The sequence below is a fragment of the Salvia hispanica genome, chromosome 2 (assembly GCF_029641045.1).
Source record: "Salvia hispanica isolate PSC_SH4W2 chromosome 2, Shi_PSC_v1, whole genome shotgun sequence".
Taxonomy (NCBI): Eukaryota; Viridiplantae; Streptophyta; class Magnoliopsida; order Lamiales; family Lamiaceae; genus Salvia; species Salvia hispanica.
The window spans coordinates 51,826,344-51,887,291 of record NC_142693.1 but is presented as its reverse complement, the minus strand read 5'-3'; the positions used below and the strand labels follow the sequence as shown (position 1 = coordinate 51,887,291).

The window sequence follows — 60,948 nt, the reverse complement described above, 5'->3', positions numbered from 1 at the left end:
TATTTTCCATAGGTAAGGATCGTCCCAAAAGTAATATTTAGCTTCACTTCTCATCTCCATCCTCTGGGCCCGGGAAATCTCGTCTAAACTTGGCATCTCTCCCGTGACCAAGTAGTTAGCTAAATCAGCAAACCATGGTTCTGCATTCAGTGTGCGCTTCCCCTTATCCGATTCCCCTAGACCGGTCAAGGCCAAAACTGCTTCCCAGTTAGGTGGTCTAGGCAATTTCTCCAGAAGATATAAGTGCTCCTCGGGGAAGGTATCAGGTATGGCCTCTTCTGTTTCCCCTTGATGTATTCTGCTCAAGTGATCAGCCACTCTATTTTCTGTTCCCTTCTTGTCTCTCACTTCCCAATCAAACTCCTGCAAGAGTAACACCCAACGGATTAATCGCGGCTTAGACTCTTTCTTAGCCAGCAAGTACTTAATCGCCGCGTGATCCGTGAAGACGATAACCCTAGACCCAAGGAGATAGGGTCGGAATTTTTCAAACGCGTATACGACAGCCAACATTTCCTTCTCCGTAGTGTCATAATTTTTCTGAGCCTGATTCAACGTCTTGGAAGCATAGAAGATCACATAACTCTTTCCATCAATTTTTTTCCCTAGGACAGCTCCCACAGCGAAATCGCTCGCATCACACATTATCTCGAAAGGATGGCTCCAGTCTGGTGCCCTGATAATTGGTGCTGATATTAACCTATCCTTATGCAACTGGAACGCCCTTTCGCACCCTTTGTCAAAGACGAACTCCACATCATTATGTAACAACCGAGTGAGTGGTTGTGCGACTTTTGCAAAATCCTTGATGAACCTCCTATAAAACCCTGCATGGCCTAAGAAACCTCTCACCTCTTTTTGATTCGTAGGGTATGGTAATTTTGATATCACATCCACCTTTGCCTTGTCTACCTGAATACCCCTCTCAGAAACCACGTGACCCAGGACAATGCCTTCAGTCACCATGAAATGGCACTTCTCGAAATTCAACACTAAATGCTTCTCCTGGCATCTCTGCAACACTAGATCAAGGTTGGCTAAACAAGTATCAAATGAGTTCCCATATACAGTGAAATCGTCCATGAATATCTCAATGCATACTTCCAACAGATCCGAGAAAATGCTCATCATACACCGTTGAAAAGTCGCTGGTGCATTACACAATCCAAATGGCATTCTTCGGTATGCATATGTACCAAAAGGGCACGTGAATGTGGTCTTCTCTTGATCCTCTGGATTAACGTAGATTTGGAAATAGCCGCTGTATCCATCAAGGAAACAAAAATATTGTTTGCCTGCCAATCTCTCCAGCATCTGATCAATGAAAGGTAAAGGAAAATGATCCTTCTTTGTGGCTTCGTTCAACTTCCTGTAGTCGATGCACATCCTCCATCCTATCACTAATCTAGTGGGTACCAATTCATTCTTCTCATTCTTGACAACTTGTATCCCAGACTTCTTCGGCACCATATGGACAGGGCTGACCCACTCACTGTCAGGAATGGAGTAGATGATTCCTAGAGCAAGCAACTTCAATACCTCCTTTAGGACTTCCTCTCGCATGTTCGGGTTCAGCTTCCGTTGTGCATCGCGGTGAGCCTTTGCACTTTCCTCTAAACGAATGTGGTGCATACAAAGATCCGGACTTATTCCCACCAAATCTGAGAGAGTCCATCCTATTGCCTTTTTGTTTCTTTTGATGACCTCCAACAATTCCTTCTCTTGTTCCTTGGTCAAGTTGTTGTTGACTATTACTGGAAATGTCTCATCCTCCTCCAAGTAAGCGTACTTGAGGCCTGGTGGAAGTGTCTTCAGCTCTTTTTTCGTTTCATTCGTCTCCTGGGGCAAGGGATTTTTGTCTGCAATTTCTGGTAAAGTCTCTTTCCCAGACCCAGGAGAGTTTTCCAAACTGGCCACATAAGCTGATCCCTTGGACCTAGCTGATTCCGGGCTTCTGCAGAATTCCATATTGGCCTCTGTGAGCTGTTCATCTGTCAATTCTGCTGTGTTCATTGCTGCACACCATCCCACAACTTCTTTGTCAATCGAATGGCTCAACTCCGAGTTGTCGAGTTGTTCATGTATCAATTTTGTCTCAAGATATTCTTGGACTAAAGGGTTAATAACATCAATAGCATAGAGATTATCAACATCTAAAGGCCTTTTCATCCCCTCATCTATGCTAAAGGTATATTTTTCCCCATTATAGTCCAAGCAAATTGTTCCATCAAAAACATCGATAATGGTCTTAGCAGTACGCAAAAATGGCCTCCCTAAAAGTACCCCACTAGACTCAGCAGACTCATTATCATTCATCTTGATCACATAAAAATCAGCAGGATATAGAAAATCATGCACTTTGACTATAATATTTTCCAACACTCATTATCAGTTCAGGGCAAATGCAAGTTCTATCTGCTAACTGGATCACTACCTTGGTAGCAACCATTCTTACCCCAGTTAACTTCTTATAGATCGAAAGTGGCAAAACATTTATGGACGCCCCTAGATTACACATGGCATGCTCAACTTTGATATCCCCTAAGGAGATGGGTAATGTGAACATACCTGGGTCGGTGCACTTCGAGAGCATCCTTCTTTTTTGTATCACAGCAGACACAGTTTCTCCAATCACAATCTTCCCATCTGGCTTGGTTTTCCCTGCAATAAACTCCTTGATGAACTTACTGAAGGCGGGCATTTTCAAGGCTTGCAAGAATGGCAGGTTGATTTCCAACTTGCTGAAAATCTCCATGAGATCCTCTGTATCATCCTTTTTCTTCTTTGCCTCCCCACGATATGGAAATGGTTTTGCTCGCTTTACTGCATTTGTGGAAGTCCCAGCCTGGGGTTCATCAACTGCTTTGTTTCCTTCCTTACTTACTTCCTCAGGTTCGGGATCTAGGAAGAACGGGTCCCTTGATCGAGGTAGAGATCCTCCTAAATCTCCCTTCTGGAGGTCTTCCTGAATAAGGATCTCCCTTGGTCTGGTGCCTTCCTCTTGATGTTTCCGACTCTGTTCCCCTTCTTTAGCTTGCATAGGCACCTCCTCTTCAGTTTCCAACGTCGGCCCTTCGTAACCCCGCCCAGATCTCAAGGTGATTTGACTAATGTTTGCTCGGTCTGGCGGTTTGACGGTAGCAGGAAGTTTGCCTTCATTCCCTCGCATCTCATTCAAGGAAACTGCGATCTGGGAAAGTTGTTTTGCCATTCCATGGCGGCTTTATGTTCAGACTGAGCATCTTGCAACTTGTGCACCATGTCATTGTTGGAATGTAGGTTACCTTGCATGAACTGCTGTGAATTTACCAGATCATGGACCATGTCATCCAAACTCCGCTGTGGTCTGAAGTTGAATTGACCAAAATTTTGTCCTTGACCTTGGTTCTGTCGATAATTCCCTTGATGATTGTTGTATTGGTTATTCGACCCTTGATTTCCCTGATGGTTATTGTACTGGCTACCAGACCCTTGACTCCCTTGATGATTCGATTGGAAATTCTGGTAGTTTCCTTGATTATTTCTCTGATGAGGTGGCACATAGGAGCTTCCTAGGTTGTTCTGATTTTTGTTTCCCCAATTAGCTTGGTCCTGATTCCTGTACCCCAGCTGCAATTGTCCTTCTTGACCTTTCCCTGACCAGTTGGACTGCCTCTCCGGAGGGTGTGCAAAATTCGTGAGCTGAAGTGGAGGTGGCTGGCTTTGATCATGGTCAGTCCATCTAAAGTTTGGGTGAGTCCTCCATGGAGCGTCCCTCTGTCTTCCTTGATTCCAACTTCCATCGGGATTCCAAATTCCCATCGAATTTGCTTGAGCTTGACACTCCCCTTCGCAGGGCTGACTGTAGTATGGTTGCAGTTGCCTTTCCTCTTGACCAGGGGATTTCTCAATTTCCACTGGAGCATGCGGATTGTATTTCTCGATTGCATTTAGCAGGGCCTTTTCCAGTTTATCGATCCTATCTTCCACCTTCTTATCTTCCTGATCCATCACTGCATTAGCTGATCCTCTCCTCAATATGCTTCGCGGGTTATCATAGGCCTTCTTTGCCTCGATCAGTCTCCCCAAGGTTTCCCGAGCTTCACTTGCCTTATTCTTGGTAAAATTTCCCCCGCTCGAGGAGTTCATCAAGTCCTTTGATTCAGGGTTCGCACCTTCGTAGAACAAATAGTAAGTTTCCGCTTCTATCATCATGTGGTTTGGACAAGCATCCAGCAGCCCCTTGAAGCGGGACCAATAAGAACTCAGAGACTCATCGTATTCTTGTTTGCACTCCTGAATCTCCTTCTTCAAGGCATTCGTCTTGTTGGATGGAAAAAAGTAATCCAGAAATTCCAGTTTAAAATCTTTCCACGTGTTGATCGAGTCCGGTGGAAGCCTCAGCAGCCAAGTGTTCGCCTCCCCTTTGAGAGCAAACGGAATTGCTCGAAGACGGTAGTCCTCCTCTGTTGCGTCGTTGGGTCGCTTCTGAATGCTGCATAGTTTGCTGAACTCGTTCAAAAATTCATAGGGGCATTCGTTCCTACGCCCAGAGAAAGTAGGTAGAACTCCAAGTACATTCGTCTTGATGTCGATCGACCTCCGTCGTGGGTTCGAGACTATAGCATGAGCAGGTTCACCGTCAAGATGTGCGGTGAGCGACCCTATTTCCAGATCGGGGTCTAGTAGATGAGCCATATCTGGGTCCTTCTCCTCTTCGGTCTCGGAATGCTCTAGTTCGGTTGATGTCCCTGGGTTCTCCTCTGTCGATGAATTCCACTCCTTTTCACTTTCTGACTCGAACGGAAATGGATCTTCCGTCCTTAATCCTGATCTGGTGGTGATGGTAGATGTAGATTCCTTGACTCGCCACTTGTATTGGCCAGTCCCTTATCCAGATGAGCTTGCCCAACTTCCAGATTGGAAGCCTGCTTTCATAAACTGTCAGGGAGAAAGAAAATAACAGAAATCAAAATTTTATTTCCAAATCCTTAAATGAAATAACAACAAACGCCATCCTTCCCCGGCAACGGCGCCATTTGAAAAGCCAGATATTCCTATTGTGTGTGTGTGTATTCAAAAATAGAGAATAACAGGTTCCCTAGATCCAGCAAATCCACTAGATCACGTGGTCTAGGAACTCGTTGAACGCGAGGAATCCCGGTCGTCGAACACACAAAGTACTGTTTTCGAAAACCCTCAACCACTTTACTAAACCTAGTATAGGGAAGTAGGGATCGATCCCACAGAGAAGGATGCGTAATACTCATGTTCAAGGATTTGGGTGTGTTTTTGGTGTTGGCTGCTGCCACGCATTTTCATGGGTTGAGGAAAATCAAAATTAACTTGACTTGGGAACTTTTAGAAATTCTTAAGCTAACAGCTAGACCTAGGCAAAAATCATGAAAGAGCGAAGTAAAGGAAATTAACTGTTCGACACTTGATCTAAGAAAACTACTTCACTACTAGACCTAGGAAATAAACCTACTGTGGGACCATGTCTGAAAAAAGCAAGGTACGAATGAAAAGTTGGCAGAATAACTAACTCTCGTACTAACTGACAGCGACATCGTCTTCTACAACCAAATTGCGAAAAACTTCTTAAGGAATGCAACATAAGCAAAATTAAAACAGAGCAACTGACTTGAAATCAAATTAATGCACAACAAACGAAGAACTAAACAGATCTGCATACTCTAGACGAAGTAAAATAGAAATCAAGAAGAAAAACAGAATCTATCGAACAACTATCTTTCCACGCGTCGAATCCAACCTCAGACGCTAAATCCACTCCGGATCCAAGCGTCCGACATGAACTCCAAGCAACAGAAACCCTCCACCACGTCAGATTTAAACCAGGAACTCCGAATACTCAAACAACCACAGATCTGTCACCAAATTCCATATCAAACACCACAACATCAAAATAAACAGAGATCGACATGACATTTGAAGAAATAAACTAACAGCAGAGAGATCTATGCAAATTGACTTGAAATTTAACTGCTAAACGCAGATCAACAAACAGAAAGACAAATAAGCATCATCAACATCAAGTTCGACTCCCAAAAGTGAAGTTCGACGATAAAGAAAAGCAAAACAACAGAAATTAAAGGTAATTGTATCTTCGCCCTCACTCGGACGGTGTTGCCAACCATGAAATTTCTAAGAAAGTAACCTTCCGTTCCCGACTACCCCAGATCCATTCCCAAGTGTGTGTAATGTGTGTGAGCTAAGAAGAGTGAAAAAGTGATGATCCTTCTTGCGTTGCATGCTCTTCTATATATAGGCGTTTGATTGGGGCCCAGCGAGGTATAGATAAGACTTTGATGCCCTCAACTATTGACTCCTCTGTCACGCCAGTTTCCTTGTAATTCCTGCTCACTTCGCTCCTTTCCTTCGCTAGACCATCTCCTTCAGTACTTCCTTGATCTAGCGATTTTCTTCACACACCTGGCTTAGGAAAAGTGTTAGACCCAGCAAATTATAACATTTTTCGCACATTACCGATGCATGAAATTAGCCTTATCAAATATGCAAAATAACGTAGGTTTCGGGTTAGGGATGTCACAATCTTTTTCCACCCACTTTACTTTACATTTCTTAAAATTCATGTCAAACTCAGATGGGACTCTTAATAGCAGACGGTGGGAGTACTATATTTGCTTATTTAAGCATGATATTCCCTTTGTCCATAAATATGAAATATTTACTTTTTTAGCATGTAATGTTATTTTGTGAGTTGAATAGTGAAAGTAAAGTAAAAAAGAGAAAAAGCAAAGATGATATTGTTATTTTCATTTTAGGAAACGTTGTATTTTTAGTTTGATAATCTAAAAAGAAAATGTTTCATTTTCAATGGAAGAGGAAGCATTTATCATTACAAAATATTATTGTTATAATGACTAAACACCATTCATTAGTGGTGTTAGATGTAAATATGCCATGCTTAGTTAGTCATACTAGTAAGTACTCTCTTCATCCATAAAAAATTGTCCCATTATTGGATGACACGACATGGATTTTAATCCAAGGCAAAAAAAACCTTTAAATTAATACTCCTACAAAATTTGATCATGTTACTTGAATGATTAGTTATGTTTTTAGAATTTTAGTACAATTAATTAGATTTGGTGTCTTTAAGATATTTTGATAAGTTAGTTTATAAAATATAGACATAATTTGTAAATAATATGTATTTATTTTTTAACTTATGTTAGAGCATCCGCAATGGTCAAGTTTTCGTCCGGACGAGGCCTCGTCTGCGCACTCATCCAGATGAGTATGATGATTGCAGGTCAACAGACGATCGTTCGGATGAGTACCTTGCCCGAAAGTTCGGTCGTGGACGAAGGAGCGCCTGACCATCGTCCGTCTCCTCGTCCGCCCACTGTAGGAGCACAAACGATGGAGGATAAAAAAAATAATTTTTAAGTATAAAAAACAATTTTTAAGTATAAAAAACAATTTTTAAGTATAAAAAACAATTTTAAATTGTAAAAATCAATTTTTAAAAATTCATTGTTTAGATTAAAATAAAATAAAAAACTATATAATTTTACAATGATCAATACTAAAAGTTGGATTCGTGAATTAGTGAATTTCGTACTAGAGGAGCAAGTTTTACACTGTTTAAGTAAACCTTTTACTCCAAGTTTTTTTGTGAGTTTGATGTGGGAAATTAGTTTTACACTTAAAAGAGAGTTTTTGTTACTTTATGTATAACTTTGTTTGATATCAATACAAAATCAATGTTTAGCCAAGTTGATAAATGTGTCTTGAAAAAACATAGAGGTTGTGGTTCAACCCCCAAAATCAACATTTTGTTTTTAATTTTGATTTATTATACTTTTCTCATTTATTTGATTCTTTTTTTTTTTGTACTTTTTTCTTATAATCATGTTTATATTTTATGGTAATGCAAATTTAGTTTAAGTAACGTAAATGTTTTTTTCAATTAATGTTAAGTTTTATTTAAATTTTTTTTGTTTTATAGCATATTATATTTTGCTATTTATTATTTGAAAACAAAAAAAAATTAAATATACAATTTTAATTTTTTTTGAAATTAAGTAATGTATATTTTTCATTTAATTCAATATTTAATTTTATTATCTATAATATGTGTGAATATATATATATATAAAATAATAACATTAAAAATTAAATGAAAAATGGATTTTAATTGATAGGGTGGACACTAATCCGGACCACTGTAGAAGGAGTACCAGACTAAGAAATGTTGATGTGTCACCACTAGTTTGCCAACTAAGGCGGACTAGTGACCCGATCATTGGGCAGACTAGTAACTTGACCATTGTGGATGCTCTTAGATAATTTATTTTGGATAACTTACAAATATAAATGATAATAAAGGGTTTCAATTGCATATGCCATTTTAAGACAGAAGTACAAAAGTACTCCCTCCGTCCCAGATTTGTAGTAACATTTTGTCATAAAAGTCCGTTCCATATTTGGAGTAACATTTAGAATTTACCATATTTGCACATAAAATTTTACCCCATTATTCACTAAAATTACACTCAAATGCCATTATCTACATTAAAATAAATCAAAACAAAAATAACAAACCAAAAAGTCAAAAAGGGACCCACCAACTCACTTAATCTATTACACACTTCATCATCTCACTTCATTTATTACACACTCCATCATCTCACTTAGGGCTGGCAAATCGTGCGGATTGGGTCGTTATCGGGTCGACCCAACCCAATAAGGCCAAACCCGAACCCAACCTGTTAAGGAAACCCCAAACCCAAACACGAACCCAACCCGCCACCTTCAAACCCGGACACGACCCGGACTCGACCCGAACACGATAACGACACGGACCACTTTAGGTTGACTCGACACGATAACAACACGATGTCGACCTGAACACGATACCGACACGAACCCCTTTGGGTTGACCTGACACAATAACAACACGATATCGACCTGAACACGATACTGACACGAACAACTTTTGGTTGACCCGACACGATAACAGCACGACAACAACCTAAGCACGATAACAACCATTAGTTTTGAAAAGAGTGAAAATACTAAGTTTAAAATACTAATAATTAAATTAAATTTTTGAAACAAGTTAAAATAACTAAAGAAGTAAAAAGAACAAAACAAAAAGAGTGAAAATACTACTAATTAAATTAAATTTATTAAATCAAAATAAAAAGAATATAATAGTGCCAGTAATAAATTATATTATAAAATTATTTATTGATTAGTTTTGCTAGTACGTAATATGTGAATTAACGTTTTGTATCTATAAGTATAAATTTATTTTTCATAAATTTATTCAAATTATCCTTTTATTCTAATCACTAATTGATTTAGTAGGAGTACTATTTTTCATTTGGATCTCTCACGTACATTGTATTTTATTTAATTTCTTTCAACTACTTTAATTTTTGTAATTTGAAATATAATTTGAAGCTTGTAATTTCAAATATTTTCAATATATATTATAACACATGGAGAAATATGCAAAATAGAATCATTACATGGCATTTAATATTATTATCCAAAATTACATGAATGAAGACATAATTATATATTTTGAATATATTAACTAATACACTTGAAGATTGTGTACACGCCTAGGTGGACGTTAGAGCAACAACCTTCTATCGTTGAACTAGCTCTTATGTATCATTTGATGCACTATAAAATATAAAAGATTATTAATCATAAATTAATTTTATAATATGGGTCTAAAATTTGTCGTGGTTTATCATAATATTTAAATATATCAATTTATATAGTAGTCATATAATTAAAGGATATGTTACAACTTACACGTTGGGTTCCACATGTTGTTATCATCATACCATCTATATCATGATATTATTACGCACTATGAAAATAATTATAAAAGTAATATTAAAATAATACAATAAATGAAATATTGAATATATTGTGATTTATCATATAGTAATACTAATAATTTTTTATGATCTTATCAATTTATGCAGCAAGTGCTATACATTTGAATGTTGTATTTACTATTATATGCGTTGAGTCCAACAATGTCTCATCATTGAATGACCCATATTATATTGTTAATAATTTTAGATAGAATAATCAACCAATATGTATAATATTATTTTCAAAACTAAAAGTTAGAAATTAATGATAATATATCAATGGTTTCAAAAATAATATGAGAGAATTTCCAAATAAAAGTGTGTTTTCCTAATTTATACTTTGTAAAAAAATAATTTGTTTATCTTTATATCATTGTGATAGTTAAAATAAAATGAATAAAAAATTATTCCATTATTATTCCATTAAAATACTGTAGATGGTTATTCTCTCTTAAATTTTATCTTTTAATAAGGGTTTGGTACATATTTGTACAACAATACAAATGAAAAATTATAAACAGGGTCAAATTAGTCACAAAAATATATAATTGATGATGCTATCTCGTCAAATTAAATTAATATTATCCTTTTTTAAATTTGAAGGGCATTTTGTGTATACATTTTTTGTAAAATTATCTTTACTCAAAATAAAAATAATAATATTAATTTTTAACGGGTTAACCCGACCCGACCCGCATCTGACCTGATTTTTTCGTGTTCTTAGTGGGTTGACCCAATAATGACCCGCATGCAATAAGACCTGATCCAAACCCAATAATTTCGTGCGGATTCGTGTCGGATTATCGTGTCGTGTCAAAAATTGTCAGCCCTAATCTCACTCCACCAACTTACTTCATTTATTACACACTCCACCTCTCACTTCATTAATTACACATTCCACCAATTCCATAAAATCTGTGTCATAACTAAATGTTACTACAAATATGGGACGGAGGGAGTAAAATTTAAAAAGAACAACTTCTCTAGGCCAGTTTGGCTACAATACAAGGTAAAAAGAGTAAAATTTGATTAACTAAGAGAAGAAAGAGAAAGTAAAATAGAGTTCTATTTCCTCTTGCACAACTGCCCTTCCGGAACTAACTATGCTGTCTCTGCGAGCTGGAGTTCTATTTCCTCCTCTCACTCAGCGACACTCACACAAAAAAGAGATCAAGATAAAAACTTCACCATTACCTTCCACACCACTCAACCTCTCGACAACCTCAAATAATTAAAGAAACTATATGATTGTAATTGATTTTCGGCAACTCCTTTAATTTTGATTTCTCCATTTATTTCTTTCTTTTTTGTGACAGAGACGACGACCAAGAGAGGGGCGACCATGGAGGTTTTCCGGTGAACGTAAGAGGAATTCGGCCATGGGGAAGGGGCGACTGGCCCTGGATCCGCTACTGATTGAAGTAATGTCAATTGATAGTTTTGCCCATATTACTTGTCACACCTCAACTCTTATGACGTATGCACTTGCTATAAATAAATTTTAAAAATTAAATAAATTAACCCACGCTTCAAGTACATAAACGCACATATTATATCATTTCAAAAATCACATTTATCAGGTACATATATCAAAACATTCTAAACCGTAGTGGGACCCTCTCACCACTCTATATACAATACATTTATCTAAATGCAAAAATGATGAGGAAGAGAAGTTGCCAAAACGTATCAGCCGCCGACCCTTATAACATGTGCAATTCCTAGGACCTATATCAATGAAAAACTTCACTGATATCTTATTCCTGAAAAATATTAGTGGTTTATATAAGCCACAACTCAGTGCATATAAACCTTACCTTTAATTCCATTGTCCATCAATCAAACATATTCTTTAACCAATATATAAAACAATAATCAACAAATATTAAAATAATTTCATATAAATATGCATATGCAACTCTGTTCATTTTATTATTCTGTGACAAATCAAGCCTGGTATCTGCCTGGGATTTCCATTGTATACGACCCGAAGATCCCTTTTCATTATTTGACTTTTCCACGAAGGCCCCTCTTTGCATTTTGACCTTTCCACGAAGGTCCCTCTTTGCATATTTTCTTTGACCCGTAGAACCCAGGGCAAGACTGTCACATATCCTCTTTAATCCTCGATTCAAGATATTCTATTGTCATATAAAAACATATTAATAGCACCACACACATATTCATTGCACCAATCACATATTCATATCAAATTTCATAAAATAATTCCAAATAAGAACTATATCAAATTCATATCGTATAATCCAAATATTCACTTCACTCTAACACATAGCAATCAATCACATAATATATGTAAAATTAAAAATATGATTTATACACACCTGATTATATAGTCTAACTGAGAATATGACTCTGTCCCTTGATTTACAACCTTCGATCGTGTAAACCATGAATAACTCTTCTTCTAACCATGTATATTCTGCTCTCACATTCCTCCTTTTTCTTTCTCTAATTCTTCCCCCTTTTGTACTATTCTCCCCTTGTACATATAAAATTACTATGTTAACGTCGGCCAACACAACCACTTGTATATCATTTATTTTGAAATCCACCTAGATGTAAGACATGCACTATTTCATATAACAACACGTGTCCTCTCCTATCTTATATATATCAATTCACTTATTATTTTAAAGCATAAAGAAAATGCAAATAAAACAATTTATAAGTTCATGTTTATCTACTTTTTACTATGTAACCTTTTAAAACTTGGCTCTTTTTCCATACGTACACACACACAGATTTATAACAGTACACTTTCCTGCACACACACAAATTTAATATTAATATTTAACATTTATGATCACATATTACCCGTACTACATGTATATGTTTATATCTATTACTATAATTTTAAATAATTCAAACTAAATATATAAAGGCACGATTTAATAAATACTAGTATTACTCTATACAATACTGATAGAATATACTTATAACTTAACTGATAATAAAATATACTAAAATATTAAATAATACTTATATTTTTTTATTTAAAACTATTTATATATATTCAACTATCATCTTAACGACTAATATATCCTCTATAACACACTTAGTATCTCTACACTAAGAATGACGATATAATGTGTAATGATAATAAAATATGCTAATATGCAAAATAATACATGTTTCGGGTTAGGGATGTCACATTACTAGTAGTGTTTAGTTGTGAAAGGTTCCTGAAATAAATATTTGACTAATTTTGTGAGACATAAAATATAACATATAAATTCAAATCCTAAACAATAGCTTCTTTTAAAATTAATAATGTGGCTAATAATAAGGAAATATGCCAACTATTGATAAATTTAGCTCTTTATTACCAACTTTGAATATGGTGAAAAAAATATACTATGAACGTAGAGTGTGTGGCTAAATTTCCATAAAATCAAGTTTTTTCCCAAATTAAATCTAAGGTGGCATGCCAAAATGTCCAAAGCAATGTTGTCTTTCTTTGTGTGACATGTATAATGTCTAGATCAAAACGATGTAGTTTAATACATAAAAAAGTCAAATTTAAACCATTCAACTAATTAATCTTCAAAAGGACGTCATTTTTGTGCCGACTTGTCATTTCAACATTAGTTTGTCAAGTCTTTTCCAAGTTATTTAAAATTTTGAAAAACTTGTAATGCACCAAAAGTTCATATATAGTTACCATATTCCAAATGGATGATAAAGATGTAAATTAACCTATAACTAGTACTAGTAGTAATTATAGTTATCACAATACCTTATAAATAGTTTACCTACCAAAGTCCATTTTAAGTTAGATTTCAAAAAAAAAGCGAATTCCTTCTTACTCCCGCCAAACCCTTTGCCGCGAAATATTGTAAATCTTCCAAATATAATCATCCGCCGCACTCCTTTTCACGACTCTCTATCACACACTCTCTCTCTCTCTTTATCTCTATCTCTATCTCTCTTCACTCTCTCTGAGACTGTTGCAGCTTCAGAACGAGGCCACCTCAGGTAAACTCTTCCACACGAGATCTACTAATCCTTTCATTTGTGTCCGTAATTTTAAGGCTTACTCATTCCGTTAGGTTTCACCGGAAATCTTAAGGCTTTCGACTCACATTCGAGACCTGTTTGCATTTCATTTCATGTTTCGTGATACGCATCTGAATTCAAAAGCTTGTAAGTATGTTGCTATGCGCCAGATCTGAACCGTTATGCGGTCAAACTTTGTTTTTCTTTTTCAATTTCCGATTATGCTGTGTCTTATAGTTGACAGGCTGTTTTGGTTACTATGGTTTACTGATTTTGATTTAATCAATAACGTTTTCAAGAGCTTCCTTGCTAGCTATTTTAATTTTGCAATATTTTTTCTTCCAAATTGGGTCTAGTGTGCGTTGGAGATGCCAATTAGGTATAGCTTTTCCCCAATTGGATTTCCTGTATCAGTCTTATGTGATTTTTCTTCTGAATTGAATATAAGTTCAGTTAATTCCACAACGATGTGATCAGTAATATTTATGTAGTGTTACATTGTTTTATCGTCTTAGATGTTAACTCTCTGTTCAATAATAAAATATATTTGCTTGACTTAAACGTTTGCTAATTAATACGCTAGTTTTCAATTTTAAGATACACTATAATCATCCCATTTTGCTCTGCTGTCATATTCTATACCTGATTTTTTCGAATTGTTACTGAAATGGCTTCATTTGTTTGATATCTGAGACTGATGTAGTTTTGCTTCTCCCTTTTATGTGCAAGATAGAAAAGGAAATATTTGTTGATATTTTTCCTTCAATAATGGAGCTGAGGAGTTGCAGTGGCAAGCATTTCATCCAAACTATTAGGGGAGGATTGGTCATTAAAGTTTGCAATTCCAATGCCAATGGAAGGACAGTGGCTCGAACAAAGATTTTAAACGATGTATATGTCAGTGAAGATGCCAAAAGACTACAAAAGCCTCCTTCAGGTTCGATGTTGGATTATAAACCAGTGAAACTCGAACGTCCGTGTTCTATGTTGGCTACTAGGACAGTATGTGAAATAAAATCTGAACCTAGTGATGATGCTCCTAGTGTTGATGGGGATTCAGACAGTGATGTTAGTGATGCTGTCACATTGTCACAGCTCAAGAATAGGTTATTGACAAAGAGAAAGAAGTCTATTCCCACTGACGAGAAACCTGTGGAAGATGGATCTGATCTTAATGAGCCACTTATCAATTTGAAATCAAAGCATTTAAAGGCCACACGGGCTAAAAGGAGACGCCTGAATCTAAGTGCTATTTCATCTGCAACCATTAAAGTAGCTGTTAAATCTGAAGAGAATTTGGTGTCTGAAGGTTCTAAGCAAGCTGGTGGTGACCTAACTCCACTTATTCGTGTCAAGCTTGAGGCTCCAGATGCTGACCAATTAGGAAGCCACAATGAAATTCCTTTTGCCTCATCTACTGGTCAAAAGGAGGTGGTAAATCCTGTTCAGATGACAGTTCTCTCTGAACATGACAGAGAAGTATTGTCTATTGCCAACGGATATAAAGAATGTCAAACTAATGAGATTTCTTATGATCATTTGGAGGATATTGAACCTATTTCCATTAAGAATGAAGGGAACGTCAGTTTGGGAACTCTGGAATCTGAATGCAAGAAGTCGCTGGGTGCTGCACTAACAGAAATCGCAAAGCCAAAAGAGAATCCAGATTCATGTTCTCCAGTAGCTTTTTTTTCTGATAATACAGATGCAGATGTGTCTTGTCATTCTAGTAGTTCTTCGGTTATTGAAGATATGCCTGATGAATGTAGTTCTAGTTTCCAGGTCCCTGATATGCCTATTGATCATTGCATCACACCTCCTCGGGGATATAACTCAGTCCTATTTGAGGGTGAAGCGGATGCACATCCTCTCTCTGAGCTAAATGATTCCCTGAGTAGCCCTGGAAAGAACCATGGCTCCAAACCAGGTTCCATTGCAACCTCAACTACTAAGGAAAATCCCATTTCCATGGATACTGTTGATGAGGAGAGGCTTTCAACATCTTCCTTTGATACTGTTTTGAGGAATGACTTAGATTCAGAAGGTCAAACTGAAGATGAGTTATTGAAACCTCTGGACAAGAAGAATTCAGAATATTCAGTAACTTGTACAGAAAATGAGTATTCTTTAGATGACAGAACTTGTGATAATGCTGAAACAATTTCAAAACCAGAGCAACACAAGTTTCCTGAAAGACTCTTTTCCACCCATAAGGTAACTATATTTTTCTGCATGATATTTTCGCTATACACACTTGTCTGGACCATCTAAAATTTGATTGGTCTTTATCAACAGGCCTTGTCTCCATCTTCTCAAGAGCGATTGTGCTTGGTGATGAATTCTGTTGAAATCGGGAGTGATGCTGATCAAAGTAGTAAGTAAACTAGTTCGAGTTTCTCTAACCATGCATATGATGGCCTTTTATTAACTCCCCCTTTTCTCATTGCTGTATCCTTAGAGGCCCCTAATCTTTTCATTAACCTTTATTGATGAAACTAGTTTTGATAAAATATTACTTGAAACAGATTCTTTCATGTTACACCTCTCTATTGATTCTATGAGAAAACAGATTCCTGAACGTGAAATTTCACAAGTTCCTTTCTCGTCATAGTGCAAGAAAATCTGACTTGCTGTTGTGTTTTGAGTTGAAAGTATAATGTATGACTTCTAGAAGCTATCATATAGTATTCCTGACTTGCTTCCACTACTTATGCTTCTATGCTGTCTTCTAATGTAGTATTATGTTCCCATATATTTCTTTACTATTCCCTCCCTTCAATGTTTGCAGTTAATTATGGATGCAAGGAGAAGTTCTTTGAAAATCAGACTGGAAAGAAGCCTTCATCTCTGAGACTAGAGGTTCGGGACGAAAAAAAAAATGTGAATCAAAGATTACCTGGACGGGTTAGCCAGCGGAAATTCGTTATATGTCCCAGAAACATCAGAAAGAGATCACTGATACCCAAAGGCAACCTTGAGGGACCTCGTTTCTTACGTACTTTACCGAACCTCAGTACCGGCTGCACCTCTGTTCAAGGTTGTTCGGAAAGTGCTGTTGCATTCTCACAGAGACAGATGCATGACATGGAGTCTGTTGCACTAAAACTGATGAATGAGTTGAAGTCGATGAAAGACATTGTGGAACAAAAATTGCTTTTTGAAGCATACCGCAATGCTTCCTTAAAAAATGATGCAGATGAGGTATGTATGATGTCGGTTTTTAAATATAGTATATTAGGTATGGTTTTATCTGATAAAACTTCTGTCAAACATTTTCGTACACTCAACGAAGAGCCACTCTAGTTGGAGAAATTCATTGTAACACTCAGCAACTATTGCTGCACCTAGCAGTATGTCTGCCTTGGATGATCATGATAATCTAGAAATGGTGTTGAAGAGAGGAATGCTATCATCACTCTTAAAAGTAGGAACTACTATTTGACTTCTATATATTTTTGGTTTTCATCATTTGCGATGACCATAACTCTACAGTCTTATTAACTGATTTTGCCTCCAAGCTTCATCTTACTTCCTTTATTGAAAAGCTACTCTAAATTTCACATATATTCCTGACTATCTTAGAAGTCTGGCTACCTGTACCTTGTGTTACCTCGAAAAACAGACATCCAGTTTTCCAATTGTAATTCCTGGGCTGTGTCCTCTGTTCCAGTTAAAATAAACTTCTATGTTAAGCTGGCCTCTTATGTACTCAATGCTGAGAATGCTACACCCATCTAGAAAGCGTATGTTTTTTTCTTTTCTTGAGCTAAGATTGTAGAATAGAATTTAGAGATGCAATGTCCCTATAACTTTTTTGTATGCATTACATGATACTTGACAAATGCAGCTGACCAGTGATATTTGCCAAATGTCTTTTAGCTTTTGGTTCTACAATTATTGCTTTCTGCATCTTCAATTTGATTTAATTATTAAGGCCACTAGATTATATTGATGTTCTGATCATTAAAGCTGTACTCAAGTTCTTAATAGCTTATTGATCTTCTTGTTGGCTTTCATGCTTTTGAGTTCCTAAAAAATACATTATCTACATTACCATGCTAATCGATGTAGAAGGCCAAGTAGCTTAGATATGTTTCTTTCTTTTGACAGGTAAAATCAGCCATTGATAATGCTGTAAAAGCTGAAGAAAGGGCTAAAAAGTGGATGTCTATGATGGCCAGAGACTGCAACAGATTTTGTAAAATAATGGTCAGTCCGCTCTGTAATTCTCATGTTTTTGAAAGTCAAGGTTTAACGATCAAAAAGCCTTAAAAATGATGTTCTGATAAAAGCAATTAATCACAAAACACACTTGTGTTTAGTTTGTTTCCCAAAGAAAGTACCAAAAAGGTGACTTGTTGGTAGGTTACAAACTAGATATAATCTCGACTTAGGACATCTCCTGATTTAAATCTGTTGTGTTAGAAAATGACGGCAGACAGCACACCATCTTCAAAAGATAGTTTCCCGAAGGTGGAGAGGAAGATCATGTTTGCTGATGAAGCTGGTGGGAAGCTATGTCATGTTAGATTTTTTAATGGCAGCACTGCCTCTCCAGCTTCTGATGCTGTGGAACAATGAGGCTATCTAATGCTTTCTGGTATGCTTCCTTCTTATACTTAGCATATGCTCGGTTTGAGAGAGAGATTTGGTGATTTTGTATTCCTTAGTATTGCTGCTGAAGATCATTCATATTCATGTTATTCAAGTTTCTTTGTAGCATAAATACATTCTTACCATGGTAAATATGGGAGAAATGGTCAGGACTTGTATTATAGCCTTGCGAGTTTGTGTTGTTATTGACAATTGGCCTTGTAATTCACACAAAAATTTATCAATTGCTCATATCAATTGGCCTTGGATGGTCCAATAGTTGACATAAATATCTTTAAAAAATATAGAGGTATAGAGGATTTCAGCATTGTTAAATGTCTAAATTTTGTCATACATTGACTTGGTGAAGATCTCATAATTTATATAAGAGTGGATAATTCTCCCCTTATAAAGTACTCCCTCCATCACACAATAAGAGTCTTGTTTTATCATTTCGGTCCGTTCCATAATAAAAGTCATATTTCACTTTTAGCATAAATGATAAGTTAGGCCTTATATTCGATCAACATATTCTACTCACATTTTATTATAAAACTAATATATATAAGTGAGACTCATATTCAACAACTTTATAAACCTACTTTTCTTTACACTTTTTAAAACTCTCGACATAAATAAGCACCAAATTTTCTGCATTTCTGTATAAGGTAACCGACCAAGGCCGTCCATATAAAATGTGAGGATAGGATCTATTCTCAGCGTGGGAAGAAAGAGGAGAAAAAATAATTTCATTCATTAAATGGTATGTTGACATAGCTAGCTCATTCATTCTCGAGTGATTTGCGGCCTCAAATCCACTTGTCAACACCCATATTATAAGCTCGATGTTTAAAGTAAGAAATCATTTGTCAATTGTCATTAATAGTTCAAGACAAGAAATAGGTGATTGTTGGTGTGGCTTATATGGGAGTAGTTTACAACCCATCCAAAAAATATAAAGGGAAGGACAAAAGTTCAATCTCATCGATCAATGTTGCTATGATCGATAGTGGTTGCAGATTCCCTTAAAACAATTACAAAAAAAAGGAGGATGATTTACTTGAAAATTGAAGCAATGTAAGTACAACACCAGAACTACTATAAGGATTAGTTAGGCATGTATTAACAAAAGAGTCCTACTAAAATACTAACATTATCTTAGTAGATAATACTTAAGATGGTTGGTAGGATCTAAAGAATGGACGACTAAGATTAAAATATATGAATGTCAACTTGCTTCATAAAAATATCAACCTGAGTTAACATACACGAATGTTGAGCTTCAAAAAAAATTCGACCGGGATTAAATGAGATATTGTGTTGGTAAACATCAGTTATCTGTTGACATTGATATGGAAATCTAAGTGCTTAATAGTTGTTGTACTTAGGATGTAGTTATCATTTAATGATATCCCTATATTAAGAAATAAATAAACTAGGATTCGTTAATTAAAATTAGAATTCAATAGTTTTCAAACCCAGACCACCTCAAGTAAGTTATGAAAACTAAATAGTCTTTTGTAAATAGACTGAAACCGGAAATGTGCGTGTGCGCGTTGTCCTAAATTGAATCCTTTTAGTTACTTTTGGTTCGTTAATAGTGAGATACTTGTTAATAGTGAGATACTTATAGCATCATAATCCAAAATTAAGACCAAATCTACACCCTAGATTTTAAAATGAGTGGATGAGATTGAACCTTACGAATTTCAATAATTAGTAGACAAAATATCAACAAAAGGATAATATCGTCGTTATGTTATTATATAATAATTTTCGTGAATTTTTTTTATATCAACATAGTGTATTACAAATATCAACAATATGACATAAGAATATCAACACTAGTACAAGAAAATATCAACACATATTTATTGAGATTTTTACATGGTTTTATTGAGATTTTATATGCTTTATATTGAAATTTTTTTGATGTATTTATTGATAAAAATCTGGTTATCAACATTTACGAAAACTAAAGTAAAAGATATCAAATTTCATCATCCGAACGTCGTCAGAACATATGCAATTGAGATCTCGTTGGAATCCTTATAAAATTATCTTTAATTTGATATATTTTTTGCGAAAAAATAATTTAAATCGAGAGAGTTACGTAAATTTAAAGTTTTAAGATGATTTTAATAAGAGAGAATTGACGTTAATACCCTTTAATTTTATTTATTAATTTTTTTAATTAAAAATATAATCCATGTGACATTATTTCAACCACTAGATCTTCTAATCTAATGACTAAGATTTGATCTTAATTTGGAATTGCTAATTAGTTAGCAATTCATCACTTTCCTATGACACGCAGGGTAAATCATAATAAAATTTATTTATCTACAACTATGATTAAATTAATCATAAGATACACTTTCATTTTTGCAACTTATGGAGATTAGAGTTAAGTGAGCGAGTCAATTATCGACAATAGTGTATCTGATCCTCAATGCATGTTTTCTTTTGAAATATCCTGTAATAATTATATATACTACACACAAGTATGTTCGATTTCAATATCATTTGTGTTGACTAATTATTTCACTGCGTGTTATACTCTTTTATTAGGTTTGATGTTTGCAACTCATCATCAGGTGCATGTATTTTTCACCTATACACTTGATGCCTAAAATTCATTAGTTTGGAGGAGAAGGAGCATATAAAACAAGTTGAATGAAAAGCAATCATACACAAACAAAAAAAAAATGAAATAAGCACATTCACAATCACAACATTAAGTTAGAGTTGGTTGAAAATGTGTGTGAAAGCCTGTATAATAACTTTGTGATGCATTGTTGAGTTGAGGGAGAGGAAGGTCATGAGCAGCTGCTCCAGCTCTTTGGGGTGGAGGATCTGCTTGGCCACGATCATCTCGGACATCGATTTCTTGAAATCCTCGTACGGATTCACAGACTTCTTCACCACCACCAAGCTCTCCTCCAACATCACCTTCTCCTCTCCTTCCTTGTTCCGTTTTTTGGATTTCGGTTTGTGTTTTGTTGAAGCATCGGAGGGAGTGGATGGTGGAGGGACGGGAGTGGCCGGGAAGGAAATGTCGAATGATTTGGAGTTGAGAGGGGAGAGCACCTTCTGAGGGGGTTTTACCATTGAATAAGGGTTTTTGGGACGACAGATTTTGAGAAGTGAGAGGTTGAGTTTGCCACTTTTCAATTTTGCCATTTGATGATTGTTCAAATGAGTAAGAATCAGATTTCTGTATATACATATATATCAGCTCATATATTGTTGTTTATAGTAATAATTATATGGCCGGCTGCAGCTTGGAGGTGGTGTTGAGACTTGAGAGATGACCAAATCTCAGTGATGCAATCACCTACACTTATTTATACCCTGAAAGCTACACAGGAATTTCTGTGGTGACCTCATTTTAAAAAAATATTGGCGTTGCTCCAACCAAGTTTGATACTTTAGCATATCTCAAAATCAATAAAGAGAGAAAATTGAGTATTTCATTTATCCATCAAATAAATTTTGTGAAATAATTATTCAAGTTCAGATCTATACATGAATGTGCGTAACTACATACATACATACTACAAAGCATTACCAAAATCATCAATGTAGAACAGAGGTGAGATATTAGAAGCAACGTACAACTATATAAGTTCTTGAATTATGCTCCTAGCTTCTGCGAGCGTGTCTGTTCGACAAACACGCGTCGCCCAGATATTTAGCAATGGAGGAACATCGACATTTAGCTTGGAAAGGCATTCCTCCAACCAGGCTGTTTTTTCCGGATCCATAAAGCTTGCATCGACTCTCTGAAAATTAATATCAATTTCAAGAAGGCGAACTGGTTACACGAAAAGAGAAAAATGGAAAGAAAATTCAATTGCGAGAGTTTACCCAAGACGTGGTGAGAAGAGCTTTGGTAATTAAGCTTTGAAGGATATCCTCATCAGAACTGCTAAGTGATCTCTTTGACTCAACAACAAAATCCTGGCATGAGGAATCGAACAGGGAGCTACAATTTTTCACCGAAATTCTGCCATGTCGCTCTAATGCTTGGTTAAGGCGGCTAACAGTGGAGATGTGTCGCTTCCCTTTACCAGCCTTATATCCCATTAAAGTATCTTTGAGTGAATACTCCTCCAAATCTAAACCGAGAACGGTTGCAGCAATCTCAGAGTCCGTCCAACAACAACAGGAGGATGAACCGTCATCTACATCACATTCAGATAGGGAGTTGAGAAGGAAATGGACCGAAATGGTTCAAAGCAATGATACAAATTGCCTAATCTTATGGAAGATTCACAGAACATACAAAACTCAAACTACTGATGGAAACATTAGCCTGAAAAGGTTTTATTGCAGCTTTGTTGGCAGAGACCATCACACAAAGGAGTCAAAGAATAGTTCAAAAAATAGACAGTATAACATGGGTCTTAGATTGCTTGAGCTAAGCAGAAACGCAATTCTCGATTGACTGAATGAAATACTCTAATAGCCAAAAACCGGAAGCTATAATGAATTTAACTTTCTACAAATAATAAACGAGTCCTAACTAGGTGCAAATTTTACATTTCAGCAAATCAGGTGAAGCAACATTTTTTAGCCGAAGTGAATATGCACATCTCCAATGATTAAAAGTTAAAACCATGTGAAAGAAAAGGAAGTCGTACCTATGATAAAACCAGTTAATGGAATTCCAAAACCAGAGCGTATGGGCTGAACACAGGGCAGAAAAATCCCAGTACTTCCAGCTTTTTCTAGCACAAGGATATACATAGTAACAACCTGTGTCATCAAAGCCTTAAAGCATTTTGCACATGAATAGAAGAAAGGAAAGACATAAGAGTAGATGGAATAGAACAATCAGAATGTAGCAAATTAGAACAAGAGAATTATGAATCACCTTGCAACGGAATCGCATTGGCCTAAGCTCTGATAAATGCAGTGCATCGGATATCAATACTATAGAAACAGTATCATGAGATGCAACAACATGTGAGTCTACTGTTCTGGATGTATCACTAAAGTCATGATTGTGGTGCTCTCTCATCAAGCTTGCATGGTCGACAGTGATGAAAGATACAGCTGTCATCATATACTTGTCCAGCTCACTGGGAAAAGAAACATATGTTAGCTAAAACATCTTTTGTAGAAGCAGAAGGAAAAAGTATTGAACTAATTCCAAGCATAGAATCGCATACACTCCTACTAGAACAGGATAAATGAAAAGGTTCATTAACAAGGGAACCAAGAAAAGATAAGCATGTATGAAGAGGGATTAAATTGTATTTTTTTCCCGGATCTTAATAACTAGAATTAAAGAAATCAAAAAAAGGAAAACCGCCAGAGAATGACTCTCTGAACCAAAGTGACGACACATGCATGAGTTACGAATACGTACCTAAGTACAAGGACTCGGTAAAAGGTTGCATAAACATCTCTTCCTAACCCAATAGGACAATTATCTTTGCTTCTATCACAGAAGATACTAGCCTGAAGAACATATTAATCATTACCAAGTAAGATAATGGAAATGAGTGGATATTAAGTGAAATATATGTATAGAACATACAGTATGATTGTCCAACAAAACATGGACACAGACGCCAGTTTTTTCTCGAAGAAACATTAGTTTTGAACCTTGACCAGGACACCTCCCAGGTTGTGCAAGAAAATCAACACCATGGCAATCATGAAAAGCCACTACAAGGCCACGCAAAGTTATTAGGTTCCCTCGAGGTAAAGGGTAGTCAGAACATGAAGTTCCCAAAGACTGCATGGATGAATTTATCATTGACCCATTATGATCATTGATGCTAGATTCCCCCTCAAAAGAACGCCTAGGCTCGTTAGAAATACAATCCATCATCTTCATAAAATTCTCCAATAAATTTACAGCACTGGAGGGAACAAATATGTCAATGTCTGAATAACTCTCACAGCCCGTGCTATTGCCAATCAGACATGGAATTTCAAATTTACAGAAACCTTTGGTTAGCTCATCATCACTAACACGTAAATTGCAATATGGAAGTCTATCAGGTAGATCAGCACTTCGCAGACCCTGGATAGATGACAATGTAAGACTCCGAAAAAAGGTTCCAGAACCAATGAACACTTTAGCACGACTGACTTGATATGTTTCTTCTTTACAGCATAACATATCTCCCTCCTCGTGTTTAACAAGATAACAGCAACCAATTTTGAGTAGCTGCAAATTTGGAAGATGCTTAAGTAAATAGCAAATAAACAAAATGGAATTATTATATAACCTGTTAATGAACAGCCAACATACTTCGTACTTGGAAAAGTAATCAGAGCCGAGTTCCAATAAAACCTTCCTCACTGGTGGTTTGCAGCTAGAAACAACCTCACCACGATCACCGGCACAATGCAGCATTCCCATCCAATGATTGTTTCCTCCTTCATCAGTATTTTGACATGACAGTTCTATCCCATTATTTGAACAACATCTGCTTTCTAAACCACTTCCAGTGCTATCCATACAGCAACTGTAAACCTGAAATGAAGTATGCTCACTTTTACATCTCTTAAGATTAGGGTGCTCCTTAGCTGGGGCAATGTTTTTGAAAGAATCCTGCCAATGGCCTGAAAAACTTCTAGTCGTCGTTGGATCACTGTATTTCCCAGCAACAAGCAAATCCCAAGGTAAGACTATGGCCTCCGCAAACATGTTGGGCCTCTTTGCTATGTCTCCTAGAAACTGAATTAAGTACAAGGTTGAGAAAACAAAGATTTAGTGTCCAGTTTAACATTTTAAATCATATATTATCTTTGAATGACAACATACCTTTTGTTGAATGGGAAACTTATGTATTAACCAAAGCAGATGATATTTCCCACTATTAAGATCCTGAAAATTCCTTTTCCAATCAAAGAACAAAGAACGACTTCTAGAATCCTCATCACTTGGACAATGGTAAAGATAAATTGGTATGTTCAATTTTCTTGATGGTAAAGCATTACTGAAGATACTTCGGCAAGATATAGGCTGATATATGGTTGGATTTAAGTCTACGAGTTCAGGGCATGTGCTTTCCATTATGAGCCTGAAGTCCTTCGTCTGAGAATATTCCAAAGACATTATTACTTAAAGAAAGGGAAACTTTGTCCCATTTTGAACATAAGGCACATACAAAATGGTTTAGCTGTACCACCTCAAAAATCCTCTTAAAGTCCCATGTTTCTGGAAGGTTAAGCATGATATCAACACTGCCAGTTGCATCAACAAGCTGAAGTCTTCCAGAAGAAGATGAAATCTGAAAAGGAAGGAACAATATCCTTTTTAACTGTAGCTTCAAGTGATTAAATCGAACATAATAAACTGCATTCATTATTTATGGAAATACTTAGAGAGGCAAATTGGAGTTGCGGGTCCTCCTATAATTCTATTGATCTTATTGCTGCCCCAACTAGCACTAAGCTAGACATAATGGGAAAGGTTTTATTTAATAGATATAAATCAATATTATAAATATACAGTATTTTAAAATCAAACAAACCAATAAAACATGACAAATTGACAATCACAAGCAAAATAAAATAACTTCTTGTGTTTTTCAGGAAAGTGCTGCATAGCTGACCTTTAAAGTTCCCAGTACAACAACCCCAATTTCTTCCGAGCGCAATACTCTTCTGATTGATTGCTCATAAGATCTCCCACCGCAACGTAGAAGGCCTTTCTGATTGATCCCACCCATAAAATCAAGACAGTTCTCCTCCGAATTCAAGACTTTTTTCCACGCAGCCTCACAATAACTAACTAAATTAGCAACAGGAAGCACCTGAAAGAAAACAAGCCAAGCATACAATTAGATGATAGTAGATATGGTTCTCATGAACCAAGAAACCAAAACATGATTGACTTAGATGAAGCCAGATATACTCAGCAGAACTACTATTTGGCTTACCAGTCTCAAATGACAACAATCTACTTCCTTGCCACCAGAACATAAGTCATGCCTACAGAACTCCAGCAAGACTCCATGCTACCATGTACAGATTCAAAAGTAAATATAGGAAAAGTAAAGAGATAAACTTTTCCAATATTCCTTAAACTACTACTAGGTTTACCCGAGCCTGAAAAGCTGATGACGGAAAATGTGAACTAGCATACTTTTGAGCCAAACCTTCCTCCTGTGAACACCTTGTAATTTTTTACGTTAACTTAGATTTAACCCAAGCATGATAATAAAATGCAATTATGGCACAATTCAATCAAAGTTGAATAAAGTAATCATCTTAATTACATGTTGTGATCCTAAGATATCCTTCACAGACAAAGTCCCAGCAAACATTTTCTGGAAACACGAGACAACAAGCAATGCCCTGATACAATAAGTACAGCATTAAACGAGCCAGCCAGGAAAAATGAAAGATAAAAGAAATATCCTTGCACTCAATTACCACAATCTGGCAGCATATGGCAAAGAATTAATGAACTTTTGAAGAAGACTTGGAGATTGTTGTTTCAAATGAGACCTGCAATAAATTGTGCTAAAACATATCAAATATAAATACACAAAATAAAGGGAGTATCGAACTTCAATAACATAGACTTATAGAAGCCACTACCATGACTCCAGTGGAGAGAATGACTCCACGTGTATGGTAGTCCTAGTGCAAGCACCAAGTATCATCATTTTTCCCCAAGGAAAATGTGGGTCCACAAAATGAACATTCATCAGAGTAACCTGAAAGAAACATACATTTGATTAAGTTACGTTGCCGTTCAAAGATTTAAGCTGCTGTGAGCAGGAGTATTATCTAGATTCCACAGGCTAATTATAAATGATCTCAATGTAGACTACTGCAAATAAGGATATGACTAACATACAAGCACCCCAACTCTGACATAGTGTGGAAAAGCAAGGTACTTGTCAGTTAACAATAGTATCACATCTTGATCCAACTCAATAATCAGCCCATCCATGTAAATGCCAGTAATGACTCCAGTGTAGCTACCACACTCCCCTTTCCCTCTTATATCAGCATTTCGAGTTCCGCTTAGTTCCTTCGGGAACTTAGCAACGTGCAATGATACACTATCCGTCGCCAGATACATCAGCTGAGACTCCTCCTTCCTCAAATAAACCAACTTCTTTTTGAACCCCATAACTAAAACTACATCACCAATTAATCGCGAGATCGCAGGATGCCACGAAGACGTCACTCCACAGAAGTACACTATTGTGCTCTGAGCAAAACGATGATCTTCGACATTTCTCCTACACAAACCACTCAATTCTGAAACCAGGTGTTTTGAAGCACAATATTTGCATTGGCAGACAAGAATATGTACAAGAAATCCATCAACGCCCCCCAAATCGCCTCCCCTGCCCGCCCAGGGCACACTGGCTACAGGGCTTATCGACGTTATCAAACCGAAAATCAACCTGCGGGCCGTGAATCTATCTCCGAGATCACAGTCACCTAAACTCAAGCAAAAACAACTAAAATCCGACAAACTGCACCGACTCCCACCGCAAGGTTGGAAGAAACCCCACTGTATTATCTCTAGAAAACCACCTCTCCCACGCACGAAGGGAATGAAATTCCAAGCGAAAATTCGGATCTTTTGACCAATCATTTTGGGGTCGAAATTCAAAATTTCACAGCAGATGGCGGTGGAATCGTCGTCGGAAAACTGAAAGCAATTGCAATTTTGAAGCAGATTGGGCGAAGAGGGTAGGTTGACAGTTCCGATAAGGAGTGCGGAGTGTTTCAAGGGTTTAAGGGTTTGTAAGTTAGGGTTTTGGTGGATGGGTTCCCGAGAGCAGGGGTTTCGGCTGCGAAGGTCGATGGGGCGGCTAGGAACAAGAGATGAGGCGGCGGTGAAGGGGCGGCCGGACTTGATGAGGCTGGAGATGGTTAATACAGCGGTTGGGTTTTCTTCCATTGCTCATTTGGGTTTGAACGATTGAGAGATTGAATTCGACGGGAAGTGGGAAAAGGCGGGAGTGACGCTCACAATAAATAATTCAGAATATTGAACAGAAAGATCATCCATAATGGGCCTGGACTTCTCAAAAATACCTCCTGCCCCATCATAAGAACCTCTCACTGCACTGTCACGTCATAAGGACATCCTACTGCACAATGATGGACATCCCCAAGGACATCCCGATGGAGATCCACAATAATAAAAATTCACAAATTCGTAAATATGCAATTTATGGAATTAAAATTTCGACACGAATACGGGAAAAATGCAACGATTTTATTTCTTAAAAAAAGCATACATATTTAAATTAAAAAAAACCATCTCAAGCCAAAAAAACGATTCAAACAAAGTACTCCCTCTGTCCCAGAGAAGTTGGCATACTTTGAAAATGGCACGGGATTTTAGGAGGTTTTGTTTTGTGTGTTAAATGGAGAGAGAAAATATAATTTTTATATTCATGTGAGAGAGAACTTTTTCCAAAAAGGGAAATGTGACATCTTTTGTGGGACAAACTAAAAAGGAAAGTGTTCCAACTTCTCTAGGACGGAGGGAGTACATGTTATGTCTTGAATCTCTACATGTACATGTTATTTAAAAAAATCGTATATATAGAGTTTGCAACGAGCCGTATACATGGAGTTTTTAAAAAATTAAAAAATCGGGACTCCGTCGTGGCACCGCAATGGCGGACGTCCTGACAGATGTCGTCGGAAATCCGCAGAACTCCGGTGTCCGCAAGAGACGTCCGCGTCCGTTGGTCGCTCACCTAATGGCGGACGTCCCGCGCGGACTTCCGACACGTCGGTCTGACGCCCACCGCTGCGGATGCTTTAAGATAGTACTTCGTGCTCCATTTAATTTTTTTCACGTTTGATATATAGACTCAACATTCTACTAACTTTTTACTCTCACAATTCATTATAAAATTAATACTCCCTCCGTCCATAAAAAATACTACCTCCGTCCCCCAAATTTTGACACACTTTGACCAGACACGAGTTTTAAGAAATGTAATGGAGAGTGAGTTGAAAAGGTTGGTGGGATGTGAGTCCTACTTTTAAAGTATTAGTTTTATAATAAAATGTGAGTAGGAATGAGTTAGTGGAATATGGGGTCCACTACCAAAAATGGTAAAAGGTGAAGTGTGTCAAAATTTGGGGGACGGACCGAAATAGTAAATTGTGTCAAAATTTGAGGGACGGAGGTAGTAGTCTGCTTGTGGACTGCACTGCTGCACGGATTTTAATGAGAAATTGGTAAAGTAAGAGAAAAGGAAAAAAAAATAAGTTAAGTTAAAGAGATAGAAAGAAAAAGTAGGTAAGTTGAGGGAGGAGGAAAAGTGGGAAAAGTATGAGAGAAAAACTTTCCATTTTAAAAAATGAGACTATTTTTATGGACATTCCAAAATGGCAAAATGAAACTTTTTTTCGTGGATGGAGGGAGTATATGAAAAATGGATCCCCCAATTCTCCCTCTGTCCGCGAATAGGAGTTTTATTTTTCCATTTTAGTCCGTCCGCGAGTAGGAGTCCCGGTTCACTTTTACGATAAATGGTAATATGGTCTTAGTCTTACTTTCCACTAACTTATTCCACTCACATTTCATTTAAAATTAATATATACAAGTGAGGCCTCTATTCCACTAACTTCTTGTCACCTACTTTTCTTAACATTTCTTAAAACTCGTGTCACTCATAAATGAGACTCCTAATGGAGGATAGAGGGAGTAATTTCATAAAACTCATGCCAAGTCAAAATTGCATATAAAATATACTCCCTCTGTCCCATGCCATGTTGGAAATAGAATATTAGACTTTAGAGTTTCAAGGAATATTAAAGTAATTGTGTTATAGACTTATAGTTCCAATGTATAGTCCCTAGGTTAATTTACTTCTCTAACTATAAATAGGGATGTATAAGAGCATCCCCAACACAGGGGGACGGGCCGCAACGAGCGAGTCCCAGCCCGACGTTAGATGTCTTCGGGCCGGGCCGCAGGTCCCCTCGATTTTAAATTTATTTATTTTTGTTTGCCTATTTATATACTTGTTGTGCTCCATTCTACCACTCTTCCACACAAACTCAATTTTATTCCTCTTGTATTCAAATATTTCTGGCTTCTATGAATTGGCTTAATAACGACCAACGACAGATGGACGATTTCGTCAACGCCAACACTGGCAAGTGCCGCCGACGCTCGACCTAAATGCAACGCCTAGTCCGGGGTTGCCTACCAACATGGAAATAACATCGCCAGTTAGCACTGATGAGTACGACATCAGTGATATGGAGCCCGCTGAAGGGAGGGGCAAGGGCAAGGTTGCGGATGAGGAGGGGCCGAAGAAGTATAGTCCGCAGGAGACAATGTGGCTGGCCAAGAACTTCGTCGACGTCTCCGAGGACGCTATCATCGGCAACCAGCAGAGCGGCAAAGTGTTTTGACAACAAATTGCAGAGAAGTACAACGTTGGTCGACCTAGAGGGTCGTTCGAGCGTAGCTACGTGAAGCTACGCAAGCATTAGGGTCGGGTCCAGAAGGAGATGAATAAGTGGAATGGCAAGTGGACTAACGTAGTCCGGATGTGGCCGAGCGGGCACAACGAGATGGACCTCGTGGAGAAGTCCAGAGCAGATTTCTTCTCTGGTGGGAAGAGGCACTTCAAGTACTTCGACGTTTGGAAGCTTGTCGAGAAGAGCCCGAAGTACCCCGGTGGGGTAGAACCGGCGGCAAGTGGGGCGCTGAAGAGAACCAAAGTTTCCGCCCCGGACACTACTCTTCGAGGAAGGAGGTTCGCCAATCGACCTCAACGTGACAGACGACGACATCTTCCTCTCATCCCCTGATACTCAAAGGCGTCCGATGGGCACAAAGGCGACAAAGAGGAAAGCGAAGGGCAAGGCAACTGCGAGCTTCTCCGCTATGCCGCTGCCGCCGCCCAATCCTTCACTGGATAAGATATCCGACTCTATGTCGGATATGAGTATTACGTTGTGGATGAGCCAGCTGACGGAGTTGACATCGAGTGATACCTCGACAATGTCGGTGTAACGCCCCGCTTTTTCGAACCCTAATTTTTGTGACGTGGAAATTTTTGTATTAAATGCTTTTAATGCTATGATATATGTGAAATTAAATGATAAGTGATTTATTGCAATATTCTATGTGACCTAATTGCGATTTTGAGTTGAGATTGAGTTGAATGGTCAACTTGTAGAATATGTGACGTGGCTATTGAATAGTCAACATGGTGGAAAATATGACGTGGCCGTGGAATGGTCAAAGTCGTTGAAAAATGTGAAGTGGAGGTGGAAATCCGAATATGTGGATATTTTGATGTGGGAAGAAATAATATTTGTGGTGATTTATATTCCTAAGGGATGAGTGAGAATTTAATAGGAGCATCATTTAATCATGTGGAATTTTCGACCCTCCTATTTATTGAAGAAGAAATCTTATTTTTCTTGGATTTAATTATTGCTTGGGATAATTATCCAAATTAAATCCAAAGTCCGATTATTCCTTTTATTTGATGAAAATTTCGAAATCTATGTTATTCCTAGAGGGAATTTCGAAAATCCCCTATATTATGGGAGAAGGGATTATTTTATTATATTATTTGATCCCTTGTTTATTCTCTTCCATAATTAAATTCAAATATCCTAGCATATCTTGCCAAATCTAAAAAGATCTTACCAAATCCTAATTAAATTAGGATTTTAGTTAAATTCCTTGTAGGAATTTAATATCACGCCACTTTTGGCTATTAGTGGGGGAGTATTTTTATTTTATTCATGCTCCGTAATATTTTATTCTACTCCGTAAAATATTCAAATTAAATCATAGGCTAAATTAATAGCCTAGAATTCGAATTCCCTATTATTACTCCTCAAATATTCGGCCACTTCAACAAACAAATCTTCCATATCTCTTCCAAATCTTTATTTATTTAATTATTGGAGTATATCTTGCACTCTATAAATAAGAGGAGAGAAATCAAAACCCTAGCACTACAGAAACCGTCCCCCACTCTCCCAAAAATCTCGACATCTCCATCTCCCCACTCTCTCAAATTTTTCTTCTACTTTCTCCATTAATTCTTCATCTTGTGGAGAAGAATTGAAGCTGCAATTCAAGAATTCATTGAAGAATCAAGATTCTACTTGTTTCTACCATTTGTTTTTGCAAGAAAAGGTACTTCTATTATTAATCTTTTCTTCATCTACCGATTAATCGGTGTTCTTGAGTCCACATGCATTTAGAACGAGTGAAGGGGGAAATTAATCGGTGAATTTGGATGCATGTGTGTGTGTGACCGTGTGTGTGTGGGTGTGCACGCCTCGGTAGGCGTGTATGTGTGTTTGTGTGTGTGCGTGTGTTGTGTGTGGGAAACACTCATGCGTGACACGATTTGATGATAAATCTGGAGTTGTTGTGTGATAAAAACGATATGATAATCGTACTTTGATTCTGATTGTTGATTTTGGAAATAATCGAAGGGAAAATGGAAACGTGTGCATAATTTTGATCCATGATTGAGACTTATTTGAAATATATGAACTAAAGCTGATAGTTCGCGTTCCCGGTGGGATATCAAGAAGAAGTGCATTTTTGTTGAACTCGAAAGAAATCGAGGTGGGCTTTATTCTAAACTCTCTTCTATGTGCAAATTTATGATGTTGGAGAAATAAGGGTGGATTGAACTGTTATGCCATGCCTATAAATTATTTTGGATATTGTGATTGCCTGATGCCTAGATTGTGAGTACGCTCCATTAGGCTACATCGGCTATAAAAACGAATTCGGGTCTGAGTAGGGCCGCAAACCCTATCAGGCTAGTGTACACGGTGGGATCGGGAGCCGTCCTTGCTAGTCGGCCGATCTCGTGGGCGAATAGTGTGGCCACACTTTCGTCGCACTATGAAATGATGATTGATGAGAAAATGGGAGGTATTATTTGACTGGCCAGTCCATGATATATATTTTGTGATACTCGATGCTTATCTTTAAATAAATGCAAACTTCGAGTTCACTATGGTAAGGGTGGCATAACTATTAAAATGTTTTGGCATGAGTCCACTGAGTATGTTTAAAATACTCAACCCTGCATGTGTTTTCCCTATGTGCAGGTTGAGCGGCGATGGGCGGTCGGTGGTGTTGAGAAGATTGAATCAAATAAAATGGATGTTTGGAATTATAAGTGTAGTCGTGTCTTCATACATGGCTCCGCTTTCTCTTGATATGCTTCGCTGAATATTTTTGGAAAACTTATTATTTTTGGTTATGGTGAACTTAATTCTTTGTTTTGGAATGAGGGGAATTATTGCGTTTTGTTGGAATTATGCTAAACCTTTGACTTTTGAGCCTAATCTATTAAGTCTTGATTCTCGTAAGTTAGCCGTTGACTTATTGCCTTGATCTTCATTAATTGCTAGGGTAAATCTCTTTAACTGAAACCCTAGTCTCTGTTCTTGTTGTTTTTAAGTTCGCCTAAGTAGCAGTCGCTGCATTTATTATACCCTAGAAATGTCGGGCTGTTACAGTCGGAGTTCGAGCTCGAGTTGCACCATGAGATGATTGGATACCTTCGCGCACAAACGAAGAAGAAGTAGTTTTTTTTAATTTTTAGGATTTGTAATTTTCTTTTTCTAGGAATTGTCATTTTCGAATTTTTCGACTGAACAATGAATTTTTTCGGTTTTAATTGTTCAACGTATTCTATTTTACGAGTAAAATAGGCTGGAGTTGTGAATAGTGCAATTTAATAGTTGGGGCCCGAGTTGGGGCCTGTAGGGTTAGAGGAGCTGTGGCGTGAGACTCAAAGTTAGGGGAATGATGACGTGGAGGGGACTTGGGGCCTGAATTTGGGATAGGGTTGGGGATGCTCTAATGTATCACAGACAACTATTCAAGTTTAATACTCCCTCCGTCCCACAAAAGATGTCACACTTTTCTTTTTAGTTTGTCCCACAAAAGATGTCATATTTCCATTTTTGGAAAAATTCCTCTCTTACATTAATATAAAAATTATATTTTCTCTTTCCATTTAACACACAAAACAAAACCTCCTAAAATCCCATGCCATTCCACAAGTGTGACTTCTTTTGTGGGACGGAGGGAGTACAATATAGTCGATTAAGCTTTTAGTTGGTGATAGGCACCTTTCCACAAATCCACCATAAACCTAACAACAAATCCAATTCAAAACCAATTCCCTAAGTTCTAGATATAAACCATCTAAAGAAGCTTGTTGTCAACATCTGAAGTGGAGCAGTCACAGGAGAAGGACAGCCACCAGGAAGAGCAAACTGGCTCAACAAGAGAAACCCATTAAGAATGCCTCGGTGCCGGAGAAGACGAAGCATCACAACCGAGAAGATTGTCAGTGTTGTCGGAAGTGCATTGGTCGCCTCACCTATTTCAAGGCCGAGAAGGCCACAACCGACGAACGACTATCAGAACAAAGGAAAAGACGACGAGTTATCCGGCTGAGAGGGCGAGATTTTGACCAACCGGATGACTCGTCTTCAAAACAGTACCACCAATGGAGAGAATCTCATTGGAAAAGAGCTGAAAGCCTTTACCCAGACACAACCACATGATCATCGATCACTGCTGCAAAGGTAGCCGTGCTGGAGATGGAGAGAAGATGGTCGGCCGCGTCGAGAGAGGAGAAGCTGCTGTCGGGGGAAACCTGGAGAGACTAAGAACTTATTCCCTCCGTCCCATTGAAGATGACTCACTTTCCTTTTTAGTTTGTCCCAACTAAGATGACCCATTACTTAAAATGAAAATACCTTTATCTCTACTTTATTCCTTCTCTCTTACTTTACCCTCTCATCTCAACAAACAAAATAAATTTACATAAAATCCCGTGCCGCCCAAGAAAGGGGTCATCTTGCTTGGGACGGAGGGAGTACTTTATAATGGATGAATCGTTTGGCCGAGGGGAAGGTATCAGCCACTTGCCAAATTATTTAATCTCTGAATCAAGGAGAAAATTGTCGAGGACGAAGGCGGAGCAGCCAATGTCCGTGCGGCGAGGGGGAGAGAGATATCGTCGCTACACAACCTCTGTGAAGAGCTGCTGGGAGTGGGGTGTTTTCGGGAGGCGTTGTCGGCCAGAAAAGAAAAAGAAAAAAGAAAAAAAGTAGAGGAGCACATCGCCGATCGAGAAGATGCAGCGGAAGAGATCCCGCTGACTGCAAATGAGCCGCGAGATTTGGCGGCGATTCGAGAGGTGATCGGCTCTAAAGAATGTCAAGGAGAAACCGAAGTGAGGAGTGATGGGAGAAGTCTCATCGTCAGAAAATGAGCAGACTTCAGATGGACGACCAGAAGTGTTGAGGGAGAAGAATGTCATACGGCGAAGAGGTTCCGTGGAGTTTGGCGATTACTCGTCGGAGGTAGTGTGGCTTGACAGTCTATCCTCGAGAAGAGACCCACAAGGATAAATGTGATTGATGGTTTCACGTCTGCATTTTTAAAGGTTCAATTAAAGGAGAAGTAAATTTGGGCATAGTTGTTATTGGGCTCAAGAAAGAAAAGAAATGAAAATAATGGGTTCATAGTGTGAGCTGCAATGGGCTGAGAATGGTCTAAAGATGGCTATTAGATATGATCCAAAACTGTTTAAGATGGCTTCTGGATATGAGCTAAAACTGTCTAAGATGGCTCCTGGACATGAGTAAAAACTGTTTAGATTGTCTCCTTGACACGAGTTAAAACTATCAATCAAAAATTGAAGAGCTATTTGACACAAGTTAAAACTATCAACCAAAAATCGAAGATCTTCTTGACACGAGTTGAAAATGTCAACAAAAACTTGAAGAGCTCCTTAGTACGAGTCTAAACTATCAACGATGAATTGAAAAGACAGTATGATACCAGCATAAACTATCAGTGACAATTGAAGGACTCCCGAATACGAGTATAAACTAATATTAATAGTGAAGAGCATGGTATGTGTAGAGATCACGGTGGATGTTTTCAAAACAATAAATTACATACACGGTGGATGTTTTCAAAACAATAAATTACATACTCATTTTGTTCCATTAATTAAGTACTCACTCTGTCCACGGATATGAGTCCCGTTTTTCATTTTGGTCTGTCAGCGAATAGGAGTCTCGGTCCATAAATACTATAAATGGTAAAAAGACCCCATATTTCACTAACTCAAACCATTCATATTCATTTAAAACTAATATATACAAGTGAGACTCATCTTTCACTAATTTTCTTCCATCCACTTTTAATCACATTTTTTAAAACCCGTGCCAGAAAGAAATGAGACTACTATTTGCGGACATGGGAGTAGTAATTAATACGAAATCATAAATATTATTTTATTCCATTAGTTAATACTTACTTGATCCACAAAAAAAGTCAAAGTTATAAATAACACGAGTTTTAATGTACATTTGGTAAAGTAAGAGAGAAGAAAGAAAAAATGGTGAAAATAGTGTTAATAGATTGTATGATCCATATTTACAATGACGTGTATGCTTGTTATTTGCTTAAAACTTTCCAAATTTTGAATTAATCTAATTTTAGTGGACATATAAAATTAATTAATTAATTAATTTTTTTTTACATAGGATCAGTAATTAATACGAAATCATAAATATTGTGAAAATATTAATTTGCAGAGATGTGAGTGCGGCTACAATCGTTTGTGGTCGAAACCCTAGCTTTTGAATTTCTCTATTTAAGTGAACTCTGGAGCCGCCTCCATCATCACCAAACAAACGCAGCAACTCCTCTCTTTGTTCTTGCTCCTCAATTAGCTCCTTCATCTTTTTCTCGTTCTCTATTGTTGCTAATTGCATCTGGTTTTCCATCTCTTTGTTGTGTGAAAGGATCTTCGTTGTTTCTCTATCATTTTTTATCCCAACTTATGCTTTTTATCGCTGATTTTTTTTTCATTGGCAGATGAAGATTTATAAATCTTATCCTACACACTGAATCTCTGTGCTGATTGATTACTCCGCTTATTATCTGATGCCATTCCTTTTCATTTTCGTTTTTATTTGTTAAAAAAAAGGCAATTGATGTGAAATTAGATTATTCTACACTGAATTTGATGTGGACTACAACTTCGCTTATTACCTGATGCTTTCATCTTCCAAAATCTCCTTTCCTTTTGTTTTGATTATTATGCGTTTTATGATAGTTTCTGATCTGTTTGATGATGAGAGAAAGCGGACGGGCGGACAGAACCTGATGCCGTGTTGAATGTCCTCTAAATTCCACTTTTTGGAAATATCTCTGAAATTAAATTGATGTACCCGTTGCATTTTTTTGATTGAATGCATTATTAGTTTTTTAGAATTTGATAGTTGCTGCTGTGAGGAATAATCCAATTTATGTCTGGACAAATGAAACCAACCATGGTTGTGATTGTTTATCCGAGTTCTGAGCAGAACAAACTCTCTATTTATGATTTTAGCATTTGAAATCTACTTACTACTCCTTTGTTTTAATCGTGGAATGGCTGTGATGCTGAAAAACTACCTATTTTATGAGAGAAGTATTTTCCCTCTGATTAAACAATCCAATGGATCCTTCTGAGCTTTTTCCACTCTTCGTTTTCTTTTCTTTGTTAATCTCTATTTTGACGTTATTCAATTCAATTTGTTTGTTATTATTCCATCGAGATGAGGAATGCCGATCGGACTTTTGAATGACGAGCTTAAAAGCCAGACTACAATTATCTGATCGATGGATATTAAATGTATTTCCTTTTTTTTCAAAATTTGTAACCTGTAAATCTGTTTTGTTCCATTTTTGTTTCACTTTCGTTTCTTGAACTCTCGCTGATGTGAAGATAATAATATTAATAAAGTTTCAGCCTTGTCTGAAATTATTTTGTTGACATTAAATCTTTCTGAGGGAGCGGTTTATCACTATGACCATTTCTCATTGGTACTTCACATCGAACTTTAAGTTGAATTATCCTCACTTTTCTATAGATGTTTAGCTTGACCCGTTTCATTAACGGTGCTTTTTTTGTTTTGGTATTATTTTTGTTAACCGTTTCATTTGAACAAACAGTTTACAGTGCAAGATGAAACTTCTGTTGTCACAACTGTTCATAACTAATTCATCGATTGTGCGTTAGTTTGTGGGATGAGTTGACAGGTCAAGACCAATTCTAACTTAGGAACGTATGAAGGCCGTGGCTGATAAGGATATGTTTTATATTTCAAATCACAACAGTTTAGAACTGTAAATTAGAAACTTTGAGGTGTTGATGATTACTGTAAGGGTATGGAGTTGGCTATGATTTGTGCTAATCGGCAGACGTTCTTAGAGGTGACACTGGCAAGGTTTTTGGATGAGATATATTGCGTTGTATCAATAGTTTGTAAGAGATGTTGCATATGACTATTAATAGGAGTAGATGTGAAATTATATACCTTCTCTATTCCATATTGCTTTAGTTGTTTTTTTTAAGATTTTAAAAAATTGTGTTTAGAGAGTTAAATAAAATAAATAAAGCAGAGAAGAAAATAACAAAAAGAAAGAATATAGTCTATGTAATTAGATGTTTTATTTTTACTAATGGGACATCATAGCAAACACCATAGATGCATAGTAATTGGACAAAATTTCGTGTAGGTGATGTTTCATAGAAGTCATTTCCATCAACATTCATCACTTAGCTGAGGTGAAGTCTCACAAACGAATATATAGGTTTGGTTGAAAGCTAAAGAAAAAACAGAGACCAAATTTCCTGCCTTAGCGTTCCCATGCCTCAATTTGTTATATTCTTGCAAACTCTCTATCTAAATTTGGAAGAATAGAGTTAACGGGTGTTTTCGACATCTCCTTTGCTTGATTAGGGCGTTTTGTCTGGATCTTCAATGCGTGTCTTTTGTAATATGATCGAAACTCTCTCCACTTGACTCCGATCGAGACTTGCTAGGTACTCACTTGACTCCGATTGAGACTTATTTATAAAATGCTAATATTTAGAAACTTAAGCTTTGAGATATTATAAGTATAACTAATAGTAATACAAATTAAAAGAGACTTTTTTGACATTACAATATGACACTTTGATAAAATTTGGAAGTAAATTATAATTTTTTCTATAGTGACAAAGTTTGGAAGTAAATTACAATTTCTTCTATTATTAATTAAAATATAATTTAAATTAAAATTGTTTATGGTTTTAACTTTTAATTTTTTCATCTACTTATTAATAATGTTTGGAAGTAATACATAATTTGTTTTAACTTTTATAATGTTTGGAAGTAATACATAAATTGTTTTAACTTATTAAAATATAATTACAATTTTTTCTTCTATAAATCTTTATCCTCTTGACTCATCTATTTTTATCCTTTTCTCCCAGTGGCATAGTTTGGCGGTATCTATTCTCCAAACTTATTGCTGCATTTAAGGTACTTCATCTTTTAAAGAATGAAGAATTAGTTACATCCAAAATTGATTAGAGCAAGAATCTCTCTTAATATGAATGCTGAAACCAACCCTGCACGTCTATTTTGTATCGATATGGAACAGTTAACACGCAGTTTGGCAGCAAAGGCTTTTCAAACTTCTCTGCCACTTTGTAAGGAAACTTTCTTCTCTGCTGCTATGGAGGATCATCTGGTCCTTCGGTTAGTACTAGAAACTTTTTTCCCTGTACCTTCTTAATTAATACAATCACTGCATTTTGTGATCAATTTCAATTAATAAATATATGAGGCATTGCATTTTCCATCTGGTTTTATTAACATGTGAATATTAATTAATGGTTTATTATAAACTGATAAAAAGGTTCCACTGTCTCTGAGAATCCAAATGAAGAAAGCTTAAACAAACGATTCATCACTGAACTAGCTTAGGAGTGTCTTCTAGTATTTCTTTGATGAATAGTAGTAATTCTTTCCAGATATCAGAAGCTGATGACAGAAAGTTCAAGTAAGCCACTTTTTGATCTGCGGAAGCTCAACGCATCACTTCCTGTTCCTCCCGTGAAAGATCATTCCATGAAGATCCTTGCCTTGGGAGCAAATGATGATTTCATAGTGGTAAGACTCTTGGCCCCTTCTGTATCAGAAAAAAGTTATGTTTTCATTTCTCTTTGGGGTGAATGAATCACATGTTTGTGTAGGATGCAGAGGGACTTAGAGAAACAGGTAGGTTTTATGGAGTGTCACCTGTTTGTGTGGAAGGGGTTGCACATGACATGATGTTGGATTACTCATGGGAGAAAGGTGCGCATGTAATTCAATCTTGGCTCAATGCTTTGGACACATAAGCAGCCTGAATCAATTATGTTTCTAGAATACTTCTGATACGATCATGTCTCTTATGATCTTCCAATTGTTTTAGTTTACCTTTATTACTTGATACGATCATATCTCCAATTATTTAGTTATATTTTGATTCACCGTATTTTTCCTATATTTGTTTAGATATTTGTTTCTTGTTCGCTAAGTTAAGGTAGTATTCTAGTATTATAAATAAGAGAGCTTGTTATCATTTTAATTAATTAATTCCAATTAATGAATATATTATTTTCCCTAAACTTGTCTTGAGCAACAAGAATATTATCTTTCGTTTCCTAATTGTTATCCGTCGGAGAACGTCCGAAAATCAGCAATTCGTGGTCTATCTTTCGAGAACGTCGAAGGTTCGATCACCTTATGTAACAGCCCGCTCTCCTAGGGTACAATAAATGCGGCAACTGCTACCAAACGGACTCGAAGAAATGAACAAGGCTAGGGTTTCATTTAAAGAATTTTGACCAAGAGATTTAAAAGAACTATCAGAGTATTTAAAGCAACAACTTAGCCTAAAAGCTTGAATGAGAAAGAGAAAGGGGTATCATAAATAACGATCAAATTCTCAAGAGTACGACATAATATTTAAGATAAAATCACAAGAAAAAGTCTAAGGCCTCAAATCGAAGGAAAGATGTAAATATTCAAAACGACGAACTCTAAGGTGCATCAAAACTCAGTGGAAAACGACCAAGAGAAAGAATAGCCATGTATGAAGACACAACTACGCTTGAAGTTCATAACATCCATCTTAATCAATTATCATGCTCAACACCCGCCACCGCTCGTCGTCATTCAACCTGCACATAAGGAAAACACATGCAGGGCTGAGTATTTTGAAATACTCAGTGAGCTCGTTGCCAAAACATTTTATAAGTTATGCCACCCTTACCAAGTGAACTCGAGTTTTACAATTTATCAAATAAAATATCATCGAGTATCACAAAATATTTTCATAGATTGGCCAATCAAATATCTCCCATTTTCTCATCAAAATCCACAATCATATCCATGGTGCGACGAAAGTGTGGCCACACTTTTCGCCCACGAGACCGACCGACTAGCAAGGACGGCTCACGATCCCCTCGTGTACACAGCTTGGTAGGGTTTGCGGCCCATACTCAAACCCGAATTCGTATAACATATCCAAAACCTTGGCCCAATGGAGCGAACTCACAAATTAGGCTCCAGGCACAATATCACAATAAAACAAATATAGGCATGACATAACAGTTAAACCACCCTTATAACACCAATCAATATTTTTGCAAGAAGTAAAAGAGTTTAAGAATAAAGCCCACCTCGACTGCTTAGATTTCAAGTAAGTTTCTCTTTTCCTTTATTTGACTTTGCAACCGAGGTTTCACCTTTTAAGAAGCACATAGGCACATACAAATCAAAATCGCAACTCAAAGTCTAATTCATGCATGCCTCGACGTTTTTTCCCCTTTTCCTAACGACTTAACTTAATATGGTCAAACATAAACATGTTCTATATATATATATATAATTCGTTCGCATGATAAATCTAGATCTAGCATTAATATATATCGCGCATGAGTATTTCACCAACACACAACACACACACACAACACACACGCATAACACACACACCACATGCATACATATTTTCTATGTCCTTTTTATCCCACTCTCGCTTAATTAATATGCATGAGGGTTCAAGAGTACCGATTAATCGGTTAGAAAGAAGAGGGATCAAAGAAGAAGAAGATTAATATAGGAATACCTTTTTGAGAAAAACGATCGGTAGAAAATAAGTAAAGGCTTGGTTCTTCAAGAATCCTTGGATCAAACTTCAATTTCTTCTCAAATGGAGTAAAGTAGAAGAAAATTGAGAGGGAGAGTTGAGAGGGGAAGGACGAAAATTTAGGGGAGGGGGCGAAAAAATGAGGTAAGGGTTAGGGGTTTTGGCTCTTATTTATAGAGTCCAAGAAGATCTTTAGAATACATGGTAAGATTCTATTCTCCACAATTAAATAAATAAATATTATGGAGTAGGGAAGAAGAATTAACAAAAATAGAATAGGGTATCAAGACATGAAATTTTCGAAATATATGGCTCCCAATTAGCCAAGATTTCGTTTTGGTATATTTTACGGAGTAGAATAAAATATCACGGAGCAAAATAAATAAATATAAAAAGGAATCCTCCCACTTGGAGAATGAAGCTAGGCGTGTACTATGCTTTAATTAAGGCATGTGATTTTTTTATATTAACTAGAATAGGTTAAGGCAAGATCTCTTGAGGTATGGAAAGATTTGGTAGAATATTTAAATTCTAGGTATAGAAGGAAATCAAATAAGGGATCAATTAAAATAAAAATAATTCTTTCCTTCCCACAATAGGTGATTTTCGAAAATCACCAAGGAATAAGGGGGCTCGATTTTCTCAACAAAAATAAGGAACAATTGGGTCTTGGATTTAATTTGGATAAATATCCCAAGAATTAAATTAAATCCGGAAAAATAGAATTTCCTTCTCCAAATTCATAGGGGTCGAAAATTCCAACTATGAGGAATAGGGTTATAGTATTTATGGAAATTTTCTCTAATATCCTCACTCACCCTTAATCAAATAATTCATCTCATAAATTAATTAATCACATATGCCACATCATAATAGTCAACAAATTTGACTTTTCAAACTTCTCAATCAAATAAACTCATGTAATAAATTCACTTATCAAATAATTCACATCTTCCACGTCATCGATATTAAATTTTAGGGCTCTAAAATTAGGGTTCTAAATTCCGGGATGTTACATCCTACCACACTTAAAAAAAATTTCGTCCCGAAATTTGGTACCTTTATGGAAAGAGTTTCGGGTATAGATTTATCATCTCATCCTCACGCTCCCACGTGGCTTCCTCGGGCCCGTGGTTTCTCCATTGAATTTTCACGAAGGCAGTGGTTTTATTTCTCAAGGTTTGGACCTTTCGATCTAAGATTATCCGGGGTTGCTCCTCGTGGCTCAGATCCGGGCTTACAGCAATATCCTCGTAACGAATCACATGCTTCGGATCGAACACGTATTTTCGCAACTGCGACACATGAAAAACGTTGTGCACATTCCCAAGGCTGGGCGGCAGCGCTAAACGATAAGCTACGGGTCCTACTCCTTCTAGAATCTCGTACGACCCGATAAAACGTGGCTTCAGCTTGCCCTTGACTCCAAAACGCGCTATCCCTTTCGACGGGGATACTTTGAGGAAAAACTTTATCACCAGCGTGGAACTGTGTTAGGTTTGGTATACTGAAAAGCATGTTTCGAGCAAGTTTCGCTCGAATAGAATCTTGCTTGTATACGTAAAACTCTATAATCCACTTTTAACCTGATTCAGTATTATTCGAGCAGTTCCGCACGAATAGAATCACTATTATTATTACATTGTGTTTGCTTGTGCATTTATAAGATGTTTTATAAACATTTAAATGCATAAGAAGTAAACAAAGTCTAAGTCTTTTGCTTAGTAGACCGGTTGTGGGCGTCGTCCACTTTAAGGTAACACGGTCAGATCTATGCAATGCTTTGCAAAAGAAAAAGAAGAATTTCACAACCTAGATAGGCTTAGACTACCTATCGTGAAAGGTTGCAATGTCAGTCCGCATATTTCTAAGCCTTACTGAAATAAGATGACATTGGTGTGGTATAGCACTGAACGGATCTAACAGCAAGACGTATCTTTATGCTATCTACTGAAAGACTAGGTCTTGATAAAATGTTATTTCTTAATCTACATATGTTAGCATTGAGCATACGGTATTGATTATGTACTACTTTGACTTATCAAATGGTGCGGGTTTTTCGTAACCCAATAATCCTGATATATTGGGTAGTGGTGATTAATATCTAGCGGTGCTAGGATTGCTATTATGTTGAAACATGCACGAGGTGAGTCTCGTTTGATAATGTCCTCAAGAGGAGCTCGAACAAGGTTTTATTATTCGGAAAACTGGCCAGTTGGAGTTTTATTACTCTATGAATAATAAATAAATGTTTCTTGCTATGTCCACTCTTGGAATTAATAAGATATTAATTAATTAAGTCCATAGCAGACATTGATTAATTAATGGACATTTATATCTTAAGCGCGGGAAATAAATAATAAAAGTGGAAACCCGGATTACTTATAATTTCGGATTTGGATGGGGAGAGTTCAATATTACTTCTGTAGTGGCTGCTCGTAATATTCCAATATAAGCTTGTATTAAATTGTGGGTTCAATTTAATTAGTAAAAAGCTAATTGGGCGAGCCCATATCCAAAACCTTCCATAGATCCCTGTCTGGGCCCAAAAGGAACTTAATATAAATAGGAGAATAAAGGAGACAGAATTATCACAATTTCATTATTTGTAATTTTCGAAAATTTCAGCTTCCCAGCTGTAGGAATTTTCGAATTCTACTCTTTTTCCCAAAAGGATTTCTTCTGTCTTCTTTATTCGAGTCCTAGTATTTTGATAAGATCAGCCCACCCTGATATCGAGATACAGTTCGGGAACCAGAGAGAAGATCCGTGGTCTAGTATTGAAGATCATCACGTGGAGAAGGCGCGAGCAATCGACGATTCTTTGGAGAATCAAATCGGTAACTCTAAACCGTAGAAATCATGTTTAGGATTTATTTTCTATGAGCATGAATTATTTGCGTTCTAGCATGCAATTATCTGTTTAACATGTGAATTGATTAATCGCATAATCGGTCAAATAGATCCGTGTCTGATTTATTTGTTTTGTACATGTCTTCCGCTGTGCAAGGGGCACCAAACCCCAACAATTGGTATCAGAGCCAATTTTTGGCTCTGATTATGTGGATTAATTTCATGTTATGTGAATTGCTTGAATGCATGTCTATATTCGTCGTGGTTTTGTCTAACGATGAATTATGTATGCTACGTGAATTAATTATGTTAATGAATTGATGAGTAATTAATTCAAGATACGTAATGGTTAAACCTATGTAATGGTTACGTTGACTTCAACACATATGGTATCATTACTTGATCAATTATATTTGCCTTACGTGAATTTGAATTCCAAGTCGGCAAATCAAGAATTGTTGCGATTGCGACATCAAGAATCCGTCGCACCGCAGCCATGGCTGCGGAGAGGTGTCGACGCAGCAGCGTCGGAGATCACCAGGCAGCAGCACCGTTGACGCCGGAGACGCGACAGCAGCTCCAGCGGAGCGACGTTGACGCAGCAGCGTCGGAGACGTCAGGCTCGGTGGATGCGTGAGACAGAGAGGGAAGGCTAGCTTGATGCACGCGGCGATGGCGGTCTGAGTGGGAGCCCTTCGTGGGCAGTTCCCGGGCTCGAAAGACAGCGATCTTCGTGAGCAGCCGTAGACGGAGCAGCAGCGACAGCAGCTCCGGAGGAGCGACGTCGACGCAGTAGCGTCGGAGACGTCAGGCTCGGCGAGCTCGCGAGACGAGTGGGAGCCCAGCAGCGGCTGCGGTTCAGTGGGAGTACGACGACGCAAGATTAGGGTTTCCCTATGCGTGATGTCGTTTTGTCTCGTCTCACGACTTCGCTTTCCAAATTTTGATTAGGATTTCCAAATCCTTGGATTCAATTTCGGAAATAATTCAAGATTAATTTGGAAATAAGATTTGAAATATATCTTGTGGATTTTATATATTATATAAGATTTGATTTTGTATTAAATCATGGATTAATTATTGATTTTATCCTTATTTTATGGATTCGTAGGGATTTAATTCCTAGACAAAAATCCTAGTTAAATTTGGATAATGACAATCTAATATTTATCTATATCCTATGGATTAATGTGGATTTATCCCTAGACAAATCCTAGTTGGATTTAGATAATGATAATATTATTTTATTCTTATCCTATGAGTTTAGATGAATTTATTCATAGATAAATTCTAGATGGATTTGGATAGTGATTATATAATATTTTATTCTTATCATATAGATTTATATGGATTTATTCCTAGATAAATCTTGGATAGATTTGAATAATTCGAATATAATATTATTTAATTCTATGGATTTATATGGATTTACTCCAAGTTAAATCCTTGATGGATTAGGATTAATATTAATATTGATTTATTTTATCCTATGGATTTGAATAGATTTAATTCTATTAAGACAAATCCTAGATGGATTAAAATAAGTATTAATCCAAGTTATCCTTATCTTTGGATTTATGTCCTAGATAGATTAGGATAAAGATGATATATAAGAAAATCATTATTTAATTGGATTTAGATAAACTAATTTATCTAAGAAATCCTAAGTAATGTTTGATATATTCTGGATATCTATTCTAAATAGAATTAAGATTTGTATAAATCTTGGTTGATAGGATTTTATTTTTATCTTATGGATTATGATGGGATTATTTCTATCTAGTAATATCCTAATGCGATTTAAATAATGATAATTCTAGATCAACGTTATCTTGAATTGTAGGATTTGATTTTATCGATATAAAATCTAGAATAGTCCTAAATGGATTTAGATGGTTTACAATATCTTGATAAATCCTAAATCAATTTGGATAAAGATTATCCAATATAAAACTTAATTATTTAATTGATTCTCCCATGACTAGATTAAATAATTGTCGATAATTATCCTATGTGTTTAAATGCCATGCATTAAATGGATTTATCTGTTTATTTGGTGTTTATCTATTTTAAAGTGGATTATCTGTTTTATCTGCTTATGTGATAATTATGCAAAAACCATATAAAAATATCTAAGTGATGATTACAACAAGTGCGTTGTATATGGTCTCCATCGGTTGGACTGCCAAATTTTGTGAAGCTGATTTTCTAATATTATCGCCACCTACAGAGTAGGGACAATAATCCTACGAAAATAGTAAGTTCATAAGGGCGGACTTCTCACATAATAAATAGAATGAACTAGAAAGTGGTTCCCAATATTATTGCCACCTGCAGAGTGGGGACAATAATCCTAAGGAACTGCGAGTTTCAGGGTTCAATCAGAATTTATGAGATAGCTTGATTTTGTTATCAACACATGAACATTGTTATGGGAGTGTGTTGTAGAAATAAAATTCTGTAATGCTAAATCTGATGGTCGTGCTTAGGCAGCATTAGGCGTGTCAACCTCCAGAGGAGAAAGCTATTGATGCGTTGGTGTTGTGACCAGTAAAATTGTCAAAATTTTAATGCGTATTAACCTCCAGAGGAGGATACAATTTATTAATTTTGCAGTTGTAAGATACATAATTGTTTTGTGGTTATTTGTGATTATGTATTGAGCATGAGTATGTGATAATAAGTTTATTTGCCAAATCTTCATTATGTCTTTTAATATTTGTCTGCGATCCTTATAGAAAGTAAACTCGAATGCCTAAATTATGTAGACCGAAAACGAAAGTGGATAAGATTCTCATAGCTGAAAGCTTGAAGTTTATACTCAAATGATTCATGTCCTCCATTTCCTCGACATAATTCCACGAAGAATGTTCAAGAATGCATTATGCATGTACTTGACAAACTCTTTGAGGAATAAGGTCAAGCTATTTTCCTTTAAGTAGCTCGACAAGTCTTGGTAAATGACGATGAAAGATGGATATAAATAGAATCTGTCCAGATGATTCGATTGGAATATCCTAGAGTGACAGAATGTTTTGAGGATCTTTTGATCACTCAAATAGTTTCTGACACACAAGTCATCGCCTAAAGTAATAAGAAATGACTATAAGAAGGTTTAAATGAAAAGTAGAAAATCTTCAGAATAATAGTCGTTATGTTACTATTAGAGGAAAGTAAAATGATAGATGACGAATTCATAAAGGCTGCATTTTTCTTAAGTCCTAGTTCATTTGAACAAAAGACTAGATATGGAAATGGGAGAGCCTGAATTGTCATCGAAGTTTGTTTAAAGCGAGAAAAGATGCTTTGTGAGTTGGATTGACCTATTTTATAGAAGGACAATGACTTACATGACAATGCAACTTCTAAGTAAGAGATCTTGATCCAGTTAGGTTTTTGTTGCAGTGGGAGCTATTAATGCTCAACTATTGTTTTATGGTTGATGCTTAAGGCATCAAATAATATAAGTGCGACAAGGTTGAGTATTCAACAACACATCAACTTCTTAATCATTGAATGATAAAGTATTAATGGCTCTTAGCCTTAAGGCCAAGAAAATACTTAGAAATTGTTCGAACTGATCTAGACTATCAAGATTTTAACATTTCGTTAAATAGCTTGACAGTTGAGAAAGTCTGTTTAATGCACTATGAGTTAGGATCATTTGATTTTTCAAGAGATTCAGAATACTTATAGAAGTGCAACATAGAAAGACTAGCAAGTCTTAATGGTTTACACCATAAGGAGACGAGCAAAGGGTTATGATCAGTAGTGGGAGTCTAATCTCCATTAACAAATCCAAGCATTCATCTAATGAATGAGATAGTTATGTAAGAAGGAATCGAAGTCTTACTAAGACAAGTTTGATTAAGTGATGAGTTGACTCATTAAAATCTTATCATTGATGGGATAAACATTAAAGAAACTACCAACATCAGTACCTTCTACAAAACACGAGTTGTGGACTAGAGTGTCTCTAGTCTAGCACATCTCAAAGTGTAATGTTGTTCCAATACGTGTTGGAAAAGTGTCCAAGAAATTGGAGTTGTGTACTGAGGCATGTTTTAAGGTTTGTCCCAAATGATGTAAGGTTATAAGTTCTGTAATCTTCAAAGATATAATTCTTGTATGAAGATCAAGAGATGAACTACAAGCCTAACAACGCGATAACTCTCAAAATAAAGAGAGAGATATCAGATTTTCCACAATACCAAGAAGTCATACCATTAGAAACTTTTGCACTAATAAAATCAACTTCAGTACCTAAGATTGTAAGAACCATGTCGTAGTGGGAGCGTTCCACTGGAACACAACAAGTTCATGGGTCTAAGAGTGTCGGAAGACTCAGTCTTAGATTAAATTGAACATAATCCTTTTAACTACAATGTAGTATTGGTTAATTTGGATAATCGTCTTAGAAAAGGTGATAGATTCCATATTACAATCTAAGATAGACAACATGTTTTACAAGACTTGCAATACTACCTATAGGCTGTGTCAGTCAGTGGGAGCAAGTATCTTTGCAAGTGTAAATGTGGATTGCAAATGGCTAGACAATGACATTGGGTTATGCCCAAAGAGAATTATCTTCTCGCTATCGTTGTGTCAGGATTTATTTGATCCTATTGTCTATTAGAACTTACATAAATTAGAATGTATGTATTATGATTGTCAAGACAGCCTTCTATAAATAGAAGTCTTGAGGAAATCATCTACTAGAACATTCTAACGGATATGTAATTAAGGGCAAGAAACGCATGATTGGAAGCTTATAAAGACCTTCGTGGTCTTAGGCAAGCATCTAAATTAGAGTATATGTGTTTTATCAAAATTGTCAAATGTCTGGAATTTGACTTTTGCCCATTGCAGTGCTGTAAGCACTAGAAAGTTGAAAGTGCATTAAATGTGGTATTATTGGTACTCTACGATGATGAAATCTACAAAAGTTGCAAACAACTAAGATTGGCATCTAGCGTAGGAAACTGGTTGTCTACCCAGTTAAAGATAAATGATTTAAGAGAAACTAATTACATTCTTAGCATCTAAGTCCTTTTAAGATTGCTAGAAAGAATGTTGAGATTCTCTTAGGAATCCTATATCTACACATTGCTTGGAACATTTAAGCATTAGAAATTCCATGAAAAGGTTTATACCTTTCAAGGTGGAATTGTCTTGTCTCTAGTCAAGTGTCATTTGACGCTTAGTGAGATCAAGAATTATGAGACTAGTTTCGGAGATAGTTGTCTCATGTATGCTATAGTGTGTACTAAGTTTGATATTAGTTGTGCTTTTGCATAGCAAGTATATATCATAATAACCATGGCAAAGGATTTTGATTGAGGTAATGAATATACCCTAGTGCTTGAGAAAGACTAGTAACTATATTCTAGTTTACCAGTCATTCATGTAATGTCCTTGAGGTTACACTGTCTTAGTTTTATTACTAATCAGTGATCGAGTAAGTTATCCTTTGATTATGTGTTTACCTTAGGAATATCTTCCTAATAGCTTTAATCGTAAGTTTGAGTATGCCTATGAGTATTATATTTAATTACTCTAGTGAAGGCTAACTCAAAGGACACACGAGTTTATTAAGCTAAGCAATCACATATGGGGATGATATTAATTAAAGATCAAGTACGCAGCAAAGACATTATGGTGACAAAGATATAATCAGAGAACTACCAAGCAGATTTTTCTTTCACTTAGTGAAATGAATGGTAGTTCGATATATCTAGTATCAATACCTGCTTTGTGTATAAGTGGGAGAGTTTTTGGCAGTGGGTATACTCGAAAGCATGTTTTGAGTATAAGTGGGAGATTGTTAGGTTTGGTATACTGAAAAGCATGTTTCGAGCAAGTTTCGCTCGAATAGAATCTTGCTTGTATACGTAAAACTCTATAATCCACTTTTAACCTGATTCAGTATTATTCGAGCAGTTCCGCACGAATAGAATCACTATTATTATTACATTGTGTTTGCTTGTGCATTTATAAGATGTTTTATAAACATTTAAATGCATAAGAAGTAAACAAAGTCTAAGTCTTTTGCTTAGTAGACCGGTTGTGGGCGTCGTCCACTTTAAGGTAACACGGTCAGATCTATGCAATGCTTTGCAAAAGAAAAAGAAGAATTTCACAACCTAGATAGGCTTAGACTACCTATCGTGAAAGGTTGCAATGTCAGTCCGCATATTTCTAAGCCTTACTGAAATAAGATGACATTGGTGTGGTATAGCACTGAACGGATCTAACAGCAAGACGTATCTTTATGCTATCTACTGAAAGACTAGGTCTTGATAAAATGTTATTTCTTAATCTACATATGTTAGCATTGAGCATACGGTATTGATTATGTACTACTTTGACTTATCAAATGGTGCGGGTTTTTCGTAACCCAATAATCCTGATATATTGGGTAGTGGTGATTAATATCTAGCGGTGCTAGGATTGCTATTATGTTGAAACATGCACGAGGTGAGTCTCGTTTGATAATGTCCTCAAGAGGAGCTCGAACAAGGTTTTATTATTCGGAAAACTGGCCAGTTGGAGTTTTATTACTCTATGAATAATAAATAAATGTTTCTTGCTATGTCCACTCTTGGAATTAATAAGATATTAATTAATTAAGTCCATAGCAGACATTGATTAATTAATGGACATTTATATCTTAAGCGCGGGAAATAAATAATAAAAGTGGAAACCCGGATTACTTATAATTTCGGATTTGGATGGGGAGAGTTCAATATTACTTCTGTAGTGGCTGCTCGTAATATTCCAATATAAGCTTGTATTAAATTGTGGGTTCAATTTAATTAGTAAAAAGCTAATTGGGCGAGCCCATATCCAAAACCTTCCATAGATCCCTGTCTGGGCCCAAAAGGAACTTAATATAAATAGGAGAATAAAGGAGACAGAATTATCACAATTTCATTATTTGTAATTTTCGAAAATTTCAGCTTCCCAGCTGTAGGAATTTTCGAATTCTACTCTTTTTCCCAAAAGGATTTCTTCTGTCTTCTTTATTCGAGTCCTAGTATTTTGATAAGATCAGCCCACCCTGATATCGAGATACAGTTCGGGAACCAGAGAGAAGATCCGTGGTCTAGTATTGAAGATCATCACGTGGAGAAGGCGCGAGCAATCGACGATTCTTTGGAGAATCAAATCGGTAACTCTAAACCGTAGAAATCATGTTTAGGATTTATTTTCTATGAGCATGAATTATTTGCGTTCTAGCATGCAATTATCTGTTTAACATGTGAATTGATTAATCGCATAATCGGTCAAATAGATCCGTGTCTGATTTATTTGTTTTGTACATGTCTTCCGCTGTGCAAGGGGCACCAAACCCCAACAACTGTAGGTCCGTCCGTCGAACGTCGGCGTACGACTTCTGTCTGTCCTGAACTTCCTTCATTCGCGCGCGGATTTGTCGAACGATTTCGACCATTTCTTCGACTGCATCAAGTCCAAGCGCTCTTCGTTCGCCAACTTCATCCCAGTAGAGCGGAGATCTACACTTTCTCCCATAAAGTGCTTCGTATGGCGCCATGCCGATCGTTGCTTGAAAGCTGTTGTTGTAGGCGAACTCGATCAAAGGGAGTGCGGTCTCCCAACTTCCGCCTCGGTCGAGCACCACGGCTCCGAACATATCCTCGAGAGTTAGTATCGTCCTCTCGGATTGTCCATCGGACTGTGGATGAAAAGCGGTGCTAAAGTTTAAGCGTGTCCCAAGCTCGCGTTGTAAACTAACCCAAAATTTCGAGGTAAACCTCGGGTCACGATCAGACGTAATTGTCACTGGGACTCCATGTAATCGCACGATGTAGATCCGAGCTAGCTTATCCGATCCATGGGTTACGGGGATTGGTATGAAATGCGCACTCTTGGTAAGTCGATCGATGATCACCCCGATCGCGGTGTTCCCTTTAAGGGTTTTCGGCAACGCAGTCACAAAGTCCGTTGCGATGTGCTCCCACTTCCACTCGGGTATCTCAAGCGGTTGTAGCTTTCCGTACGGTCGTTGGTGTAAGGCTTTCACCTGTTGGCAGGCTAAGCAGCGCTCCACGAAAGCTGCGACATCTCTCTTCATGCCGTTCCACCAAAATGACTTCTTCAGATCCTGGTACATCTTCGTGCTCCCGGGGTGAGCAGTGTATGGGGTTTCGTGGGCTTCGCTCATGATCTCGTTCCTAAGTCCCTCGTCGTTCGGTACGCACAGTCTCCCTTCAAAGGTGAGAGCGTTGTCGGAAGCCTCGCTAAAACTTCTGGATTCACCGGTTCTTACTTCGACTCGAATCTCCTCTAATCTCACATCTAGTCGTTGTACTGCAACGATCCTCGTCCTTAGATCAGGTTCTACTACTAACGCGACGATTCGGTCTTCTACGGTTTCGGGTGTTCTAACTACTTCTATTCGCAACTTACTCAACTCTCGTACTAAGCCTTCCTCTTCTGTCAGAAAAACGGCGAGTTGCGAATGGTCTCTACGGCTTAAAGCATCTGCTACTACGTTTTCCTTGCCAGGGTGATAGTTGGTACCACAATCGTAGTCCTTCACTAGCTCGAGCCATCTCCGTTGTCGCATGTTCAGGTCCTTCTGCTCGAAAAAGTACTTCAACCTCTTATGGTCCGTAAAGATTCGCACCTAACTCCGCAGAGATGGTGCCTCCAAATCTTTAGGGCATGCACTACTGCGGCTAACTCTAAATCGTGGGTGGGGTAGTTCAACTCGTGCGGTTTTACTTGTTGTGACGCGTAGGCGATCACCTTGTTGTTCTGCATCAATACGCATCCTAATCCGACCTTCGAGGCGTCGGTGTAAGCTACGTAGTTCACTCCAAGCTCTGGCACGGCTAACACTGCGGCGGTGGTCGGCTTTTCCTTCCTTAGCGTCTCCAGTGCGATTCGTAGGTGCTCCGCGTGCTCCTTCTCGTCCTTCGAGTAGACTAAGATGTCATCTATGAGCACTAAGACGAACGTACCTAGGTACGGGTGCAAAAACTCTGTTCATCAGGTCCATAAATACGGCTGGGGCGTTGGTCAGTCCAAACAGCATCACGACGAACTCATAGTGACCATATCTCGTGCGAAAAGCGGTCTTTGGTATATCCTCCTTGCGAACCTTCAGCTGGTGGTATCCGGATTTTAAATCCATCCTTGAAAACACGACGGCTCCTCGGAGTTGATCAACAGGTCGTCTTTCCTTGGCAGTGGGTAGTTGTTCTTAAAGGTTGATTTGTTCAAAGGCGCCTAAGGACACAGGTGCGGCTCCTGGTTCGAGGTCGGTCGTGAACTCCAGTTGTCGATCTGGCGGCGGTCCTGGTAACGCTTCGGGGAAAATGTCGGGAAGAATCTCGTACGGCAGCGACATCTTCGATCCTTCTTTCTTCCTTCTCCTCTCCGTTGAGATAGACAAGGTAGGCGGGGCGTCCTTTCTTTATCATCGCGGTGGCTTGTAGCGCAGAGATTATAGCGGTTCGCCGGTTCATCGAGATTCTGTGGTATACGATGGGTTCCATATTCGGGGCGTGTAGGGATATTCGCCTCTCGTCACAGTGATTCGTCGCAAAGTTAGCGGTCAACCAGTCCATTCCTAAGATTACGTCGACATCTCTTATCGCCATAACTCGCAGATCGTGAGCAACTAACCTAGGTTCTCCTAGTACGATTCCTACATTCGAGCAAGTCCGGGAAAATTCTATAACACGACATTCGATTTCCTAGCAGCTCGATATGAGCAGTTCGTAAATGCGAAATATTTCTCTTCTCGTTCTATTGGTCATGCCTGCACCTCTTGTTGGTGTATCATTTCAGCGCGTGTCTGTCTGTAGAACTTATTTCCCACGTGTATCTTAAAAGATTTAAGCTTTCGCCTTCCCGTGCCGTGTCGCATCAAGAACTCAGAGTATGTATTAAGAACTCAACTTTTAATCAAACAGTCTTAACTTGGATATGTACCGATTTCAATACGAAGAAGCACCACAAAATATCTTTCATCGGAAAGGCTCCAAACTTTATCAAGGAAACAAGAATAACATCTCTAGCTTGACACTTTCAAATCTCATCATTGAAAATTGGTTTGAAACTGAGCGAGGACTAAGTTCCATTGAACATAACTCGTCCATTCTGAGAATTAGAAAGTTTAGAGGTTGAGAATTAGAAAGTTCCATTGAACATAACTCGTCCATTCTGAAAACCCATAGAGCTTGAGAATTTAATTCTGATGAGAGCTCGAAAGAACATGGGGTGGGTCATGAAAACAGGGTGAAACCTATTCTGATGTACTTGTAAAAATTATGATTCTCCCTATAAGTAGGGTTCAAGGAATGATCAGTAATATTGAAAGAAGGCAGTTGCGCAAGAAAAGACATGGGACAGTTGCACAGCAAGATGAAAGATACTTGAAAGAAAACAAAATGGGCAAGTACATTCATGAAATAAGGTAGTAAAGAGTGGAAACCACTCATTGCAAGATAAGGTAGTAGAAAAGTGCGAATTTCAATATCGCGCAACGAGGTAGAAAAGAGTAGAAACAACTCATTGCAAGATAAGATATTAAGAAGGTGCGAATTCCCCATAGAAATCTCAAAATGTGGTCTCGAAGGGGTCTCAGTACAACGAACGAAAAGGAGTAACGCAAATGCGAAAGTAAAATGGTAAGGTGAATAAAAGTTTTAGAAATCTCAAAATCCCATACCAGACTGCCCGATAAAATTTGCAAAAATTTCGGACAGCGGTTTTTGATCGAAACATGTCAAGGCCTAAAACGACCAGTCGCGTCAAAATTTAGAAATATAGACAAATGTCATGAAGTAGCACCGATAATGGTTCAACAGTTTTGTTGAGGGCAACTCGAAGTGATTGGAACTTTTCACAACCGTTAAGGAAGAAGAGAACATGATAGCCTTAACTTGGTGCTGAAGAAAGAAAAGTCATTGAGTGTGAAATAATATATGTAGTGAAACCGAGCTAAAAGAATTTCACTTCTACCAAAAAGAGCTTGCAACAAACATGGTTATAAGATAAAGGGGTGAACCAAAGTTCCAAGAAGAATATTCCATCCTTTGAAGAACAGCAGGTCTGGAGATTTGATCACACTGAAGGTCATAACTACAAACAACTTTAGGAATGAAGTTCAATGACGGAAGCTCACAAAACCAAATATCGTTCTTATGAATTTGAAGAATACTACTCAAACGTGAGGTCCAAAGTTAAAAAGGGCAAACACAAATTTCACGCCAAGTGAGTCATGACTCGATATTGGAAAAGAAATAATGGGTATCACTTGCAAATTGTGAGTCAAACGAGGTGTTTAAATAGATAAGGGCTCATGGTTATTCAAAACTTTCCGAAAAGAACTTAGGATCCAAGTAAGTACTGTTGATTTTAAAATCGGTCATTCTAACTACGATGGTCACACTTCCTCGCACATTTCTCCCGAGCCTAATCATGGTAACGTCGTTCTATGAAACCGTGGATTCCAAGTCGAGATTCATCGTATCGTCGTAAATAACTAAATTTGATGGTTGCATCTTCAAAGTCTTCTTCTTGCCGTGTCACATAGTCCTTTCGATTGCCATTATACACGCCTACACCTTCTCAACATCTGTTGGTTGTGCAGGCCCGCAGGTCTACTTACTGGGACCCTCCCGGCCAGCGGCAATCACGGGGAATCCCGACCCATGATCAGCCATACGGTGTGCCCCCTTATGAACAGCCACGATCCCCACCCGACGTGTATACTGGCCGGCAGCGAGACTGCCAGCAGCCCCAGAGGCGGAACCAACACTTCACGTTCCCAAGCTTCCATACACCACCACAACCGCAACTTGTGCTCGACCAAAAGCCATCGGCGCAGCTTGTGCTCGACCAGTAGCCACCGCCAAGTCACCGCTGCTAAGCAGCGCCACCCCTCGCTGCTGCTGCACCGCCGCCACCGCTACGTTCTGATCTTACGCTAATGCAGCCAAGTACAACATCTACTATTGAGCTGCCGCCCTACACCGCCCCAAGACCGTGTCAGCCCTTGCTACCGTTATCCGTGAAAGCTCCATTATCGGCCTCTACTCGTCAACTGCAAGGTGATGTCTCAAGCTCTAGGAAAAAGGAGTTGGAGAAAGATTTGCACGATAGTGAAGAGAGGAGGGAAGAGAAGTTGATCATACTTAATAATGTGGGGAATCAAAAAGAGATAGAGAAAGAGAATGACTCTAATGCCAAAAGAGAAGAAGAGGTCAACAACACTTTTCACAAGCTGATCGAGAAAGAGATAAGACTTAAAGCTCTTGGATCCAGTTTAGAGACAAAAGAAAAAGATTTAAGTATGCTTCCTGAGAAGAAGCAGAGCAAAATCGAGAACAAGGTGGATTCTGAAGATGAATATGTTTGTCACATGGTATTGCTGAATGACACATCTCTACCTGAGTTAGTATATTGCACTAAGCTGGTGTTGGTTGGGGTTTCCTTAAAATATACTCCCTCCGTTCCATAGTAATAGGGGCGTTTTTCCATTTCCGTCCGTTCCATAGTAATAGAGTCATTTCCCTTTTTAGTAAAAGTCAACACATTTTTCCACACCTACTTTACCTTCTCTTACTCTTTTCTATCTTCATCTCTCCACCTTTTTCATTTTCCACTTTATTCTCTCTTTACTTGACTCACCTAACACAATTTTTTTTAATCTCCGTGCCGAAAAGTTTTGCCACCATTACTATGGAACAGAGGGAGTAGTATCAATGGAGTATAATGGAGTATTTTTTTTGTATGGAGATTTCCAAATGTTTGGACTATTGACAGTGAGCACTTAGCAACTAAATTTATCAGCTTGTATTGCCTACTGAGAGGTTCTATAACATACTATTAGGAACTCTCATTCTCAAATAGGAGTACTACTATTTCTTTTCTTTTTTTAAAAAAAAACTAAAAAATATAAAATTATTATTATTCAGAGATATTCAAGTAGAAGAAATAAAGAGTTCAATTGACCAATTATTGCTCAACCATTTAATTTTGATATAGCTAAACAGTTTTTCATTTAGAAAGATACTCCCTCAGTCCAAAGATAAGTGAGCATAAATTTTCAGCATAGGATTTAAGGAAATGAAGTTTTGTTAGTAAAGTGGAAAGTGAATAAAATAAGAGAGTTAGTAACTAAATTTTTTTTGTATGGAGATTTCCTTAAAATATAGTATCAATGGAGTATAATGGAGTATTTTTTTTGTATGGAGATTTCCAAATGTATGGACTATTGACAGTGAGCACTTAGCAACTAAATTTATCAGCTTGTATTGCCTACTGAGAGGTTATATAACATACTATTAGGAACTCTCATTCTATTTGAGTACTACTATTTCTTTTCTTTTTTTTAAAAAAAAACTAAAAAATATAAAATTATTATTATTCAGAAATATTCAAGTAGAAGAAATAAAGAGTTCAATTGACCAATTATTGCTCAACCATTTAATTTTGATATAGCTAAACAGTTTTTCATTTAGAAAGATACTCCCTCAGTCCAAAGATAAGTGAGCATAAATTTTCGGTATAAGATTTAAGGAAATGAAGTTTTGTTAGTAAAGTGGAAAGTGAATAAAGTAAGAGAGTTAGTAAAGTAGAGAGAAAAAGTGAGAGAGAGAATACAAAAAAAAGGAAATGACTCACTTATCTTGGGACGTCACAAAAAGGAATGTGAGTCGCTTATCTTGGGACCGAGCTCCCAAAGGGAGTGTAAATTAAATAAATGAGAAAGAGAAATGAAATGAAATAAAGAACAAGATGAAACCAAAATTAAATAAATAATTTATTTAAATATCATGTATGACAAAAATGGAAAAATGAGCAAAAAATTCAAAGAACAATGAAGATTACTTCAAATAAGATTATTTCTTTCTCTATCGTTAATGCGCAAATTTCATTACCAATGATTTTTTTTAGTTCACTATTCGAAAAACAAGAGAGAGAATTTGGAGAGAAGAAAAATGAAAATGATAAAAATGATATTTTCATCTAAAATAAAAGACTTTAAATAAAAGAGTGAACTACAAAAATGAACCCTGAACTATAGGTTTATCTCGGCAATAGTCTTTGGACTTTCAAAACATCTATAGTAATCCCTGGAATACGGGTTTATTTCAAAATCGGTCATTTTGCATTTTTCACCCGAGAATGCCCTTTTGAGGGCTGGGTAATTTCGTCTTTACACAATTTTCACTTTTTCAATTCGTTATTATTTCAATGATGTACTAAATCTGATATTATTTCAAAATCATCTTCTTCTTCTTCTTCTTCCATTCGTCATCCTTAACTTTATTTCTTTATTCCAATATTAGATTTAATTGTACAAAATTAAATTTAAAATTTGAATTTTAAAATATCAGTAAATTATTTTAAAATTATTAATTATGTATTCTTTCTCGACTAACAACTATATATATAGAAATGAAACTATGCAGCAAGCCCACACAAAACTAGAATACATAAATTAATAATTTTAATTAAAAATAATTTATTACTACCTCCATCCCCCAAAATTTGCTACACTTTGACCCGACACGGGTTTTAAGAAATATAATGGAAAGTGTGTTGAAAAAGTTGGTGGGATGTGGGTCCTACTTTTAAAGTATTAGTTTTATAATAAAATGTGAGTAAGAATGAGTTAGTGGAATATGGGGTCCACTACCAAAAATGGTAAAAGTGAAGTGTGTCAAATTTTCAGGGACGGACCGAAATGGTAATATGTATCAAATTTTCAGGGACAGAGGTAGTAGCATTTAAAAATTAAATTTTAAATTTTAATTTTATAAAATTAAATATGATATTGAAATAAAGAAATAAAGTGAAGGATGACATAAGGATGAAGGAAGGATAATTTTGAAAAAATATTAGATTTAGTATATCATTGAAATAATATCAGATTGAAAAAGTGAAAATTGTGTAAAGACACAATTATCCAGCCCCCAAAAGGGCATTTTCGGGTGAAAAAAATGCAAAATGACGGATTTTGGAATAAACCCTAAGTCCAGTGATTACTGTAGATATTTTTAAAGTTCAAAAACTATTGGCGAGATAAACCCATAGTTCAAGGCACATTTTTGTAGTTCAATCTAAATAATTATACCTAAAATTTAGGGATCAAACTGAAAATTGCAAATATATTGTTTTTAGACATATATCTAGTAGAAAAATTGTAGAGTTCAATTGACCGGTTAATTTCTCAAACGTTTTAAGTTTTTATATAGATAAAAAGTTTTTCATTCAATAGAGAAAAGAGATATTTAAATATAAAAAGTTTTTCATTCAATAGAGAAAAGAGATATTTAAAGAAATAAGAGAAACAGAAAAAATGATAAAAAAAAAGGGATGAGATAAAAATTAAATAAATAAAAGAAAGGGAGTATAATTTAGAAAATTCAATAAATTATTGATTAAAATATATTTTCACATAAAAAAGGAAAAATGAGGTAAAATATCAGAAAATAATGAAAAGTACTTAAAACGAGATTTTGTCTTTGTTTAGAGCATCTCAAGTGCTACGGACTTTCCGTCGCCCTTCCCGAAAAATCTCCTGCCACGTCATAAGGACTTCTTACCCTCCTACCACGTCATAAGGGCTTC

At 36.9% G+C, this 60,948-nt stretch overlaps 4 protein-coding genes, 1 long non-coding RNA gene and 3 other non-coding genes across 17 annotated transcripts; 5 read left to right on the top strand and 3 right to left on the bottom strand.

Moving 5' to 3' along the window:
- Positions 1-11,394: 11,394 nt before the first annotated feature.
- LOC125202400 (uncharacterized) lies at positions 11,395-12,398 on the bottom strand. Its single transcript, XR_007173091.2, has 2 exons — positions 12,209-12,398; positions 11,395-11,629 (listed from the first exon to the last, which is right to left on the bottom strand). It is a non-coding gene; the product is annotated as an uncharacterized LOC125202400 (long non-coding RNA).
- A 1,320-nt stretch (positions 12,399-13,718) lies between these two features.
- LOC125209419 (uncharacterized) lies at positions 13,719-18,728 on the top strand. 5 transcript variants are annotated; one of them, XM_048109022.2, is made up of 7 exons: positions 13,748-13,862; positions 13,937-14,030; positions 14,617-16,097; positions 16,179-16,257; positions 16,672-17,084; positions 17,994-18,092; positions 18,309-18,728. In XM_048109022.2, the coding sequence occupies exons 3-7, from the start codon at positions 14,652-14,654 to the stop codon at positions 18,462-18,464; spliced, it is 2,193 nt and encodes a 730-aa protein (XP_047964979.1). In that variant the 5' UTR covers positions 13,748-13,862; positions 13,937-14,030; positions 14,617-14,651; the 3' UTR covers positions 18,465-18,728. The 5 variants fall into 5 exon arrangements, with proteins under 5 accessions (XP_047964997.1, XP_047964985.1, XP_047964979.1 ...); XM_048109033.2 differs by having other exon boundaries at positions 14,613-16,097; XM_048109053.2 differs by having other exon boundaries at positions 13,761-13,862; positions 13,957-14,030.
- A 2,490-nt stretch (positions 18,729-21,218) lies between these two features.
- LOC125196910 (transcription repressor OFP3-like) lies at positions 21,219-21,659 on the bottom strand. Its single transcript, XM_048095578.2, has one exon. It carries the CDS (start codon positions 21,657-21,659, stop codon positions 21,219-21,221), a length of 441 nt encoding a protein of 146 aa, XP_047951535.2.
- A 268-nt stretch (positions 21,660-21,927) lies between these two features.
- On the bottom strand, positions 21,928-28,418 carry CTC1 (conserved telomere maintenance component 1). Of its 5 annotated transcripts, none has more exons than XM_089063493.1 (16): positions 27,310-28,418; positions 27,048-27,166; positions 26,880-26,969; positions 26,723-26,801; positions 26,547-26,609; positions 26,384-26,461; positions 26,057-26,257; positions 25,631-25,732; positions 25,264-25,536; positions 24,748-25,176; positions 24,025-24,663; positions 23,854-23,945; positions 23,356-23,563; positions 23,123-23,252; positions 22,347-22,663; positions 21,928-22,261 (listed from the first exon to the last, which is right to left on the bottom strand). In XM_089063493.1, exons 1-16 carry the CDS (start codon positions 28,369-28,371, stop codon positions 22,097-22,099), a joined length of 4,047 nt encoding a protein of 1,348 aa, XP_088919619.1. In that variant the 5' UTR covers positions 28,372-28,418; the 3' UTR covers positions 21,928-22,096. The 5 variants fall into 5 exon arrangements, with proteins under 5 accessions (XP_088919619.1, XP_047960480.1, XP_088919620.1 ...); XM_048104523.2 differs by having other exon boundaries at positions 23,123-23,237; XM_089063494.1 differs by having other exon boundaries at positions 26,880-26,954.
- Positions 28,419-37,088: 8,670 nt separating this feature from the next.
- On the top strand, positions 37,089-40,819 carry LOC125196902 (uncharacterized). 2 transcript variants are annotated; one of them, XM_048095568.2, is made up of 5 exons: positions 37,089-39,343; positions 39,776-39,824; positions 39,946-40,043; positions 40,319-40,457; positions 40,541-40,819. In XM_048095568.2, the coding sequence occupies exons 3-5, from the start codon at positions 40,021-40,023 to the stop codon at positions 40,685-40,687; spliced, it is 309 nt and encodes a 102-aa protein (XP_047951525.2). In that variant the 5' UTR covers positions 37,089-39,343; positions 39,776-39,824; positions 39,946-40,020; the 3' UTR covers positions 40,688-40,819. The 2 variants fall into 2 exon arrangements, with proteins under 2 accessions (XP_047951525.2, XP_088919684.1); XM_089063558.1 differs by lacking the exons at positions 37,089-39,343; positions 39,776-39,824 and having other exon boundaries at positions 39,844-40,043.
- On the top strand, positions 37,340-37,424 carry LOC125202885 (small nucleolar RNA R16). Its single transcript, XR_007173221.1, has one exon. It is a non-coding gene; the product is annotated as a small nucleolar RNA R16 (small nucleolar RNA).
- On the top strand, positions 37,456-37,535 carry LOC125202887 (small nucleolar RNA R16). The gene has a single exon (XR_007173223.1). It is a non-coding gene; the product is annotated as a small nucleolar RNA R16 (small nucleolar RNA).
- LOC125202882 (small nucleolar RNA R41) lies at positions 37,901-37,996 on the top strand. The gene has a single exon (XR_007173218.2). It is a non-coding gene; the product is annotated as a small nucleolar RNA R41 (small nucleolar RNA).
- Positions 40,820-60,948: the final 20,129 nt, after the last annotated feature.

Coding starts and splice junctions, on each gene's coding strand:
- LOC125196910 (XM_048095578.2), bottom strand. CDS start 21,659: ATGGCAAAATTGAAAAGTGGCAAACTCAACCTCTCACTTCTCAAAATC.
- LOC125209419 (XM_048109040.2), top strand. CDS start 14,652: ATGGAGCTGAGGAGTTGCAGTGGCAAGCATTTCATCCAAACTATTAGG. Junction 16,098..16,178: donor GACTCTTTTCCACCCATAAG/GTAACTATATTT, acceptor CTTTATCAACAG/GCCTTGTCTCCATCTTCTCA. Junction 16,258..16,671: donor GAGTGATGCTGATCAAAGTA/GTAAGTAAACTA, acceptor CAATGTTTGCAG/TTAATTATGGATGCAAGGAG.
- CTC1 (XM_089063493.1), bottom strand. CDS start 28,371: ATGGAAGAAAACCCAACCGCTGTATTAACCATCTCCAGCCTCATCAAG. Junction 23,564..23,853: donor TACCGAGTCCTTGTACTTAG/GTACGTATTCGT, acceptor TTCTTTTCCCAG/TGAGCTGGACAAGTATATGA. Junction 22,262..22,346: donor CTCTTCTCACCACGTCTTGG/GTAAACTCTCGC, acceptor ATTAATTTTCAG/AGAGTCGATGCAAGCTTTAT.
- LOC125196902 (XM_089063558.1), top strand. CDS start 39,895: ATGAATGCTGAAACCAACCCTGCACGTCTATTTTGTATCGATATGGAA. Junction 40,044..40,318: donor GAGGATCATCTGGTCCTTCG/GTTAGTACTAGA, acceptor AATTCTTTCCAG/ATATCAGAAGCTGATGACAG. Junction 40,458..40,540: donor CAAATGATGATTTCATAGTG/GTAAGACTCTTG, acceptor ATGTTTGTGTAG/GATGCAGAGGGACTTAGAGA.